General features: G+C 41.6%; 1 protein-coding gene across 2 annotated transcripts; it reads left to right on the forward strand.

The window, feature by feature from the left end:
- The first annotated feature begins 18,288 nt into the window (after positions 1-18,288).
- Positions 18,289-50,540, forward strand: CDC7 (cell division cycle 7). 2 transcript variants are annotated; one of them, XM_060232173.1, is made up of 12 exons: positions 18,289-18,456; positions 35,614-35,702; positions 37,637-37,720; positions 37,992-38,127; positions 39,129-39,222; positions 39,308-39,450; positions 41,033-41,279; positions 42,957-43,052; positions 44,534-44,703; positions 45,312-45,394; positions 47,375-47,524; positions 49,033-50,540. In XM_060232173.1, the coding sequence occupies exons 2-12, from the start codon at positions 35,621-35,623 to the stop codon at positions 49,425-49,427; spliced, it is 1,680 nt and encodes a 559-aa protein (XP_060088156.1). In that variant the 5' UTR covers positions 18,289-18,456; positions 35,614-35,620; the 3' UTR covers positions 49,428-50,540. The 2 variants fall into 2 exon arrangements, with proteins under 2 accessions (XP_060088156.1, XP_060088157.1); XM_060232174.1 differs by having other exon boundaries at positions 18,319-18,407.
- Positions 50,541-72,089: the final 21,549 nt, after the last annotated feature.

Genomic DNA, 72,089 nt, shown 5'->3' on the forward strand with positions numbered 1-72,089 from the left:
AACATGTATGCCAGCATTGAATCACAGAATCTACACAATAGTCTGGTTCTGTAGCTTGTGCAATTGCTGCTTTAACATATAGAAGGATGATAATAATGTTTACAATATATCAATCAGTTTGATAATTAGTCTGAAATGTATTTTTATTTAGATATGTAACCTTTCCTATCTCAAGGGCTTTAGTCAGGTAGAGTCTTAAAAATAGATAGAAGTTATACTAATGGATCAATCCACATTTTAATAGCCTTTAGGATGAATTACTGCAACAAATTCTGTGTGGGCCTGGCCTTGAAGAATGTCCAGAAGTTGGTGCAGAATGCCATGATGGGTAGCCAGAAGCAGGTAATCTCTTACAACTCATATGGTACTGGTTTCTTATTCATTTATCAGCAAGCTGCTAAGAATATAGTATTTCATTTATTTATTTACTTACTTATTTTGTAGCCTGCTTTTCTCGCTGAGTCTCAAAGTGGATTACAGCATATGAAAAGAATACAATGAGACAACATAAGACATCCAATAAACAATGCAACAGGACTACGACTACAAAATCAGAAAACAATACAAACAAAACAGTATAAAATATGACATACTATAAACAATGCTGAGAATGGATTCCCAAAGCAGGCAGTAAGAGCAAGATAATACATACAACAAACAATGGACTGTTAACGGTACGATAGATTGAAATCCTGTTCCATTTATGCAAGTGTTCTCTTCATCCATTCCCATTATACTACAGCCCTATTTCCTTTTACACAAATGTCCTCCTGAATGTTTCTGTTTTACACGTTCTGTGAAATCTGATTACAGTTCGGGCCTGTTGTATATTGGGAAGTGCCTTCATCATATGAACCTTCTCATCTTCTTAATTAATTGGTAAATGCCCTTCTCCAAATACTATCTGCTCATAAAGATCTATGTAACAAAACCAGGACTGTCTCACTTTTGCCATCCAAGTTCTAGAATATGCTCTCTAAGTATATCCAAAAGAGCCATGTTGTTAATTTCTAATAGGCTTTTGTTTTTATACCGGTATTTTTTAGACTTTATATTTTGATGACTTTGTAATGAAGAGTATAATTTATGCATCTAATTATTATTGGGTGTTTTTACATCAGTTTGATCCAGAGTTTTAGAGTCTTCAAATAGCCTGCCACTGTTCCACTTTATTTTCCTTTTACATTTAAGCGTTTCAATTTGGGGGGGGGGGGGTGTCTCTGATCAGAGGGCATTCGGAATACCAGTGCTTAGTTAAATGTATACAATTGCTTGGAAATCATGTCAACACTGCAAAAACAATACAAATTTAAATCACTAGATGAGGCAAGCAATGATATGTAAAAATTTCAAGTGCTGTCAGTTCTCATGCAAATTACTGCACCTTGTAGTGGCTTTTGGAAGAGTCTTTTAAAACACAGGAAAACTTTTACAATACAAGTTTGAAACGCCCGTAGAGAAAAGACCGGACCAAAACTAGTCTCGAGAAAAACGCTTTTGCGGCGGCGTCAAAACCCATCTCACTGAAACAAATGTAAATGCCTCGGGAAGCAACGATGCGAAACAGTTATGAGAACATTATGTAATGTAAAAGTGAGTTTACAATGCAGAGATAGAGAGTCGCAAACTGTCAGTGTAAAAACATCTATAGTGTTAATAGCAAGCTACTTTGAAGTACATTATTATAGAAGAAGCAAGACATAGACATTTAAAAGACTAACAGTGCTGTGAAATGGAAAGAGTCTTAGTCAAAGATCTAGTAGATCCACAACATCACCACCAATGCATGGGAAGTGACATCAATACATTGCCAGTGACATTGCTGGCAGCCTCCCCTCCCAATCTCCTGGCCTGGCAACCATAACTGAACCCACTGGGCCAGCTTAGTCAAGAATATGGGCTAAGAGCCAAGGCCCTTTTGGATCTTGTACTTAAGCTTTTTGCCAAAAGGCTTTCCTCTTTTACCAAAAGGCACACCCAGGCTTAAATAACAGCTAACAGAAAGGAACACAGAAGTTCATTCAAGATCGGGGTGGCCAAACTGCGGCTCGGGAGCCAAAATACGGCTCTTTCACACATATTGTGTGGCTCTCCAAGCACCCACCACCCTGTTGGCCAGCTTGGAGAAGACGTTTCTCTCTTTAAATCACTTCTCCAAGCCAAGCCAGCTGGCAGCTTGAAGAATGCATTTAAAGTTAAGTTGCTTTCTTTTCCCCCTCCCTCCTCCATCTATTCTCTTTCTTTCTTTCTTTCTTTCTTTCTTTCTTTCTTTCTTTCTTTCTTTCTTTCTTTCTTTCTTTCTTTCTTTCTTTCTTTCTTTCTTTCTTTCTTTCTTTCTTTCTTTCTTCCTTCCTTCCTTCCTTCCTTCCTTCCTTCCCCTGATGCTCGTGTCCTGTGGCTCTCAAACATCTGATGTTTATTCTATGTGACTGATTTCCCACTAAGCTTATGCTGCACTCACTCTCCTCTTCTCTGTGGGGCTGCTGCTGGATTTCGCACAAACTGCCCTGGACCAGCGAGTTGCTCCGCCTCTCTTCAAGTTCCCTCCACAGCAGGCAGGATCCTCTGAAAACCGGTTTCTGTCTGCCTTGGAGGGAACTTGAAAAGGGGTGGGGCAACTCGCCGGCTGGGGCAGCTTGTGCAAAATCTAGCAGCAGCCCTGCAGGGAAAAGGAGCAATGAGACTAAAACAAGCTAAGTGGGAAATCGGTCTGTGGCTCTTTTGTTAAGTAAGTTTGGCCATCCCTATTCTAGATACTGTGCAACTGGCAAAGATGCTCCCAAAACTTCCTGTCCCTTGTTATAATAAGATGATTTGGTGCTGTTTATAATTTTAAACTCCCTTCCCTGTACTTGGAAAAGAAATCTGGTACACAGAGAAAAACAGAACAAAGAGAAATATAAGACACAGTTTCTGTTCCAGCATTAAGGCTTTTATTAGAGAGGATGCAAGAAGCAAAACGCATAAACTAGTGAGATTCCAGGCCCAGCACCAATTCTAATCTAAATAAAGACTGACTATAAAACTCAGTGTTTGTTTGAAGGAAGAAAGCTTGGTTTACTTCCAGCTGAACAGGCTCTCTGGGTGAATATTTCTCAGGAGGGCAGAAAGACAAGATTTCACAAGCAGAAGTTCCTTTGAAATTTCAGTTACAGTCTGCATATTTTATTAAAATGTCATTTTAATAGATTTTCATGCAATATTATTTATTATGGGGGTAAATATAAGCATATGTTTTCGGTAAGAAAACAGTATGATTTATGTATATAGATGATATGTGCTGTATAATTATGGGGGAATATTTGTATAAGTGCCCTAAATTTACATTCTTAATTGAATCAAGAAATGCTATCCATATTTTGAAAGATGTATAAAGGCATACATCCAAAAGTTTTAACAAAACCGGATGTGTGAGCATACCATATCTTCTCCATAAGAAGCATTCATTGTAATCTTAGCAGAAGGATTAAATACAATATTTCATAATTAAGAAATGGGAATGAACGGAACAGAGATACTAAATTATACAACAGTAATTTAACACTGCCTTTTAATACTCCACCAATGCTCCTGGGAACAGCATACTTTAAGCACATAAAAACTTTTTTTAATGACCCTTCCAAAATAAGTATCAATTTAATACTTCAGAGGCCATTTTAGTCCCAGTGCTGTCCAACTTTAAAACAATTGCTGGGGTATAGAACTTCAAGGGAATAAAAAAGGGCATAAGAAAGGACCAGAAGCTTTCTCTGATTTTGCAACCATAGAATCATTAGCACCTTTGAAACAGGAGAAAACTAGGCATTATATAAAATAGCTCCAGGGAGCAGCTTCAGAACACTGAGAGACAGTCCACAGGCAATTTTCTAAAAGAAAAGAACCCTTTCCTTAGTGGTGTCCTCTTTTTTAATATTTTAAGCTAGATGCCTTGAGTGCTGTATGTATTACTTCTACATTCAGTATAAAATTCTTGCCTTTGATGAAGCCGTCTTTGTTTCAGCCCCCAGTGCTGCTCTCTGCTATGGGCACCACACAACTAGCTGCTCTGCCTGCTGGGACTTCAGCACCTTTCTTAGGTAATAGAAATTGGGAGGGGGGGCGGAAAGGCAGACATTGCTTTGTGTATATTTCTTTGTTTTTCATGTTGGGGTATGAAATAATTTTCTTGTTAATTGTTGTGCTTTGTTCTTTGTTGGTTGCTTTTTACTGCTAAAAGAACGACAGATAAACTGAGGAGTAGAACACAACTAGTGCTGTGCCGTTATTGCTCCCTGCCACATCTGTCTAATTAGCATGGGGGGGGGCTGATTCTTCTGCCAGTTACTTTGCTGTAAAATAAGGAGAAGCTCTGCTGCCATCAGTGGAGGCAAGAAAGCTACACATTCATGCACGAAGAGGTTCATGTTTGGTGGCTTTATGGAACAAAGGTTTGATAGTAGCACATAGCCATTGTTCCACACGACACACAAAAATTAGGGTTTTCATTCTCAAACTGTAATGGAATGAATTAGCATGATCAATTAACTAATTCATTAAAACTTCCTGTGAAATTAAAATAACCACTGCCTCTCTGAATGATGAAACACTCTGGCCTTGCCTCCTGGCCATCCATCTCTGCTGCAGCAGGATACTTCTGTTGCATCTCTACATCTGATGTGATCATTTAATCCAGGGGTGTCAAATTGATTTGTTATGAGAGCCAGATCTGACATAAATGAGACCTTTTTGGGCTGGGCCATGTGTGTCATAAAATGTAATGCCAGGTAGTAGAGATATAAATTTCATTAAAAACGCAAACACAATTAAATATTTTTTAAAAACTTAAAATAAATCATACAGAAAACATTACTACTCTTGCAATATTTTTGCTTATTTGTCTCTGATAACTGAAACCTCTTGCTCTGAATTATTGCATCAAAAACTGAAGACAATGTCTGTTCTGTAGCAACCTTAAGTATGTTGTTCAGGTGTTATTCAGGTATGCATCTGTAAGTTACAAACCTACTTTTGATTTATTGACATTCATTGCAGAAATGTCATGGCCATTGCTTTGAGCCTAAGACCCTGAGGAAAACATGAAATGGCTGGGCATTGCGAGCTTTCGTACATAAGTTGCTTTATGTGCTGGTCAAGAATATGTGAAGGCTCCATGACACAGACTGAGGGCTATGTGTTTGTCCACAAAATTATAGTTTTCCCCAGAGAAAGAACTACAACTCCTATGAGGCAGTACAAGAACAGAGAGACAGCCATGTATAGTGGTCAGTATCAGGCTATTTCTATGGGAAGCCTATATTAAAATCCCCAGTCTACAAAGGAAATATGTTGGGTGAACTTGATCTGGACACACACTCTCAGCCTAATCCACCTCACAGGCTTGTTGTTACTCCTCATCGAAATAGTTCGCATTGCTTTCCTATTGAGAATGACTGGATCATGAAGGTATAAATACAGAGAAAAGGGGGACACAAACCCAGTTGCAACCAGGAGAGCCCTCGTATAATGAGCAAACAAAACACACTTTCTCTTTCTCTCTGTGTGTGTAGCAAGGCAAGAAGCTCATACCTTGAATAAAAATATATGAAGGTGCTTTCTTTGTATCTCTCCTGTGGGATAGAGGGAACTGGGCAAAGGAAGCTCTGGCTCTTTCCCTCCTTCTCCAGAAGACAAGGAGGGGGAAGAGCCTTAGCCAATAGAAGGAAGAGAGGCTTGGCTCAGTAGCTCGGCTGTGCGAATGAGAGACTCGAAAAAAAATCAACAGAACCTCTCCGTTTACAAAATTCTATCTAGAATCATAGAGTTGAAAGGGACCTCCAGGGTCATCTAGTCCAACCCTCTGCATGATGCAGGAAAACCACAAATACCTACCCCAAATTCACAAGATCTTCATCGCTGTCAGATGGCCATCTAGCCTCTGTTTAAAAACCTCCAAGGAAGGAGAGCCCACCACCTCCCAAGGAAGCCTGTTTCACTGAGGAATCACTCTAACGGTCAGGAAGTTCTTCCTAATGTTGAGCTGGAAATTCTTTTGATTTAATTTCAACCCATTGGTTCTGGTCCTGCCTTCTGGGGCCATAGAAAACAATTCCACACCTTTTTAGCCACCGCATCACACTGTTGACTCATGTTCAGCGTATGATCCACTAAGAACCCTAGATCCTTTTCAAACATACTACTGCTAAGACAAGTCTCCCCCATCCTATAACTGTATAACTATAGGGAGCCAGTTTGGTGTAGTGGTTAAGTGTGCGGACTCTTATCTGGGAGAATCAGGTTTGATTCTCCACTCCTCCATTTGCACCTGCTAGAATGGCCTTGGGTTAGTCATAGCTATTGCAGGACTTGTCCTTGAAAGGGCAGCTGCTGTGAGAGCCCTCTCAGTCCCACCCACCTCACAGGGTGTCTGTTGTGGGGGGTGAAAACATAGGAGATTGTAAGCCACTCTGAGTCTCTGATTCAGGGTGAAGGGCGGGGTATAAATCTGCAATTCTTCTTCTTCTTCAATTCTTCTATGCATGGGATTTTTCCTACCGAAATTCAGAACTTTAAATTTATCCCTGTTAAAATCCATTTTATTGGTTTTAGCCCAGTTTTCCAGCCTGTCAAAGTCATCCAGTATCCTGTTCTGTCTTCTATTGTATTTGTAACCCCTCCCAATTTAGTATCATTGGCAAATTTAATAAGCATTCTCTCTATTCCTTCATCCAGTCATTTATAAAGATGCTGAACAAAACAGGTCCCAGGACAGATCCTTGAGGCACTGGTTTTTAACATTTATGTAGACAAATTAATATTACATACAATCCAGTTACAATACTATAATATAGTGAAAAAAACATCTATACTGTCCATAATAGTATATATACTTTGTTTAAAGTCCGACAATAGGAGAACCAATCCAATATCGTTTTTGATTTAAACAATCCTTCCTCCTGAGACCGTCTTTTGCAATCATACATTCAGTAGTCCGGTAGTGCCGCAATTCATTTCTATGATTCACTGTCGTCGGACTTTTATCAGAGTATATATACTGTTATATTGAGCCACTCAACTGTTTTATGCCTCTAGGCTGGATTAGAAGCAAATAAAATGGGAAAAAGTAAAGGTGATCCCCTGTGCAAGCACTGAGTCATTACTGACCATGGGTGATGTCATATAATGACATTTTCTTGGCAGATTTTTTGTTATGAGGTGGTTTGCCATTGTCTTCCCCAGTCATCCACATTTACCCCCAGCAAGCTGGTACACATATCAACCTCAGAAGGATGGAAGGCTGAGTCAACCTTGAGCCAGCTACCTGAACATAGCTTCTACTGGGATCGAACCCAGGTCATGAGCAGAGCTTGGACAGCAGCTTACCATTCTGAGCCATAGGACTCCTAACAAAATAAAAGGAACTATAGTCTAAACATTCTGTTTAAAGTGCTTGGATTTCAAAACTAGACTGAGAGAGAAAGAACTATATAAAGTCACTATAATATGTTTTTCTTAAATGGAACAGAAATTGCACTATTTTTGTCTCAAAGTTTAGGGAACTAATTCTTTCTACTTTAATTTCCAAAAGGTATCTCTGCTAAGCAGCTAAGAGAATGGCAAAAAGACAACACAAGAGAAACTGTTTCATCTACCTAATGCATAGTTTCCATTACAACTCTATAACCTACAATTATGTACTCCTTAAATCTTTGTATTTTGTTACAGTTCTCATAACAACAAAGGCTTGATATATAGATTTTCTCTGCTGGCCATTACCAATTGAGTGAAAAAATATGCATTTATGAAGCTTTATTAATAAAACGTGAATAATTCAAGCAGCTACTGCCGTGAAGAAACAGCAGAGTATCTTCTTATTTGCATATAAATGAAATGATGCTTTAGTGTCAGAGTTGAAAATTAATTAATAGAAAGTTTTACACTGCAGTCCTGACACTGTCATAAATATTAAGGTCATAAGGTGAGATTTTCTAACATCTCATCTTCAGTTGCAAAAGTGTGACTGAGAGGCCAAATCTTGCTTTGCTGTACCTTTGTAGTAGTCACAGAGTCCGATGCATGAATTAACATAGGGAATATGAGAAGATGTAGTGCTATATTTGATAGTAAAGAACAAAGTGCCAGATGCTAATCCATGAAGACAGGAAGATACTGAAGATATGCTGTGTGAAAAGTGAAAGGCTATATAAACTGTATAAGAAAATAACTTTAAAAACTTTCAGAATTCTGTTAGTTTTGTTAAGAAGCATTGTTTAAAAACCAAGGCAGATTTAAACTGGACCAAGGGAAAGGAAGTCCTGTTCTAAGCAGGAACATGTCCTGCTACATTCTGTTTAAACTTTTTTACAACTCCAGAATCACCAAAAAGAACAACAAAAAGCATTGTGATATCTTAAAGACTTACACATTGTGGAGTAGGCTTTCATGACCCAAAAGACTCTGGGTTTTGTTTTTTAGGCTGCAGAAGTCTTACAGTTACCCCTCAGAAATCAGTCACACAGAAAGTTTCTAATTCTAATTGGATCCAAGTTTCTAATTGTCTGGATCCAACATCCAAATAGCAAAGGAGCAAAAGCCTCAGGTTTCTGTTCCAATTTGTATTTGAAAAAGAATGCTCATAAAAGGTTACAGCATGGAAATTTTTGCCGGTCTTTAGAGTGCTACTAGACTGAAATTTTGTTCTACTATCTGCTGCAGACCAACATGGCTACTGAAACAAAAAGAATGATTTGTCCTATTGCTTTACCAAAATATCACCACCAGAGGCACTCTAGATTGGGCATTTTCAACACAAATCCAGAACACAGTTGTACGCTTCTAAATCAATTACTGAAGCCAATGGCCTTGCAAGGGTGTATTTACACTTAGGATCCTCCTGTATATCCTCCAGCACATGAAGGATGTACAGATAATTTCCCATCTTTCCATAAAAGCATCTATATGCGCCCCCTTGCCCAGATTGTCCGGAGGTTTGGGCTTGGGTGCCATCAATACGCCGATGACACCCAGCTCTATCTACTAATGGATGGCCGGCCTGGCTCCGTCCCAGAAAGCCTGGACCTAGCATTGCAAGCCATGGTAGGTTGGCTCAGACTAAGCGGGCTGAAGTTGAATTCAATGAAGACAGAGGTCCTGTGCCTGGGTCGTGGTGCCCTGGGAAGGGAAATCCCCTTGCCGGTCCTCGACGGTGTGCAGCTTAAAGCGGCACACAAGGTCAAGAGCCTGGGGGTTCTTCTGGAGCCTTCATCATCGATGGAGGCACAGATAGCGGGCCGCTGCCAAGTCCGCGTTCTTTCATCTTTGACGGGCGAAGCAGTTGGCCCCCTTCCTGGAGCACCGTGACCTAGCAATGGTGATCCATGCTACGGTCACCTCGAGACTGGACTACTGCAACGCCCTCTACATGGGGCTGCCCTTGTGCCGAATTCGGCGGCTGCAGCTGGTGCAGAACGCGGCGGCTAAGCTGTTGTTGGGGCTCCCAAGGTGGGAGCACATACAGCCGGGACTGCGCGAGCTGCACTGGCTGCCAGTGGGGTACCGAGTTCGCTACAAGGTGCTGGTTATCACCTTTAAAGCCCTATATGGCCGAGGACCTACCTACCTGAGGGACCGTCTTTCCCCATATGAGCCCCAGAGGGCACTGAGGTCATCCGGGAAAAACCAGTTGAATGTCCCTGGGCCAAGGGAGGCCAGACTGAAGGCCACCCGGGACCGGGCCTTCTCTATCACCGCTCCACTACTGTGGAATCAACTCCCTGAGGAGGTGAGGGCCCTACGATGTTTAGATGGATTCCGTAGGGCCTGCAAGACCCACCTTTTCAAGATGCCTTCAACTAGTGACAAAACTAGTGACAAAGCTAGAGGCTGCTGAAAATGCTTTTATTCTTTGAAACTCACTGATAACCTGTTTATAACGCTTTATTGTTAACGCCTTATTGTTATGCTAATTTTAATAATTTGTAATTGTTTTAACTATGTTTTTATAAGTATAATTGATGTAATGTGTATTTTATGTTGTGAACCGCCCTGAGCCTGCTCCGGCGGGGAGGGCGGGATAGAAATAAAAAATTATTATTATTATTATTATTACTTAAAACATGAGTCAGACCTGGCAAGTAGCAACTCTAGCCTTCTGGTACCTCCTTTTTCTGGAGGTAGCACCAACAGCTCAATTGTATGAAATTCAGCCTCCCACCACCCCAATAAACTTTGTCACTACTATCTTATTATGTAAAGATGCAGTACTGCAGTCAAAGGTCTCTGCTTAAGACCTGAGTTCGATCCCAGCGGAAGCTGGGTTCAGGTAGCCAGCTCGAGGTTGACTCAGCCTTCCATTCTTCTGAGTTCAGTAAAATGAGTACCCAGTTTGCTGTGGGGAAAGTGTAGATGACTGGAAAAGGCAATGGCAAACCACCCTGTAAAAAGTCTGCCATGAAAATGTTCTGAAAGCAACGTCACCCCAGAGTCAGAAACAACTGGTGCTTGCACAGGGGACTACCTTTACCATTAAAACATGCCTAGGTATGTAATCAGGAGCAGTCAGTTTAAATCTAGAGGCAATTAAGAATAAATAAATAAAATATATATTTCTAAATTTAGTATTTGTCTCATAGTTTTAATAGGCAATCTATTTTCAAAGCTGGATCCAACATCCAGGGAGCTAAGGGGTCAAAAGTTGCAGGAGCCAATGCTACAGGAAATATCCTATAGCAGAAAAATCTCCATATAACCAAATAATTCTTTAGGTAACTCCAGCCTCACTCTTCACCAGGGAAAAAAGCCTTCCGCACTGGAGAAAGAGTAACAATGAATACACTTTTGTGACACAGATCAACTGATGCCTTGAAACATATAATGATACTAAGAGATGAGGCTTATGACTAGCCAATCAGTGAAGACCAGTAGCAGCATTACCCCATCTTCCAGAATAATTCATATTAAGTACTAGGAATAAGGCCTGTTACAAAGAAAAATACAATGAGCTCTAGAAAGAGGTTCCGGACAAGTGCCCCCCACAACACTAATGTCTTCCCATGCACTCAAGTGAAGGCATTCATGTATCCAAGGCTTCGTGGCAGCACCATGCAAAGAAATCTGATTCCAATGCATGGATCCTCGTTCTGGATTGGGTCACTCTGTGCTCCCTATCAAATCACACATCATGTCCATGGGCAGAGCTTGCAACCCGAAAATCATGGATTCATGACTTCGTGGCAGCGCCAGGGAGCCAAAACATGGTTTTGAGCACAGATTCACATGGATCCTCATGGTATTTGCTTTGGGCCACCCCATGGAATTTAAAAGTTTTTGCATTGGGTAAAGGAAAATTAAACCACATGTAACATCCATGGCCACAGCTTGCTGAACAACTATCACACATCCACAATTTTCTGGTTCACCACATTCATTATCCATCCAGATATCACATCTATAGCCAGGGTTTGCAACATACAAATCACATTTTGAGCACCTTGTGCTCTGTCACAGTGTGCAGACATACTTAACAATGAATCTTTATGGATCCTTTTGACTTTTCAACGTTGAATCCTTAGGCTCATTGTGCATGGTTCCCCTGAAGTCTTCTTTAAATGTTCAGCTTTAATACTGTGTCTTTGTTTGTATCCTTTCTGGGTAAATGCTCAAAACTGTCACCAAGTAAGCACCATAAATTAGGTGGTCTCTGTTTATGGTAAAAAAAAAAAAGTTCCCAAATTAAATTATAGATGGGTGTGGAAGACCATCTAGTCCATAATCTCATTTTACACAGTGGCCATACAACTGTCCTATGTGGCCAATAAATGCAGTAGATAAACAAAGTTCTGTACCTGGTACTGCCTCTTAGGGTTTCACAGGTTTCTTGGCTCTGTATATGAATGTTCCCTTCATTTAAATTGACTAGTAGCCACTGACAGACCTCAGCTATGTCCCCTTTTGAAGCCTTCTTTGCCCATGGATATCAGTCAATCCTCAGGTGGTGAATTCCATGGTTATGTCAGTCATGGAGTAAACTGGTGTTTCCTGTAGCTGGGTGCCCCTGGGTGCAATATTATGGCAGGGGGAGGAATAGTTATCTCTATCCACTTTCTACACTTCATGCATAACTTTAAAGCCTCGATTATGTCTGTCCCCGCTTAGTTAAGTTTTTCATAGACTGAAAATTTTCAAGACTCCTCAGCCAGTCTGCTGTAGTGGTTGAGTATGCAGACTCTTATCTGGGAGAACCAGGTTTGATTCCCCACTCCTCCACTTGCAGCTGCCAGAATGGGCAGCTTCTGGGAGAGCTCTCTCAGCCCCACTTACCTCACAGGGTGTCTGTTGTGGGGGAAGAAGATAAAGGAGATTGTAAACTGCTCTGAGACTCTGATTCAGAGAGAAGGGTGGGGTACAAATCTACGGTCATCATCTTCTCCTTCTTCTCCTCCGCCTCCTTCTCAAAGGAAAAGTGCTCCAACCCATTAATCACTTTGTTTGCCAGCTACTAGATGTACTGTAAATCAGGTTTTGCCATCTGTCAACTAATCAAGTTTGATTTGACTAATATGGCTTATAAGGAATGTGTCTGTTTTCTCCATCATTGTACATCCCTCCCTAATCTGCACGTTCCATTGAAGGTAATGACACTCACTGACAGAAGGAAAATTGCCAGCTACATCATGTTATTTTAGAGATAACACACCCAAAACTGTACACACTGTTCCAAATAGGACCACGCTACACAACTTTACAGAGGCATAACAACAGTGACCATTTTGTTTTCATCTGCTGTCCCAATGATCTCCAGCATGAATTCAGCTTTGTTCACTGAAGCCTCACACTGAGCTGATAAACTCATCAAGGTACCACTGAAAACTGGCCTCAGCTTTCATCATCTTGGCATAATGTGCAAATGTGGCAACTATACTGCTCACCACTAATTCATGCTTTTTTGTGAATAAGTGAAATAATACTGGTTCTAAGCCTTGTATGGGCCTCACCATTCACTATCTTCCAATGAGATAAATACCAATTTGTTCTAGCCCCCTGCTTGCTATTGCTTGATCAATTTGTAAATCCTCCTGAGGGCCCAATCTCTCATCATATGAGAGTAGTCTGGTGAAGTTCCTAGCAAAAAAACCCTCTGGAAGTCCAGGCACATAATGTCTATCAGCTCACCTTCATGTACATGCCTGCTGACATTCTCAAGGAATTCCGAAGTACTGCTGGATTTCCTTTTGCAGTGAAGCCATGGAATCCACATGTGTCACAGTGAGCCCAATGACATCTTTGAGTGTGTATGCACATGAGAGCTTATATCAGGAATAAAACCTTGTTGGACTTGTTGAGTCCAGTGCCACTGGACTCAAACTTTGTTCTACTGCTTCAGACAAACATGGCTCCCCACTGGGATCTATGATATGGAGACCAATCCCTCTGAGGAAAGGCTGAGCACTTGGAGAAGAGGAGGTTGAGGAGGCTGAGGGGGGGACATGATTCCTCTCTTTAATTATTTAAAAGGCTGTCACTTAGAGGAGGGCATGGAGCTGTTCCTGTTGGCAGCAGAGGAGTGGACTCACAATCAGGGTTTAATGTAAGGTTGTCAAGGTACTGGCTGGACATTAGGAGAAACTTTTTATCGATAACAGTTGTCCAGTAGTGGAATCAGCTACTGAGGGAGGTGGTGAGCTCCCCCGTCACTGGCAGTCTATATGCAGCAGCCAGAAAAACACTTGTCAGGGATGCTCTAGGCCAGGAGTGTCGAACTCATTTGTTATGAGGTCCAGATAGACATAAATGAGACCTTGTTGGGCTGAGTCATGTTGGGCCAGACAGTGTGTGTACCTGTTTAAGACTAGGTAGCAGAGATATAAACTTTATAAAGGACACAGAAAAACACAAAGATTTTTTTAAAAAACTTAAAATAAAACATTCTTAAAAATTAGCACTTGTTGGTCAAAGGTGCTTTCTTTTTATCTCTCCAATGGGGTTCAGGGAATTGGATAAATGAAGCTCTGGCTATTTCCTTCCTTCACCAGAAGGCCAGGAGGGGGAGTAGCCTCAGACAGTAGAAGGAAGAGAGGCTTGGCTCAGTAGCTCTGCTGTGCAATTGAGAGAGCCTGGCAAAGCAAGCTCTCTCTCCCCTCTTCCTCCCTAAGGGAGGAGCCTCAGCCAACAGAGAAAATAGAGGCTTTGCTCTGTAGTTTCTTTGTGGTTCAGCAAGCCTTGCAAAGCAAGCTATTATGCAGAAGGAAGCAAGAGAAAGGGAGAAGGAAGCAGATGACAGCCAGTTGCTTGGGGGCCTGATACCAGTCCTCTGAGGTCCTGATTTGGCCCCCGGGCCACATGTTTGACACCCCTGCTCCAGGCTGATCCTGCATTGAGTGTGGCAGGGGAGGGATTGGACCAGATGGAGTCTATGGCCCCTTCCAATTCTGTGATTCTATGATTCTAAGTTAGTATGCTGCTGTGAAATCGAGCAGCAGTAATGTGGTGCTTCAGAAGATTAAGAAATTTATATTTTACTATAAACTTCAGCAGACACGTCTTCTGGGCCTCTCAATGGGACTCCGTGTGTGTGTGTGAAATGCCATCAAATTGTTGCCAACTGCTGACAACCCTACGGATTGATGTCCCTCGAATTGTAATATCTTTAACAGGCATACTAGGGTCTTGCAAACTGAAAGCCATGTCCTCCTCAACTGAGTCAGTCCAACTCATGTTGGGTCTTTCTCTTCTCCCACTGCCTCCACAATTTCCTAACAATGGCATCGACCAATTCTGGTTTAGCCCTGTCCCCAAACTGACATTCTACACTAGAATAATAGAATCAGATAAGCCAACTCTATGATTCTATTATTTTAGTGTAGAATGTCAGTTTTGGGACAGGGCTAATCCAGGATTAAAACTGGTCATATTTTCCAAGACTCTTGTCTTCTCGTCAGAGGATCCATGAGGATCCGTGCTTCAAAATCATATCTAGGCTCCATGGTGTTGCTACGATGCCATGGATCCATAATTTCTGGGGTGCAAACTCTGCCCATGGTCACAATATGTCATTTGATGCTGATGTTGGCATGACCCAATGCAGAAATCATGAGGATCCATGAGGATCTGTGCTTCAAAACCATGTTTTGCTTCCATGGTGCTGCCACGAAGCCGTGGATCCATGATTCCTGGGGTGCAAGCTCAGCCCAAGAACTTGATATGTGATTGGATGGTGAGCTTGGGGTGCACCAAAGGAAAAATCGTGAGGATCCATGAGGATCTGTGCTTCTGATCCATGTTTTGGCTCCATGGCTTCCATGAAGCTGTGGATTCATGATTTCTGGGGTGCAAGCTCTGCCCATGGACATGTTGTGTGATTTGATAGTGAGCATAGAGTCACCCCATCCAGAAATCATGGAGGACCATGAGGATCCGTGCTTCAAAACCATGTTTTGGCTCCATGATGTTTCCACTAAGACGTGGATCCATGATTTTTGTGGTGCAAGCTTTGCCCATGGACACAATATGTGTTTGGGTGGTGAGCTTGTGGTGCAAAGCAAAAATCATGAGGATTCATGAGGATCCATTCTTTGGGATCATAATTTTCTTGCATGGTGCTGCCACAAAGCCGTGGATCCACGATTTCTGGGGTGGAATCTCTGCCCATGGACATGATGTACGATTTTATGGTGTGATTGGGGTGACCCAATGCAGAAATCATGAAGATCCATGAGGATCCGTGCTTTGGAATTGTAGTTTGTTTGCATGGTGCTGCCACAAAGCCATGGATCCATGATTTCTGAGGTGCAAGCTCAGCCCATGGACATGATATGTGATTGGTGATCTTGGGGTGGCCCAAAGCAAAAATCATGAGGATCCATGAGGATCTGTGCTTCAAAACCATGTTTTGGCTCCATGGGGCCACCACAAAGCCGTGGATCTATTATTTCTGCGGCGCAAACTCTGCCCATGGGCATGATGTGTGATTGGATGGTGAGCTTGGGGTGACCCAACAGAGCAGGGGTGGCCAACGGTAGCTCTCCAGATGTTTTTTTGCCTACAAGTCCCATCAGCCCCAGCCATTGGCCATGCTGGTTGGGGCTGAAGGGAGTTGAAGGCAAAAAACATCTGGAGAGCTACCATTGGTCACCCCTGCAATAGAGAACTCATGAGGATCCATGAGGATCCGTGCATCAAAACCATGTTTTGGGTCCATGGTGCTGCCACAAAGATGTGGATTCGTGAATTTTGTGGTGCAAGCTTTGCCCATGGACACAATATGGGATAGGATAGTGAGTTTAGGGTAGGCCAAAGGAAAAATCATGAGGATCCTTGAAGCTCCGTGCTTCAGATCCATGTTTTGGATGCATGTTGCTGTCACAAAGCCGTGGACCCATGATTTCAAGGTTGCAAGCTCAGCCCATGGACACAATGTGTGATTTAATAGTGCGCGCAGAGTGACCCAATCCAGAAATTATGAGGATCCTTGCTCTGGAATGATAGTTTTCTTGCATGATGCTGCCATGAAGCCATGGATCCATGATTTCTGGGGTGCAAGCTCAGTCCATGGACACGGTATGTGAATGGATGGTGATCTTGAGGTGGCCTAAAGTAAAAAATCATGAGGATCCATGCTTCAAAACCATGTTCTGACTCCACGGTGTTGCCACAAAGATGTGGATCCACGATTTTTGTGGTGCAAGCTTTGCCCATGGACACAATAAGTGATTGGATGGTGAGCTTGGGGTGGCTCAAAGCAAAAATCACGATGATCCATAAAGATCCGTGCTTCAAAACCATGTTTTGGCTCCACAGTATTGCCACAAAGACGTGGATCCATGATTTCTGTGGTGCAAGCTCTACCCATGATATGAGATTGGATGGTGAGCTTTGGGTGGCCCAAAGCAAAAAACATGAGGATCCTTGAGGATCCCTGCTTCATAACCATGTTTTGGCTCCGTGGCACTGTCATGAAGCCGTGGATCTGTGATTTCTGTGGTACGAGCTCTGCCCATGGACACAATATGCAATGTGATGTTGGCATGACCCAATGCAGAAATCATGAGGATCCATGTGGATGTGCTTCTAAGCCATATTTTGGCTCCATGGTGCTGCCACAAAATTACAGATCCACAATTTCTGTGGTGCAAATTCATACAATATGTGATTTGAGAATGAGCTTCTGGTGACTGATACAAAAACCTTGAAGATCTGTGAGGATCCATGCTTCAAAACCATGTTTTTGCTCCATGGTGCTGCCACAAAGCTGTGGATGCACCATTTCTGTAGTGGAAACACTGCCTATGGACATCATATAAGAATTGATGGTGAGCTTGAGGGGATCCAAAGCAAAAATCATCAGGATTCATGAAGATCCATGCTTTGGGAACATGCTTTCCCACAACTGTGGTGCCACAAATTTGTGGAGGCATGATTTCTCTGTTGCTGCCTATAGTCTGAGACATGGTCTACAGCATGATGGTGCTTGGATTTCATTTCAGAGTAAAAATCATATGAATTCACGAGGATCTATGTTTCGGAACCCTGTTTTTGTACTGGTGTGGTGCCATAAATCCGTGGAGGGATTTTTGTAGTGCTGCTTATAGTCTAAGACATGAGCTACAGTATGATGGTTGTTTTATTTAATTTCAGTGTAAAAATCATATGAATTCATGAAGATCCATGTAGATCCAACTTTTACTTATTTCCTTTTATTTTCTTTTGAAATGTAATGTTTTAATTGTTCTGAATGTTTACAACGAATTTCGTCTACTTCAAACACGTAAATTTATACACAATAGCTTTAATTATTCAAATTGTGTTTTTTGTAAAAAAAATATCCAACAGTCTGAGACTGTGCTCTACAGTATTTTTGGAAATTCAGAATTTCCCCCCATATTTGCTTTCAGAGTTTCTGAGGGAAGGAAGAGAACAAAGTTCAACGTAAAAGCGAACTAGAATTCCTGATTTTTCCATTACAAGTAGCGGTAGCAAAGATTACAGCATTCTTCAGTGGAATGCGAAAGTGCGAAGCTATTATTAAAGAAAACATTTTATAAACTTTCTGAGAAATATTGTTTAAGTATCTCCTGCCCTTCGTCCCATGTATACCTAAAATATCTCCAACAACGCAGATAAAACTAACACCAGAACAAGACAAGCCGCTTCCGCTCCTAGCGTCGAGCATGCTCGCAAGAGGAAACCGTAACCCAAGATTTTGGCTCAACAGCTCACTCCCCGTCCTGCCCCCTGTATTACATATACCTTTGGGAGGAAGTGAGCGGCAATTCGGACCAGCCTATTGCAATCTCCGTTTCTTTAGGGGCCTGCTCGATTGGGTGAGTCTACTGCGACGAACGGCCTCTGGGATTGGCTATCGAGGGATTGTCCGCAGAAGGCGGCATCATCAAGTCAAAGACCGGAATCTGGTGGCGGAGAAGAGACTCGAACGTGTGTGAGGAAGATTCCTCTGAGACAGCGACGACTCCTTTTATTTCTCAGGTAATTCCAGATCAATCCTCTGCTGCTCTGCTTCTGTTTTATGCGGATGCCCAGGGGAGCGCGGGTGTCTATGACAGTTTCCCGCCAAACTGAAGTCGCAAGGCAAGTTTTCTATGAGTGCCTCCGGAAGGAGTCAGGGACGGAGAGTGGCAGAACTCCCAATGGTGTAAGTGTTAAGTGCGGTCAAGTCACTTCTGATTTATGGTGACCTTATGAATTAATGGCAACCAAAAAAAATCTAACGGACCCGCCCAAGTTGGGTTGGAGCTGCTGAGTGGTGCCTTCTCAGTCATTGTTTTCCCTTTCCCACGCAATATTCTTGCGGAACGTGTGCGCACCCCACAAAGTAGAGCAAGTAGCATGTGGGATCTTACGTTCTTTGTGTAGTTTTAAGTCCTCCAGTCTTCCTAAGTAAGTCCCGCTAACTTAAAAAGTGGCGGTTTTCAACTAGAGGCGTACATTGGATTGCAGCCGCTAGAGGGGACACGCTACTCTGTCATTGTATTGGTTATAACAGACGAATCATTCTGAAACCTCAGCATTAAGGCCTGGTGTTGTACCCGTGGCTGACGGGTAAAGGTAATATGCAGGTAAAGAATCATATTGTTCAAAGCCCCAAACGTTAACCATTTTGTGCATGTGGAAAGTTTGCACAACTAACCTTGTCTAGTGGTTGGTGTGTCAGAATGAGATCTGTTAGATAGAGGCTTAGAGCCAAATCCCCACTCTACCAAAACTTGTTGGGTGCCCTTGAGCCAGTTACACTAACCCGTCTCATGGTATAGTGAGGATAAAATGGGGAGTCTTCAGCTCCTTGGAGAAAGGGCAGGATACAAATCTACAAAATAAACAAATACACGGCATGTGAAAGCCTCTGTAACAAACTGTCTCCATTTGCTGAGAGTTTAGCTGAGGGAGCATTGAAAACATCTGTTGCCTGTAGACCTTTAATAGGGATAATCATGTTGAAGAGTCTGATGATTTTAACCACATTGTCAGTTATTCCCATTAATCAGTTGAGTGTTTTTGAACTTGTCCTCCATTCAAAACTTGTGCTACCTTCTGTGTGTATGTAATGAGTTCTGCTGTGGAACATGCTGAGATTTTCATGTGTAGTTGTATGCTTTCTGCTGCTGCTCTAGGTGAAGATCTGTGGCACTAATGTAGTAAATGGAGTAGAACAGAATGTCAGATTCCGTTCTCAAGCTACACATGAGCTATCACTAGTAATAAATGGCATTTGTCCTTGGGCTCCTTTTCTTTATAAATCAGGTTACAATGACTGGCTAGAGGGGATCTATGGGGTTCTTCTACCAGGTGGCCTTCGACAAACTCATTTCTTGAAAAGTGGGAAGAACTGAGTTCTGCCTATCTCAGAATCCTCACAGTATGTATGTGAGGAAAAATATGTTACATCCACTTTGACTGAAGTAATTCTTCATAGGATTGTACTGCCAGTGTTTCTGAGAATGTTTAAAAGAAAAACCCACTTTGTTTAATGGAGCTTACTCGGAGGTAACATTGCACAGGACTGTAGCATTCGTTGTTCCACTGATTGCTTGCAGTTTGTGTTGGTGGAAATAATAACTCAGATGATATTGCATTATTTGTCTTGAAGTAAAAGGGATAACCTAATTTTTTTTTAACATGGATACTGGTCAAGTCTACAACAAGATATATTCCTTTTGGCAAAAGGACATCTGGCAATTACTTAGAAGGTAGCCTCACTAGTTTTTGATTGGCTGGAGGCTTGCAAGCTTTGTTTTGAATCTTGTTTTGAATTGTAAATATCTTCTAATTTGTAAATCTGTATCATAAAGACCAGAGGTTGCCAAACTGCAGCTCGGGAATCACATGTGGCTCTTTCACAAATATTGTCTGATAACAGACAGGCGGATCAAAAAAGCATATACACACATGTACATCTGCATGCCGTCCCTGCTCCACACACAGCCCATCCTGGGCTGCATTGAAGCCATCTCAGAAAGGTACCACTTTCAAAGTGGTACCTAAATTCTGAGGCAGCTCTGAGGAGCTTCCCCAGACTTCTCGCCAACCAGGAAGCACCCAGGGAATGACTGACAGGTGCATGAGCGCTCTGGAAGCTCCTCCAGGGCACATGCAACCTGTTCTGGGGGTGGGCCTCATGCCATCTGGAGGTTCCTGGCTGCTCCTTTTCTGGCCAGCTCACTTCTGGACAGCTTGATGCCACCCTGAGCTGGCTGGCTGTTAGCCATTGTGTGGCTCTTGAAGTCTCCACTACCCTGTTGGCCAGCTTGGAGAAGTCATGTCACTTCTGCAAGCCAACCCAGCCCTGTGGTTTGGAAAATGCATCTAAAGTTAAAGTTGCTTTCTTTCCACATCTCCCTCCCTTCCCCCATCTATCTGCCTGCCTGCCCTCCTTGTGGCTCTCAAAAATATCTGATGTTCAAGTCTTGCGGCTCTCAAACATCTGACGTTTATTCTATGTGGCTCTTACTTTAAGCAAGTTTGGCCACCCCGATATAGACTTTTAAAGTAATAGCTAAAAATAAACAAACTGTCCTAATGATAAGGACAACAGTGTGAATTTTACAGGAGAAAAACTCTACAGAAAGTATAGTATTCAATACGTTTGGGCAGCATAGTGTTCAGTGATTTTAGAAATAGTTTCACATCATGTACAAACTAAATGACAAAGTTTAAGGTAGATTGTGCTTGGTTCTTTAATATTTATGCTTGCAACCTTCAGTTTAAATGCAGTGGAAAGCTTGTATTTGACCAGGAGTCTTGCTAAAAGGAGCTACCGTGTAAAGTTAACCTGCTCTGACAAGCCCCAGATGTTCTCTCCAGACCAGTGATTTGATGGGAGCTCAAACAATGATCATGGTTGTATGATTTCCAGATTTTGAGCTGAAATAGATGAGTATAGTTGTCCAGCAACAGAAACCAGAAAAATAGACAAATTTAACTACAGTTACTAAATAGTTTAAAAGATAGCAGAATTGGTCCTGAAGCTGTGTCAGTGTAATACACAAGCTAAACTAACCTTATTTCTAATGCTGTGCTGTGGTGGCTTTTATATCTTGGCTATTTCCATTTCTTCCCAAAAGTAACCCAGTGTCTTTTCTTACATGTTTCATACAATTTCTTGTTAGCTGTCAGGTTATTAACATTTTTAAAAAGATTTACAGTTTTATGATACATATTATGTTGGACTAATATGGAAAAAATAAATTGCCTCATAGACATTAATGTGTGCGAGCCTATAGTCGACTAAACTGAAGCTGGCTAATCAAAATTTCAGGAATAAAATATGTTCCAGTAGCTGGATTTTTATTTAACCTTTGCTGTACTAATATTTTTTGTTCCGTAATAGTATTATTCTTCTCTTTAGGTTTCTACCCACAATGTTCTACATCATTTTCAAATGTCTGTTCCTTTCTTCTTCTTTTTTTGCTGTCAAGTTGTAGCCGAATTGTGGTGATTCTGTAGAGTTTTCAAGACAAGAGCATTTGCCTGCCTCTGAGTTGCAACCCTGATATTCCTTGGTGGTCTCCCATCCAAACACTGACCAGGGCCAATCCTGCTTAGATTCCAAGATCTGACAAGATCAGGCTATCCTGGCCTATCAAGGTCAGGGCCATTTCAGTCTAGCACTTATTTGTTATTTAAAAATATAAGCCATCTTTCTGTAAAACATAGGAAGGTTTACAAATAACTTTTAAAATCTATAATTAAAACAATAAAATTAAACCAATATAATAAATACAATATGTCTTCAATTATATGGTTCAGTATAAAACATCAAACACAATGACAGACATCCAGCAGGGAGAGCTGGAACCAGATTCTAGCAGCTATATCCCCAAGTTAGCAATAAGCCCTGCAAATGAGCACTGCTCTACAGGCTTTCCTAAATGTGCCAGAGATGTCCTATCCCCAGCCAGGAGATCTCATTCCCATGCTTCTCCCTCAAGAATTCCTCACTATGCGATGTGATATGCGGGATGAGATGGGTTCCTTCCATAGAAAGCGGACCTGATCCCATAGGTCCCCCTCCGCATCCTCCTCGAGATCCCCTTCCCCTCACAGAGGGTCCAGGCCATGAAAACGCCCGTAGCCATCCAAGGCAGCCCAGAAGCACATGCCAGCCCAGGGAAGAGATAGAACCAAAGAAGGGTCCCCCCTTAGAGATGGACTTCAGACACCCAGTGACAGGGAAGAGGATGAATTTTCCTCGGAAGAGGAACCAGATATAGAGGTCCAAGAGCCTGTGCAGAGATTTTTCAAGGCGGAGGACCTACAATATCTGTTAGTTAGGACCCTCACTGCTTTGGATTTTCATGATGATCCTGACATTGAGGAGCAGGAGGAGACCAAGTCCAAGGTCAAGCACAAGGAGGGAGACACGGAGTTTTTTCCAAAGAGGGCTTCATATGCCAAGGCCTTTCCCTTCCCAGCTTATTTTGAAAGGCAAATGAGAGCAGAGTGGAAGAGATCACTAGCTAATAAACAATACCCAGGGTTTCAAAAGAAAATGTATCAGATTTATTCCTTTACTAATGAATGCACCGATAACAGCACTGCAGAGCTATGGCCTAGTGTCTGAGGATGGCCATGGGGCCCTGAAGGACATTGATAAAAAAGCGGAATTCACCTTTCACTGAACTCACGAAGCTGCGGCAATGGTGCTCAAAGCTTCGGTGGTGGGATCCTTGGTGGCAAAGCAGCTATAGTTTGGATCCGCAAGCTAATTGGGAGGCTACCCCAAGAGGATCATCATTCCATGGAAGGTGCAAATCGCATCTTAAGGGCCATTTCTTTTCTGGCTGACTCTACGCTAGACACTATGGGGTTTACTTCCAGAGATATTTCTTCGTCAGCAGTGGCTAGACGTTCTATTTGGCTAACAGCTTGGTCAGCAGACACCTCCTCTAAGAACATTGTGATGGCATATCCCTTCCAGGGGGAGACTTTTTGGTCCAGCTCTGGATAAAATCTTAGTGGAGACCAGGGATAAGAAGGCGATGCCCAAGTTTATATGGCGTCAAGACCGACAATCTTCATATCAGCCTTCTACATCTTTTCGTTCACAGCATAGCCTTCCGCGTTTTCGACAGGATTCCAAAAGACCACCGTGGAACAACTCCAGGCAGTCCTTTCGTCACCCAGTTTCTCCAAATTCAACAGAGCTGGAGCTAAACAGCCCGATAGACCGGAGAGAGACCAGAAGGGCACCAAACCACGCCCTCCTTCCCACTGGGGCATCTGCTTTACTTTCGACACCAATGGGAATCCTCAACAGCAGACGCCTGGTGCAAGAAAATTGTCACCGATGGATACAAGATAGACTTTCAGACTATACCATTGTCTCGTTTCGTTCCATCACCGGATCACAAGTCCACAGAAAAGCACATCAGAAGTTTACAAGCCATTCAGCATTTACTAGACATAGCAGCCATCGAGCCAGTTCCTTCATCAGAATACGGTCAAGGTGTTTATTCGATCTTCTTCACCATGCCAAAGCGATCAGGGGACTGGAGAGCAATTCTGGACTTAAAATTCCTCTACAAGTTTGTGAGTTACAAGGCTTTTTGGATGGAGACACTATGCTCCATAGCAGAGGCACTTCAACCCCAGGAGTTATTAGCATCAATAGACTTAATGGAGGCCTACATCCACATTCCAATCTTTCCAGGACATCAGAAGTTTCTTCGATTCAACTATGGCGACCACCACTACCAGTACAGAGCCCTTCCATCTGGCCTGGCTTCTGCTCCTTGCATCTTCACCAAGGTCCTAATCAGTGTTATTGTTCCCCTTCGGGAGCAGGGCATCCTGATCCATCCCTACCTGGACAATATTCTTATCAGGGCTCCTTCGAGAGAGAAGTCTGTTCAGGTCATGGAACAAACTATTCAACATATGCAAGAATTTGGGTTAGTGGTCAATGTCCAGAAGAGCTCCTTAGTACTCACCTACAAGCTGCAACATCTGGGGGTGGTTATAGATACCAGGTTGCAACGTCTGTTCCTCCCGACAGACAAGGCACAGGAGATCAAGGAAGCTGCGTCCTTGGTAATCAGGAGTCGTCAGTCGTCCTTGATGTCTCTTGCTTCTCTACAGGGGTTGATGATAGCCACGTTAGATGTGATATATTGGGCCAGGTTTCATGCTCGACCACTTCAAAACTTTCTACTTCCTTACCAGCTTCAGATTTCTAGGAAGTCGGATTTGCAAATACGGGTGCCTCTGAAAATAAAGACCAGCCTGCGTTGATGGACAAGGTTGAAAAATCTTACCAAAGGAAAACACTTCTGGATCAAAGATCGGATCCAAATCTTCAAAGTTGCCAGTCTTATGGGCTGGGGGGCCCCATGTCAGAACCAGTTCACCCAGGGTCTCTGGACCATGAAAGAGTCCAAGTTACCCATCAACTTGTTGGAGTTGAGAGCCGTAGGTCGGGCCTTGCGTCACTTTCAATGTCAGGTCAGGAATTGCCATGTTTTAGTCAGAACAGACATTTCAGCCAAGGCTTACATCAATCGCCAAGGAGGTTCCAGGTTCAACAACCTACACAGAGGAGCTTGTCAGCTTCTGCTTCTTTACTTGATTTTACCATCCTCAAGCAGAGGATACAGATGCCCTGACAACCCCGTGGCTGAGAGGATGTCTCTTCGCCTTTCCCCTGACTCCACTCCTACCTCACCTACTCAGGAAAATCCAAGACCTGGAAGCAGAGGTGATTGTAGTAGTGCCGCACTAGCCTCACCGCCCATGGTTTGCAGAACTGCAGGAGATGTCAACGCAACGGCCCATGATTCTACCTGTTTCGGCGGATCTCTTCCAACAGGGTTTGTTATTCCATCCGCATCCAGAGTGGCTCAACTTGACCTCGTGGCAATTGAAAGGATGAGATTGCTTAGGTCAGGATACTCTCCTCGTTCTTGCCTCAAGGAGACCTTCCACAGTGAGAATTTACAATACAACCTGGAAAGCCTTTGTCAGCTGGTGTAGGAGAAAGCAAGTGGATCCTCTTCGTCCAGAGATTAGGTCCATCTTACAGTTCCTCCAGGATGGTCTCGATTCAGGCCTTAAGGCAGCGACACTAAGGCGTCAGGTGGCAGCCCTTTCTTCGGTCCTTTCCCGAGATCGTCATTCCGGTTTGTCATCCTCACATTTCCCGTTTTATCAGAGGAGCAGCCCTATAGCTTCCCCCTCAGATTCATCATTTTCCAACATGGAGGTTGAATACTGTTCTCATGGCCCTGACCAAACATCCGTTTGAACCCATTCTGTCTATCTCCATGGCCTTTCTTCGCATGAAAACAGTTTTTTTAGTCGCAGTAACTTTGGTGAGACAAGTTTCGGAATTGGGGGCCTTGTCAGTACAGAAGCAATTTTGTATCTTTCACAAAGAGAAAGTTGTCTTGAGGACCGATCCAACCTTTTGCCCTAAGATCAACACAGCCTTCCACAGATCCCAGGAGATCAATCTGCCCTTGTTTTGTCTGAGGCCCGTTCATCCTAAGGAGAGAATCTGGCACACCCTGGATTTATGACGGGCCTTGAAATGCTATATTCACAGAGCAGTCGTAGAATAGACTCCTTGTTTTTCAGCCTTTTGCCCCCTCATATAAGTAAAAGAATGTCAAATGCAGCTATCAGCAAGGTTCTCAAACAATGCATCACAGAAGCTTACAAAGTTCAAAAGATTCCGGTTCCTCCTGGCCTGACAGTACATTCAGTGCGCAGTGCAGCCACCAATGCAGCTTTCATGCACAGAGCTTCGGTTGAAGAAGTCTGTAAAGCGGCCATGTGGTCATCAATTTCCACGTTCATTAGGCATTACAAAATCAACGTATATGATTCAGCGGATGCAGCTTTTGGTCATAAGGTGCTTCAACACATTTTGGAGGAAGATGATGATAGACATCCTCCTGCAATCTATGGACACTGCTCTTACATGTCCCACAAGATGCCTCTGTCTCAGAGGGAGAATGACCATTGGATGCTTTCCATGAGGGGTCCTTCTCCTCTGAGGTCAAGAGGCCATCTTGATCCTGCCCAGTCGTCATCGTTTTCTCCAAAATGCGCTGTACAAAAAAAAAAATCAAACAAGCACAGAAGGATTCTTACCTTTTCTCTGTGTATCTTATTCGTTGTCCAGTTGGAACTATTGTTATTCTTCTCTTCCTGTTTTTTTCATGTTGAAGGTTTTCATGTTCTTATAACTTGTTTTAGTTATGGTTCTACTGCTATTAGGAATACCAAACTTACTTGGGGTGAGTCCCAACAGGAAGAGGAAGTTTGAAGTTAGTCCTGCCTCCCTACAAGTGTGTTGGGAATCACCCACAAGATGGCCTCTTGACCTCAGAGGAGAAGGACCCCTCACGGTAAGTATCCAATGGTCATTCTATATTATCCCTAATAGGTTTCAGGAAATGCACTAACTCATGGCTAATAGCAACATTTACCTTCAGACTCAAATCAGTTTTATTGCATAGGGAGCATGTACTTTAATAGCGTAGGAAAAGGAAAGCATCATTCAACAAAGATGGGAAATAGTAACTGGGTTCAAAGGTAGACCAGGTGTGGTTGCCAGTTGAGTGGCAGGAATGCTACTTGGCTTTCTTCCTAGGGCTCTCCTATTACAGTCAGTTTTAATCAAAGTCTACCTTTAAACAGTAGAACATTCTTGCTCCAACTATCATAATCCCCACTGATGACCTTCCAGTTCTCACAAGCCTGCTCCTGGGCTGCAGTTCTCAGACTTGTTCTTCTCTGTATTTTCCCTTACTTTCTTTTGCCTCAACCACACAAGAAAACGTAGCTGAGGTCAGAGTCAGGGGCTGTTGGGAGAAACAGTCTCTAATCTCAGCATTACCATTATAATAATGTCCTTTGTGATGCAATCACTTGGCAATGAATGTTTCAGCTGAGTACACTAATCATTGCACAATATCTTCCAAATAGCAACTGGACAGAGATACTTCCCAAACACTAATGAAATGGGTTGGCTCTGGACCATATGATGAAAGGTGAAGGAATTTCTGTTTCATTATCTGCTTCCTGAGATATCCTCTCTCCACAAACAGTATTTTAAAAATATTTGTATAAGTCTGCTTATTCATTAACGTGAGAATTGAGTACATTGGTACAAGAAAGAAGTACTTCGGCAGTGTCCTGTTGCTGTTAATACACGTTCTCTAAAATATATGCAATTAGTACATTGTCAGAGAGGTTAATTGGCTAGGCAAATTGCTGTTTTCAGGTTCATCAGATTACTTTAAACAGTAAATGCCTTGTTCTCTGGGATGTCTCAATTACATTTTTCCCTTGCCTGCTTCTGCTCCAAAAGTTCCTTTTCTGTTAAATAATTTACCCTGGGTAAAGAATCAAAATAATATAAAATAGATTTCAGTTCTCTAGGTCTTAAATTGAATATCTCTTCATGTATCCTCACTGTGGGCATTGGACATACTCCCTCTCCACCCACCACAAATGTTATGTTAAAAGTATGTAACTGCTGGGGAGAGAATGTTATGTATATAAGAACCATATAGCTCTGTTTGGCTCATAAACTCCACAAGGACATTTCATGTGGCTTTCTGTGCCCCCTTGCTTTCCTTGTGATAGAATCTGGTTGTCTTAACACAGTTTGGCAAAGAGAGATTCCTCTGTTGGAAGAAGATGGGAGGCAATGAGATAGGAGGACCTGCCCATCACCTTAGATACAGTACATGAGCCCGAGGCCCCTTGCCTGTCTTCTGATTTAACTCTGGATCATTTCGACCCGCTCAGCCTGGAGGAAGTTGACGGAATCCTCTCCTCTGCGCGCCCTACAACTTGCGATCTGGACCCATGCCCCTCCTGGCTAATTAAATCTTGCCTGAGGGAGCTTGAATGTCCTTTACGGGACATCATAAATAGATCCCTCTCAGAGGGGCGTTTTCCATCATCCCTGAAAGAGGCTTTGGTCCGACCCCTCCTGAAAAAAACTACAGCAGATCCGGCCGAATTGGCAAACTACCGACCGGTCTCTAATTTACCGTTTTTAGGTAAAATAATTGAGAGGGCAGTGGCGTCGCAGTTGCAGAGCTTTCTGGATGACGCTTCCATCCTAGACCCTTGCCAGTCCGGCTTTCGCCCGGGCTATGGGACGGAGACAGTACTGGTCGCCCTGGTAGACGATCTCCAACGGCATCTGGATCGGGGCGGTGTGGCGGTGCTGATGTTGTTAGACCTGTCGGCCGCGTTCGACACGGTCGACCATCAGCTACTGACCCGCCGCCTCGCCGATATAGGGGTGAGGGGGTCTGCCTTACAATGGCTCTCCTCCTTCCTCGAGGATCGGGGACAAAGGGTGGCAATTGGTGGCGAGCGGTCCCGGAGGCGCACACTGGACTGTGGAGTGCCTCAGGGGGCAGTTCTCTCACCAATATTATTCAATATCTACATGCGCCCTCTTGCCCAGATTGCCAGGAGATACGGACTTGGGTGCCATCAATATGCAGATGACACCCAACTCTATCTGCTAATGGACGGCCGGCCTGACTGCGTCCCTGAGAATCTAGACCGGGCCCTGCAGGATATGGCAATGTGGTTGAGGAGGAGCGGGCTGAAATTGAACCCAGCGAAGACAGAAGTCCTTTGTCTGGGTCGGGGCGCCCGGGAAGGGGAAACACCTCTTCCGGTCTTCGACGGGGCGCCGCTGAAAGCGGCGCACCGGGTTAGGAGTCTGGGAGTTTTACTGGAGCCTTCATTATCAATGGAGGCCCAGATTGCAGCCACTGCCAAGTCAGCCTTCTTCCACCTGAGGCGGGCAAGGCAGTTGGCTCCCTTCCTAGAGCGCCAAGATCTGGCAACGGTACTTCACGCAACGGTCACCTCGAGACTGGATTACTGTAATGCCCTCTACATGGGGCTGCCTCTGTACCGAACCCGGAAGCTGCAGCTGGTGCAGAACGCAGCGGCCAGGCTACTGTTGGGGCTCCCTAAATGGGAGCACATACAGCCTGGGCTGCGCGAGCTGCACTGGCTGCCAGTTATATACCGGGTTCGTTACAAAGTGCTGGTCATTACCTTTAAAGCCCTATATGGTCGAGGACCTGTCTACCTTAGGGACCGTCTCTCCCTATATGAACCCCAGAGAGCACTGAGGTCAGCTGGAAAAAACTTGCTGACTATCCCCGGACCAAGAGAGGTGAAGTTGCAATGCACCCGCAATCGGGCCTTCTCCTCTGTGGCCCCGAGCTTATGGAACCAACTTCCAGAGGAAATGCGGGCCCTGCGGGATCTTGAACAATTCCGCAGGGCCTGCAAGACTTTCCTCTTCCGACTGGCTTTCGATGATGTAGAAAATTAAGTACTAATGATACCGCCATCATAATAAAGAACAAATAGCAATAGCATTAGCACTTTTATAACTGTAATTAATTTTAAATCTATTAGAATTTTAATGTTGAATGTAACCTTGTTTTTATACAATGGAATGTTACTGTTACTGTTAGCCGCCCTGAGCCTGCCCCGGCGGGGAGGGCGGGATATAAATAAAATTATCTAATCTAATCTAATCTAATCTAGATGATGGAAAGCTGGGCCACAATAATTATTTATACAGTTGCTTTATACCACAGAGTATCTTTCTTAGAGAAAGTAGAAAACATGCAGAACTGAATTGCATGATGTGAACACTGTGACAGGCCATTTCAATCAGGTCTCCAGACAGAAAAAAAAGAGAAACCTGACTGAGGCACATCAGTTTAGGGAGTAATTTTAATTTTCTTTTTCCAAGCAGAAACAGGCTTTTACTGATTAGCCACTAGGTTGGTTCCTAACATAGATACAGGATTCCACCCACACCAGCCTGCCCTTTCCCAAGAGTCGGACTAAGCAGCACAGGGCCTGCTTTTTGCCAAACCACTCCTGCCCACTTTCTCTATATTTAGGACTGCTTGCCATTCCATCCTACTGTCTGATGAATTGTGCTTAGAGCACCCAAAAGCTTACATTCTGAATAAAACTTTGTTGGTCTTTGTGGAGAAATGCCATTTTAGGCCTATATTTAACTGGAGGCAGGCTTTGGGGCCTAGTCTCTTCCTCTTCCTCCCTCCCCTCCTGTCTGGAAGCAGCAATTCTGAGGAGGCCTCCTAGAGAGGCAGGAAATCTTTCAGGCTGGTCTCCCAGAAGGCTGCAGGAGGGTAAACCAGTTCCTGGGCGGGAACTGAGTTTTATATTAGAGATTTTTGGCAGGAAACCTGCAGTTTGAGTTGGGTTTTGAGCTCAGTCAGTTCATTTGGGTTGGTGAGTCTGTCTGTTCTGGATGGTATGGTCACGCAAGTATTATAATAGGGAAAGAAGGAGCGTTTTTCCCCACTTTGATTCCGTTCCTGAGGACTGGAAGGTAGCAAATGTCACCCCCATCTTTAAAAGGGGTTCCAGAGGAGATCCAGGAAATTACAGGCCAGTCGGTCTGACTTCAGTACCAGGAAAGTTGGTAGAAACCATTATCAAGGACAGAATGAGTAGGCACATTGATGAACACGGGTTATTGAGGAAGACTCAGCATGGGTTCTGCAAGGGAAGATCTTGCCTCACTAACCTGTTACATTTCTTTGAGGCGTGAACAAACATGTGGACAAAGGAGACCCAATAGATGTTGTTTACTTTGACTTCCAGAAAGCTTTTGATAAAGTTCCTCATCAAAGGCTCCTTAGTATGCTCGAGAGTCATGGAGTAAAAGGACAGGTCCTCTTGTGGATCAAAAACTGGCTAATTAATAGGAAGCAGAGAGTGAGTATAAATGGGCAGTCTTCGCAGTGGAGGACGGTAAGCAGTGGGGTGCCACAGGGCTCATGCTCTTTAACTTGTTCATAAATGATTTAGAGTTGGGAGTGAGCAGTGAAATGGCCAAGTTTGCAGATGACACTAAATTGTTCAGGGTGGTGAGAACCAGGGAGGGTTGTGAGGCACTCCAAAGGGATCTGTTGAGGCTGGGTGAGTGGGCGTCAACGTGGCAGATGAGGTTCAGTGTGGCCAAGTGCAAAGTAATGCACATTGGGGCCAAGAATCCCAGCTACAAATACAAGTTGATGGGGTGTGAACTGGCAGAGACTGACCAAGAGAGAGATCTTGGGGTCGTGGTAGATAACTCACTGAAAATGTCAAGACAGTGTGCGATTGCAATAAAAAAGGCAATGCCGTGCTGGGAATTATTAGGAAGGGAACTGAAAACAAATCAGCAAGTATCATAATACCCCTGTATAAATCGATGGTGCAGTCTCGTTTGGAATACTGTGTGCAATTCTGGTCACCGCACCTCAAAAAGAATATTATAGCATTTGAAAAAGTCCAGAAAAGGGCAACTAGAATAGTTAAAGGGTTGGAATACTTTCCCTATGAAGAAAGGTTAAAACGTTTGGGGCTCTATAGCTTGGAGAAACGTCGTCTGCGGGGTGACGTGATAGGGGTTTACAAGATAATGCATGGGATGGAGAAAGTAGAGAAGGAAATCCTTTTCTCCCCTTCTCACAATACAAGAACTCGTGGGCATTTGATGAAATTGCTGAGCAGTCAGGTTAAAACGGATAAAAGGAAGTACTTCTTCACCCAAAGGGTGATTAACATGTGGAATTCACTGCCACAGGAGGTGGTGGCGGCTACAAGTATAGACAGCTTCAAGAGGGGGTTAGATAAAAATATGGTGCAAAGGTCCATCAGTGGCTATTAGCCACTGTGTATATATGTATGTGTGTGTGTATATATAATTTTTTGGGGCCACTGTGTGACACAGAGTGTTGGACTGGATGGGCCATTGGCCTGATCCAACATGGCTTCTCTTATGTTCTTATTTCTTCTGTTCACCTTTTTAAAAAAATGCCTATAAATAGTTGTATGTTTTAAATAAATGTTTTGTCTGTTTAAAAGGTAGTTCCTCTGTACCACATAGTTTCCCCAACCACCTTAGACCACGCTACTGCAAGAGGGGAGTCCAGGGAAGGGGGAAGGCATACAGTTGGCAAGGGTGCCAATCCTCCAGGGGTCTCCCAAAGAAGGACTTTGGTCTCTATGTTAATCAGGTGCTGGGTTGGCAGAGCACCTTGAGGCCAGATCTCAGAACTGGCAAGGGGGATTGGGAGCCCTGTACCTCTCAGATAGGAACCCCTAAATTGAACAGATGGTAGCAGAAAGAAGATTAGCTGCTTCCAGGAGTTGGCAACCCAAAAGGGAGTTGACTGGGACTGGGTCTGAAGGCCAAATCGGGCTGGTTCTGTCACAGTCTTTCCTGAGTCAGAACTGAACTCCCGCTGCTCTGTCCCTGAGGCAGAACTGAACTGAACGCCTGCTGTGCTTTCCTCCAACATTCCATCTTCCTTCAGAAAGGTGATTGGATGCTGGAGCAACACTCCCTGTAGGCTCAAGTGAGTGGTTGTTTCCCCCTTCAGGGATGAGACAGGCTTCTGTCTGTCACAAACACCTTGATGTGAGGGTACATAGTTGTAAGCAGTTTCTAATTATCACTGAGAAACCTTGGCCTAATCATGATGATCTTTATGAAAGTATTATTTTTACAACATTTTACCTTGTTTTTAAAAAAAAAAAAAACTTCAGAAGAAATAGATTACATTTTCAGGAGCAGGTGTTGACTCTCAGTATTATTGGGGATATTGAAAGCAGCGAGAATTTGCAATTTTTATATATATAATTTCGATTTGTATCCCGCCCTTCCCACCGGAGTGGCTCAGAAATATTGTTATAATAAGTAGGAGTTGTATCTACTAAGAATTGAAATACAGTTAATTATGCAAAATAAAATTGACTATTGGGAATAATTTTTGTGTGTTTGTATTTAGAGAGAGAGAGAGAGAGATCTGGAGTGAATTTTCCTCCAGGCCAGATTGGCTAGGGGTCCTGGAGGTTTTTTGCCTTCCTTTGGGCATAGAGCAAGGGTCACTGGAGGCATGGGGTGAATGGTAGTTGTGAATTTCTTGCATTATGCAGGGGGTTGGACTAGATGACTCCTGAGCTCCCTTCCAACTCTGTTTCGATGTTTTTTAGTGGTATCTAATGCAACTTAAAATGAAAAAAAACTTTGTTATTTCACCCTAGTGTAATCCTGTGCAAAGTTACTCCCATTGATTTCTGTGGGCTTAGATTGAAGTAACTGAACAGAATTGCACTGTTCAGGCCTGTTCAGACTCACAGTTTAATCAGTTGTCGCTGCTGTTTCCTACCAGATTAAAAGTGGCTGATCATACAGCAACATCTGCCTCCCGGTAGTCAATTGTTGTTGCCCCCACCACCACCACCAATCCTTCTCCAAACCAGACTATTCTGTTACTTGCTCCTTTGCGGTGTTTTTTGAGTTGTCCGGTTTCACCTCGTAGTTTCTCCATCTGGATAGTTCTGCTGCAATATTAACCAACTTTCAGATGTCTGAAGGCTGTCCCAGAGCAAAAGGAGCCTCAGACATCCAATTTACAGTTGCCATTTTTTTTTTTTTTTTTACTACTTAGCGATAGTGGGGGAAACAAAAAAAACCTGCATAGTACAGCTTCTTCAGTCTGGGATATAACCACATTGTTAAAACTGATAAACATAGAAAATACAACAGTAGTTAAACCATCATTTATTGGATATTGGAAGGAAAGGTGGAACAGAGTCCTATTCAATTCCATATTTGTTTGTTTTAAAATCATTTTCAGTAGATGACAGTAACACACTTTTTTGTATATTTTTTCCGTATAAAATGCAGTTTAAATATGAGATTTAAATTCTTCACTTCAACTTTCTTTCAAAGTATGGTACTTAAAAGTAACTAGGGGTGCCACCTGCTGACTGCCAAAGCAACTGTTTTTCCAACAGTTTTACAACAGGAACTGTTTTCCCACTACAAATAACCATTCTAGCTTTTACTGCCTCAACATCTAGAATTTTAGTAGGGCTTCATCTACCTAGATCACCTATATCATCAAAATAATTTAGAATTTTGTATTTCCAATAACGTGCCCCTTTGTGTGTATTCTAGCAGTTTGCTTTATGTTGTTACAATCAGTAAGTTCAGCTGACTTTAATGCTTTTCTGCAGTACAGCACATATTACTTCTCTAAGAAAAGATGCAGTCCTTTGAACACTTCCTTAGAGATACACTCACTGGACTATGTGGGACTTCCCAATGCATCCAAATTAAGCTATGTAACCTATATAATATGTTTGAAAGAGATTGGATCCACTTGTCCTGGATAGAGTGGCATTTGCTTTTTCAGAGCTGATTAAGAGGTTGGGCGGGGGTGGGTGCTCATGGACACAGCCTTCCCATTTGAAAAGTAGTTGGGGGCACTGGCCAATAGAGCCTTCTGTTGGCTGCTTCTGATTTGCCAGCTTTCTCTTTTCTTAGACTCAATCAGTCTGGTCACATTGATCCATGTGTTTGTAACCTCACAGCTGAGGTTGGAAAACTGTAACATGCTTTACTTTGTGAGCCCTTTGAAGATAACCTAGAAACTGCAGCTGGTCCAGAATGCAGCAGGGTCCAGTTATTGTCAGGAGCTAGCTGATGGGTACAGATGTTGCCCATTTTGAAAAAAAGCAACACTGATTGCCAGTTTGCTTTCAGGGTCAATTAGAAAATGCAAGTTATGTCTTTTAAAAGCTGTTTGTGGTCTGAGCTCACATACCTAAAGGACTGTCTCCTCCTGTATGTGCCAGCTACTATCTTCAGGCTACCACCTGCTGACCTGTTCTCTCCTTTAGAGTGGCTTGAGCCTTTTCCATTGTGCCCCCGCACCCCATTCTTTTGAATGGGCTCTGTGTAAAGAGGTTATGGGAGCCCACTTGTTAAAGAGGCATTGCAAGTCTTGTTTGTTTGCTAGGGCATTTGTTGAGGTATGAGCAGCAGGCATTTTTCAGGGAGGGGAGGATAGTATTAGGACATTTTTATTTTATTTGGTTTTAATTTTATAAGGTTTTGATTATTACTTGCAAGCTGCTTTGAACCAAGAGAAAAGGCAGGGCATACATATTTAAATACATTAATATACCATTTTCCAACATCTTTGTTATCTACCTCACTATCTTGTGGTTTTGCTCTTGAACCTGTCTGACCCTGGAAAGTATGGTCCACCAATCATGTAACTCATTGTTCTCACAATCTTCTTGTTGGCTTTTTGATAGTTTCACAATGGAAGCAGCTCATGAGGCTGAACTTCACCTGCACTGTGAAGATCCATGTAAGAAATATGAACCCAACAAAAAACTGACAGGTATGCATTTTAAAACCTGGCCTGATCAAGTAGGTTTTAATTCATGAAAATCTGTACAATGCTAAATGTATGCAAGGCTCTTTGTTTTGGTTATGGTACACCAGCACACCTATCTACTTGGAATTTAACAGATCATGTTACCCTTTTTGTTGTTCTTTTTTGTTAATGTTTCCTTTCTTGTTATTTTGAGTTTTTTAAGCACAACAATCTGGTGCACAATGATAATGGTTAAATTCTTTTAACACATTAATATAAATTTGATTGGAGCTGAGGGATGACCATATGCTATAATACAGACAAGCTTGTGAAGGAAGCTGGACTTTAAAGCGATTCACCATTTTAAATGTACATGTTAATTCTCTTAATTTTTTTTAAAAAATCCTACTTTCTTTTAATTAATTAAGCTAATTAAAATAGAGTTATATGAGAGTGATACAGAGGTCAAAGTGATGAGGTCCATGTATTTATAAAAGTTTGTGGCTCAAATCCAGATAACTGCTTGAACTTACAAAACTTGAAGCAGTAGATCATTAGAATCTTTGGCTTTCCTCCCCTTTGAACAGCTGATTCCATATAACAAAATGTTTTCAAAGCTAGCTTCAATTTCAAAAGCTCTTCTCCCCCCCCCCCCCCCATATAGCATGGGAGACTGTTGCTAGAAAAACATAATCTGAAAGCCCTCTTGGGTTCATGAGAATAACTTTCGAGTTCTTTGAATCCTGGCCTCTGATTTTAAATTGCAGTTTTCCAGATGTGAATCGTATGCATGGACATGACTTGGAATGGGCTAAGAAGGGGTGGAACACATACATACAGAGCTGCTTGAAGCTATATACTGCCTTGTGGCATCTGAGTAAGCTGCCCTAAAAGACATCCAGCTGGGGAAAGTATGTTCTGTGGCTGGGGGTGCAATATGTGTGGTTTTATTTGGTGTGAGGCAGGCTTGCCATAGCTTATAAAAATATTTGTTGTGGAAAAGAGCAATGTATTACAACTTTTTAGACTTCTGAATGAGAATAGCTGAGCTTAGATGTATGCCATCATGTTTCCTTGTATGCATGGGGGGGGGGTCTTTTGTTTTTTAGTACTTTTTAGTATCTTGGTTTAGTTAAATGAAGAAATATACACCTCTATGTTCTCATCTTTATACTGATGAGAACATAAAAGGTTTATGACCCAGAATGACTGTTGAGTGTTCTTTTATATCACCTGTATACTTGTTTTAAAACCTATTGAGGTGACAATGGCTGTCCTTTGTAAAATTAAAATATTGAAACACTTAATAGAATCTGATTACAGAGTTGTTTTTTGTAAGTTTCAGAACAAACAGGCTCATTTCAAAGCATTTTTAGACATGTAATGGAGATTAATTTTCTACCATAATGAAGACTTCTGTTTTTATGTTGCCTTGGTTTTGCAAAAAAACATGCAATGCAGCATCCCTGCCATGCCATCTAGTGACAGGAGCATGAAAAGCAGCAACTTTAAAATCTTAGAAACCAGGTCGTGAACTCAGAAACTCTGGTGTGCTGGTAGCCCCTTAGCAGCCACACTCAGCTTGTTATTATTTGAGAAGCAGTTCTAATGGAATACACATGTCTGTTTTAATGATTATTACCATTGACTTTTAGCGGTATGAGGATTACAAATGTTAGTTGGTGTAGATTGTTTAGAGGAATTTGCATCTACCATCCTCCTAAGTCTGCTCAAATTCATATTGATGTAACTAACACGAATTTGAGCAGACTTCGGAGGATGGTAGAAGACAGGAGGACCTGATGTGACTTTGTCCATGGGGTCACAAAGAGTAGGATTCGACTGTGCGACTGAACAACAACAATTTAAATTTTACTATTTATTTTACTTTGGTATTTTCAAAGTATCCTCTGATATCCTAAAATGCAGAAAATCTTTTTTTTTTAATGTCTTAACAGGAGCAAGTACAGATATTGAAAAACTTTATCAAGCAGTGCCACAGCTTGGAAATATGTTCAAAATTAAGGGGAAAATTGGAGAAGGTAAATGCAGTGATGGTTGCTTTGATATTACTAGCAAATATACTTTAAGCTATCTTTTAGGAAAAAAGGGCATCTGTTCATCTGACCGCCTTCATGACCATATAATAATGACTTTAAATAACTCTGCTTTCTTGATTATGTATGTGATTCTTAACTTTATGAACTGTAGGATGATACTATTGAAACAAAAGTGCTTTATAGAAACATATAAAGTTTTCTATATCTTTTAAATTAGAGAATATTAAATATGTATTAAACTTACTTTTTACAGGTACGTTTAGTTCTGTTTACTTGGCCATAGCCCAGTTAAGAGGAGGCCGTGAAGAAAAAGTGGCTTTGAAACACCTAGTCCCTACCAGTCATCCTTTACGAATTGCTGCTGAACTTCAGTGTCTTATAATAGCTGGGTAGGTCTAAAAGCATGCACACGCCTTAATTTTTTTAAAAAAAATTTAGAAATCATTTAAATTTTTTTATGTTATGCAAAAGTTAGCTTTCCTAAGAAACACAGCAGGTCTAGTTAAGAATTGTTCTGATGTGTTATGTTTAAAAGATCCCATTTACATTAAAGATATCTATTATACAGATATCTATTATACATTGTACAGTCCGATCAGCTTAGTGAGAGAGAAGTACAGCTATATTCTGATTTAACGTTTTAATGAAGTGCCAGTGGTACAGTAAGACACACACATAGTACATCAAAACATGATTCATGCCCTGACCTGGATAGCCCAGGCAAGCCTGATCCTGTCAGATCTTGGAAGTTAAGCAGGGCTGACCCTGGCAAGTACTTGAATGAGAGACCTCCAAGGAATACCAGGGCTGGAATGCAGAGGTAGACAATAAAAAGCCACCTCTCTCGATGCTCGAGCACCAGTAGGGGTCTCCAGAAGTCTGCTATGACTTCCAGGCATGTGTGCATATATAATTTTTTTTTAAGATATAATTCATGAGGTTGTGTTTTCCAGCAAGGTATGTTGCTAATGCATACTGGAAGGTCTGCATGTACTATGCACCAAAATCTCTCTCCCCTCCCCCCAACTCCATGCCAAGGTAATTATATTCTACATAATTTTTGCATAATACTTCCTGCTTGAGCTCTTTGTGTGAGTTAGATCTGCCAGTCCATTCCATTATGCAAGGAATGTCTTGCAACCTCTGCTAGAAGAAGAGCTTCTGGGGTCAGCAGAAGTCACCCTGCACCAGAAGAATGTCTGTTATACATTGTAAAGACAGGAAGGATCTAAGTCCATATCAGTATTGATCCACTCTTAGTATGTGAAGACTTTTCTTGGACATAACACTGGAGTATGGGAAAATCATTATGCTCTCAAATGTTGACAACATGAACTTTGTATGTGGGGCATAACATTTGTGTATTTCCTCACCACCACCACTCTTTTAGGGGACAGGATAACGTCATGGGAGTTAAATATTGCGTCAGAAAAAATGATCATGTGGTTATTGTTATGCCTTATCTGGAACATGAATCCTTTTTGGTGAGTTTCAAACTTATATTTAAAACAATTACAAGAATTAAAATTACAATTCATTGTCTAGTTATTTATTTTACTGTTCTTTCAGGATATCTTGAACTCTCTCTCTTTTGAAGAAGTCAGAGGTTATATGTTCAACCTCATTAAAGCACTGAGGCGCATTCATCATTTTGGTATTGTTCACCGGGACATCAAGCCCAGTAACTTCCTATATAACAGACAACAGAAAGAGTAAGTCTACCCATTTGACTGTGATATGCTTTCATATGGGGAATATGTATCTCATGTGGGAATCATAGTGAACTTAGCTATTTCTCTGCTCTAGCAGCACATGTAAAGCTAAGGCCACCCTGAGTGTTTAGTGGCAGATGCAGGACTATGAACTGCTGCCAAACAGCTGCAAATAAGCAAAGGATGACATGATTTCAACAGGCAGGGGAAAGAAGTGTTTAACCATTTCAATGCTTTCCACTCCCCACCCCCTATTTTTTTCAAAATCCATACATGCTACAGCCAGAAGGAAGAGGTTACAGGATGAAAAAAATGGGAGGTTAACACTATCTCCACCTTGTTTTCTTTTCTAGAAACTCCTTTCCCCCACCCTTTACATTTCTTTGGCAACAGGAGTTCTGAGTCATTGCTTGCAACCAAAAATATAAATCATCTCTATATTAGTACTTCTCTATTGTAAGACATCAGACCAAACTGACATACTCCCCTTTCAAGTTGGGAGGAAACAGTCAGCTCGATATATCATAGCCTGTGTTGAAGGATGACCACTTCCTGCTGTTCTTCAGTATTTTGTGTCCTTCAGCATTTGTCGAGGGACAAATCATATCATCCCATCCTAAGAATTTGAGCAGGCTTTGGAGGATGGTAGAAGACAGGAGGGCCTGGCGTGACTTTGTCCATGGGGCCACAGAGTTGAACTCGACTGTGTGACTGAACAACAAGTTTATTGCGTGTCATATTATACAAATTAGAATTTGATATAAGAAATATCCCCCCCCCCCCAAAAAAAAATGTGATTCAACAAGTGAGAGGAAATATTTTATTAGATTGTCTTCTTGTTTTCAAGGGTTACAATTTTTATAGTATTATTATTATTATTTTTTATTCAATTTACTGAATTGCCCCATCCTGGCTAGTGCCAGGCTCTGGGTGATTTACAATTAATAAAATACAATCATATAAAAACCAGTAAAAGCAATTAACTAAGATGAGACAGAAACCGGATGGCATCCTATTGGCATTCTCCTAAACCAAATTTTCAGATGTGGCATTGGAGGGGGATCCCATTGAGGTGGAAGAGGGAGGTGCCAGCTTGGCAGCCGTTGCTGTCCTAATCGGAAGCCTGGCGGAACATCTCTATCTTACAGGCCCTGCAGAACTATAAAAGATCTTGCAGGGCTCTGATATTCTCTGGCAGAGTATTCCACTAGATTGGGGCCAGGACTGAAAAGGTCCTGGCCCTTGTTGAGGACAGCCAGACGTCTCTAGGGCCAGGGATAACCAGTTGACTTCTGTTTTATTGCTGTGAATTTTATGTTGTAACCTGACAGGGTGCTTGTGGGAAGGGAAGGATTTTCACAAAGACGGACAAAAGGATGCTATTTAAATGAAATGTATGTATTTGGCATACAGGCAAAGTCAGACATACAACCTTCATTTCTTTCTTCAAGACAGTAGCTAAAGCACATGCGGGGCTATCAGGAACTGCTAGTGTTTGTGGCAGGGATTCTGATATATCCAGATGCACTTGAAGTATAACTGTTATTTTTTATTGTTATGTCTTTCCTAAATTGTGTTTTAGATATGCCCTGGTTGATTTCGGTCTGGCACAAGGAACTCCTGACACAAAAATAGATCTTCTCAAGATTGCCCAGTCTGAAGCCCAGCAGGGAAGCTTTGCATACAAGCCTCACCCAACTTTGGGAAATCAGGTTTCTGTCATTTCCACAGCACCTAGACAGCTAATTCATCAATCAGCCTCAAAAACTGCTACTAAAAGGCCCTCATCCTTTTCACAAACACAGGTTAAACAAGGACACAAAAGAAAGGTTCTGTACTACTTCTTCAATTTTTCTGAGTTAATATGCTTAATTATTACTTCATCCAACAGGGGGAGATGTAATACTAGGATAAAATTTCCATCTCTGATTCAGAATCGTGCTTCTATAATAAAACTTGTTTATAAAATCATGCGGCTAACAGAACTGAAACTAATCTCTGTAGTAATTTTTCCTGCACAGCATTTACCTGAAGGCCTTGGCAAGATATTGTAAATTATAAACTAAATTATCACAGGTTAACAAAAATCCTGCATCTGGATCCTTCTATTAGTCACTTCTCTGTACTAAGGTGTACTGCTTCAAATGTTAGTATCAGTGTACATTGTCATATTACAAGTTTATGTCTGTTTAACCACATGTACTTACCAACAACTTCTTGTCACGTATGGTTCCTTGTTATGCGAAACTGAGGGAAGAGATGGATGTTGATGCTTCAAATGTAACATTGTACACATCAAATACATGACCTTAGATAATTTATTCAGTAGGTATATACGGATGTATAAATCTTTAATAACCTATCATTCATGGAATTAATATTATTAGACCAGTAAAACAGTGCCTTCCATTTTTTTCCAAGGCATATTTTTCAGACAGTCTTATGTATGCTATTCCCCATGAATTAAATACCTGAAGTTAGAAATCACCATTTCTGCATTTTAAAGTGCTTATGGAAGAAAGGAAAAGATCCATGTCATTTTTTGACACACTGACTCCATAATAAGAAAATCAATATGCATATACAATAATTTTATTGCTTTCCCCCATCCCATGCTTGAAGTAGTGAGAGAGGAATTCAATTCAGTGGACAGAACAGGTAGAAAATGAAGAATGAGAAAGAAGTCCAGTATAAACACATATATAAAACCAAAAGTGCTTGGCCTGGATCCTGCGCAGCTGAAGCAGAACTCCACTGTATAAACAGTAACTTTAATGCCTTCCCCCCCACTGTAGTCATCTGTGACCCCTGAAATTATGCCCTTGTGGACCCCCAAGATCATGAGAGGGGTGAATTGGTAAAAACTTCCCTTCTCCTTTTCTGCAAGTGGGAGTGTTTACTGCTAGCTAAAAGGGAACTTAGAATCCAAGCCTGTATGGCCACAATTTACTAGTTCTAATTGTGTCTATAAGGGCAATCAAATCATATTAAGAGACCGTCTGCGATCCAATGTAAGCATAATTTATGTGCCAACTATTTCATTCTCAAAATCGTTTCTTTTCTACAGTAGGCGAGTAGTAGAAGTAATTTACAAAATTAAAATTTTAGATATATAGCCTAGCTCCATATTTCATTCTTTCCAAATAGTGTTTCTCTGTATATCGAGTCTCACTTAACTAAATTATCAAAGCATATTGGAACACTATCCTGGATAGCTGGAGATCTTACAGTGAATTTTAAGGAGCAGAACACTTGTTTATGTGAACTTTTATCATGAGACTGCTGAACAGCAGTACAAATGCCTGCCCCTTTCTGTTAAATGAAGTATGATTCACTATGCAAGCATGGTTATTATTTAGTCTAGACTATGCTGTCTTCATAAGAAGAGAGGCAACATACATGCAGCTGATTTTTGTATTATCTCGCTTAACACTTTTTAAAAGACAGATTGCATTTGACAGTGTGTTAATGACAGAATCCTTCTTGTCCTTTCCCTGACACTGTAGGAGGGGTCCGAGTGGCATTCTGTTCAGCGATCTGTCTTTGGGGAAAGAAATTTCAATGTCCGAAGTTCCACATTTCAAGACAGCTCCACTGCTAAAGTAAACTTTACTTTAAATAATATGATTGTCATCAATATTCATAACATATTTACAATTAATTGTATTTTAAGTCTAGTTTAAGTTAATTAGGTAGCTTTAGAATGTAAGCTGCATGTTAGTTACTCAGAATCTATTCCCATGATGCTAATTTTCAGACTGTTTGGATGAAAAAGGAGTTGACATGCTTCTGGTGTGTCTGTCTCCTGGTCAGAACTTTTACTGTTCAGTGATTCATCTTCATTTCTAGTAATGTATCATGTTAACTAAAGATAATATCAAAAACCTATGCATTTTTTTTTATTTTGTAGTTGCTGGTCAAGAGAAAAGTTTTATAAGAAACGTTTTGCTTCAATTTGCCAGACATGTTCTATCTGAATGTATATAATTTTGTCAACAATATTTTAACTGAACAATTTAAAATAGCTTTTCATAATAACTGTTTTAAAATACTACTTGACACAAAAAATACTACTTCCTGTCTACATGGACTGATGTCAATAATTTGTTTCATGTTGATAGCCAGACAGAAACAAAATAAGATTTCAGGCAACTTTTGTAATGATTGTCCATAACTGGAAGGTGAAGTGTGTAGTGATAGTAATATTGCAGTAATGATTTTCAAACTCAGGCTTCATTAATAGCTACTTGTCTGAGCTGAGATTAACTCCTTTTAGGCACCCAGGTGGGAAAGCTTTGGACAATTGGCAGATAATTTTTTTTCCCTTTCTGGCTAACAGAGCCCAGATCTGGACACACCAGCATGAGTCCTACCACTCTGTTCAGCATAGTTTAAGGGTTCTGACTTAAGTGGCTCTTCCATTGGAGAAAGAGCCATTTGCATTGTGAGAAGACTCCTTTATGCTGGAAGAAGCCTTCAGAGCACAGTGGTAGGACTTAAGCCATAAGCCAATTAGCCTGACTTAAACCCCATTGGAATCAGTAGAACTACTTTACTGCAGCAAAGGGAAGAGCTAGATTTGATTGCAAACCCAGGGCAGCTGCCACTAACTGAAATCCAGTGAAGTGATGAATTCTTCCTTCAATAATGTACAGGTGTAGAAGCATGTGGCATGCCAACAGGGCATACATTTCTCCAACTCAGTGGCAGTCACTAATATGGACTGGGGAATGCATGGCATGATAACATTCCCATAATGATGTGCTACTGGGAAAGGAGGAAGATTTTGAGGTGGAATTGCTCCCTCGCTCTCTTTTTCCCCTGCTGTTTACAACACTCTCTTCCTAATGTTAAAATACTCAGCAGCAGTTAGTAAAATGTCTAGTTTCATTTAGATCCCCTTAAAACGGGAATTATTGAAATACCTGGCTACATTTAATAGCCATTGGGATTTATGCTAACATTTTTTTTTAATCTGGCAGATTGCCTCCATAAATGCTATGTGATACATTTATTTCTTTAAGAGTAGCAAGAGTCAAAGCTGTGTTTAAATACATCTTGTATTAAAATTCTTAACTTGCAGCTTGTAAAGCATCCCAAGGTGACAGATATTGCATCTAGAAAACTGTCAGTAAAGAAGAAAACTTCTGCTGTGAATAACGGCTTACCCAAAAAATCTGCCAGCACTTGTCCAGTTAATTTGACCTGTGACTGTTATGCAAAAGATAGAGTCTGCAGTATTTGTCTCTCAAGGTAATTCATTTTGATGAAGTAAAACTAACCTCTGTGCTGTAAAGAATGTTAGAAACATAGATTAATTGGGCATGTTATTTAATAAATATAAGATAGCATAAGACATCTGCAAAGATGTACACCAAATTCCCAGTTTGTGTTGACTATTTTACACAGGTATTCACTTTCAGTACTAGGACTGCTAGAATGCACACATTCTGATTGTATAGCTGCTTAAATAATTTTATGCACAAGGTTTGTTATATTGTCAGTACTCCATTATACAGTTCACCAAATACCACATGGCCTGTCATTGAAGTGCTAGCTGTTGTATAGACATGCATGTGTATAAAATTTCTGGAGGTCACGCCAGCATTCGAGATATGTTTTGCTGGTATTAAGAGACAATATTGGTGTAGCCATTTAAGTTCAGGAAGCCGGTATATTTTATTTATTTGCAAAAATGTTATACTTTACCTTTCTCTCTCCATCAGGGCCACCAAGGTGGCTAACAGATTGAAAGCATGTTCAGTTCTAACAACTGTTAAAACCAATGCTAAAATACAAAAACATAAATGACAAAAAGCTCATATCTTCCTAACTCTGTGTTTCCTGTCTTTACTCCCAAGGCGTCAGCAAGTTGCACCAAGGGCAGGCACACCTGGATTCAGAGCACCAGAGGTATTAACCAAGTGCCCTACTCAAACTACAGGTACAGTTGATTAGGTAGAAACTAGATACTTCCCATCTAAAACAATTAAAATATTTTGGGGACATGTGTTTTATTTGAGACCCATACCGTATCCAGATTCAGCAGCATGTTTCCTCTTAATTGGAGGAGCTTTGCACCTATCCATTTGAGAATGCGTTCACTGTTTATACTTCTTTTTGAGAGATCATATCTAATCATTGTGGTTCTTGGTGCAAGCATAATATAATGTGCTTACAAATAGTTTTTTAAAAAATACTGTAAAAGCTAATGTGCAGTGTTTACATTAGTGGGTGTCAAATGAACAATGGTAGTATAACTAGCATATGGTTACTCTTCCCTAGATTAATATAGGGCAACTAGGGCATTCGTTGGGAAGTGACTTTCTAGCTTTCTAAATCAGTACTGTCTAATAGATGGGAAACAAAGTCTGTGAGGTCTGGATGCTTCTTTTGTTTTTTTCTTCTGCTTGCATTAGAATCATCCCCACCGCAGCTACAATCTGCTGGGTCCTGGGTCAGAGGCATTCAAGAAGTTGCATGGTGGCCAGGATAGGAAGTGTCACAATCCCTTTGGGTCAATCTCCTCCTTCTCCCACCCTGTCACTCTTCTGTGATAGTTAGCTGACAAAAAACAGAGAAGTGCCTGGAGGAAATTAGTGTTTTTCCTCTTAGGATCCTACCCCTGTCTTAGTGGAGTACCTTCATTCTCGTCTAGAACTCCAGCTAAGCCCCTTGAGCTTTCCAAGAGGCTTTGCCACACCTACCTGCATACATAATCCTTATCATGTTGTTCTGGTGTTGCACAACAGTCTCATTCTCAAATTAAGTAAAGCTTTATTCACTAAGTTTCATTCTATCACATATCATCACAAAAATACAGAGAGCTACAAGAAAACAAACATGGCATCTAAGAAAATAAAGCAGACAAAATAATCAAACCTACACTGGATACATCTATGCATGGCATCAACTCTTCCGAGGGTTAGGCAGGGACCTGGCAGGAGTTCTTGTACAGATGCCCTTGGCACATCTGTCCTTAATAGCTGCTGCACTCTTCCTCACATGCACTTGCTCCCCAGTTTTCTTTCCTTTCTTCCTGGCTTCTCCCTTGCTACAGACAGACAGGATGTTTTTAACCCTGTTCTTCCCAATTACGTGGAAAGTAGAATAGCGAATTCATATTTTGTAACCTGCCAAACTTCACTGACCAACCCTGAGAGGTTGTACATTGGTGAGTTCTAGGGCCCAAAAGCTCTGACTGCTTTCAGCCCATTACTTAGTATATCACATTGAAGTGAGGGGAGAAATCCACGAGCGCGGGATCTCGATGTTGGGTATGTGGAGTTCTGAACTGAGACAATTCTGCAAAGTTACGTGGCACAGAGTGGTAAAGCTGCAGTACTGCAGTCAGAACTCTCTGTTCATGACCTGAGTTCAATCCTGGCGGAAGCTGGTTTCAAGTAACTGGCTAAGGTTGGTAGAATGAGTGCCCAGCTTGCTGAGGGGGAAGTGTAGATGACTGAGGAAGCCAATGTTAAACCACCCCGCAAAAAGTCTGCCGTGAAAACATGAAAGCAACGTCACCCCAGAGTTGGAAATGACTGGTGCTTGCACAGGGAACACTACCTTTACCTTTCTTTTTTTTTTTACCATTTAAACATTTTGACAAGCATATTCTCTTCAGTATTGAGTTCTAAATACTAGCTAGTGCGGTGTAAAAGTGCATTGGACTAAGATCTAGCTATCATGCCATTGATTACATATGCAGTAAGGTTTGTTATTGGCTGTACCTTGTTAGTGGCACAATAATACATACATAGCTTTGCTTAGATCAGTAGTCCTTTCATATAAACTGAGCTTTTTCCTGAACTGGAACTATAAAATCAAATGTCTGAGCAAGTATATGTTAAAATCAACTTGTGATTTCCAGTGGAGAGAAAAATTACAGTTAAATGTTACTGAAGGTTTGTTTTAATTGCAGCAATTGACATATGGGCTGCAGGAATCATATTCCTTTCTCTGCTGAGTGGCCGGTATCCATTTTATAAAGCAAGTGATGATTTAACAGCTTTGGCACAGATCATGACTATTCGTGGATCCAAAGAAACTGTTCAGGCTGCTAAAACATTTGGTATGCAAATTTGTATTCTTTTTCATAATTAAATGTATGTTCATTCTGTTTGTAGTTATTAGTTTGTTTTCTACAGAGGATTCCACCCCCCAGATGCATATATAAGTTCATATAACATGGCACTAGAATTCTTTATTTTAAACACTAGAGACTATATCATTTTCACTGGTAAAAGAAGGAGGAGAGAGACCCTTCTTGAACACTGAAGATGCTGATGTCTGTGGGACTTGTTGGGCGTCATGGAAGCCTCACTAGTAGATCAGTTGCTATAGGGAAATGGGAAACGAATCAGAAATCTGGTAGGCTCAAAACATTTTGGATTTACACATTTTTTTTCTTCAAACAAATGTCAGCAGCTCAGTTAAATAATTATATTCCTATACAGGGCTTTTTTTTTGAGCAGGAATGCACAGGAACACAGTTCTGGCTGGCTTGGCATCAGGGGGTGTGGTTTAATATGTAAATGAGTTCCTGCTGGGCTTTTTCTACAAAAAAGCCCTGTTCCTATATGAAACATATATGAGAGCCATGGTGTAGCTGTAAGGAGTAGACTCTAATCTGGAAAACCAGGTTTGATTCCCACTCCTCCACATGAAGCCTGCTGGGTGACCTCTCAGAACTCTCTCAACCCCACCTACCTCACAAGGTGACCATTGTGAGGAGCGGAGGGGAAGGCGATTGTAAGCTGCTTTGAGATGCCTTAAGGTAGAGGGAAGTAGAATATAAGAACCAACTCTTCTTCTATATTATAAATTAAGTTCAGGATACATTTATGCACGATCAATCATGGCAAGTAACTGCACTGGTATTTCACACAAATAATACCTTCATGCATCAATATGTGTATTTATCAGCCGTTCTTAGTGTTTTAGAATCTGATTCCTAACAAAAGGACTCGAATAATCATGTGTGAACATTAGAGAGCAAGCAAATCGAAAATTGATTTACAAATGTATGAATGAAAATAAAAAGAAGCTAGGTGAATTCATCTGTTTAGTGTGTTTTAAAGTGGATGGTGTTCCCAGAACTTCATATTATCTTACAAAAGCACACAGTAAATTGCCTTTCTTTACCACTTCTTGTGTCCCAGTATAGGTAAGCATGCGTAGAAATAATGCCCTCGAGATGGAGAAGCTAGGACTCTAGCCATCTGTTCCAATATGAGGTGTTGCTGTGTTTAATATGGACTTGCCTCATGCCATTAGCTGTTTTGTGTTTTGTTGCAAAATAGTAATATGACAGATGCATATCCTAGCCATCGAGCTTCTATATAAAAGATGGCAGGGGAAACTCCCCAGCACAGGGCAGGGGAAACTCACAAAACAAAAATGCTACATTCCAGTGAAAGGTTGGAGGTGACAAATGAGCTGTATTAGTCAGCAGCTGTGTAACAGTACTTAACTTTAATGTGTGTGTGTGTAGTATGGGTCTCTGTATTAGTATTATTTATTTAGAAAACCACAGTTGCATGCTGAGTAAGAAACATTCTTTTCATGCTTTTCACACAGGAAAATCAATATTGTGCAGCAAAGAAATCCCAGCACAGGATTTAAGAAAGCTCTGTGAAAGGCTGAGAGGAAAAAGTATTAACTCTGATACTTCAACAGGTGATATACAGATCAACCCTTCTTGGAAACATACGTTACCCACTGAAATAAGCAATAGTTCAGAATTTGTGTCTCAGACGCCTCAACAGTACATCCAGTATCAGAAGAAAAACTGCCGTGAAGGCGATGGCATGAATGTTAGGACTTCAGAAAAAGCAGCTAATCTGAAAGGATGGGACAGTGTCCCTGATGAGGCCTATAATCTTCTTGATAGGCTGCTAGACCTAAATCCTGCTACAAGAATAACTGCAAAGGATGCCTTGCTCCATCCTTTTTTCAAAAATATGAAGCCATGAAAAGGCACTTAACTCATAATTTTCCTTCACTTACTGCATAGAAAAGTAGCACTAGAAGTATGTACCTTTAAATGAAATCATAGTCCCAACAGGGAACTTTGATTTCATTTATATGGCTTCATAACAGCATGTATCTTGCTGTAATTATAAAGCTCATCAATTATTAAACATACTTCTGGTGGAAGACTGACAACAGACTGTTTATTATCACATTTTTTCAGAATAATATACTTAATTGTTTCTGATACTGTTGTGCCACTGAGATATAGATACAAGCCTGTTTTCTGTGATCTGGCTGTTGAACATCTTAGATGGTACTATAACTCTTTGCACCCCAGAGCAAGGCAAATGAGGTCAGAATCAATCTGCCTGGAATTCTCTTGTCCCATGTGTTTATGACTCCTGGGAGTACAGCAGTTTCTGACATTCAAATATGCCTTAAATGGCTGGTCGGTATCTGATTGTGATAGAGGAAATTTTCATTCTTTAGAAACTTGAATGAATGTACTTTAATTGTTTGTACTTCCAAATTTGCAGATGTAACGTATTAATTAGCATAATAGAGAACTTGCACTGTTCACTGAAGGCAACTTGTGAATAAGGAATTTACATTGTTTCTCTCCATGTAAGAAACAGCTTTGAAGTTCTGGTGGCCCAAAGCAGTATGCTTGGCATACTCTCATTGTGGATGATGTGGAACAACTGAAAATCATAGCTGCTCTAGTGCATCATATTAACACCCAAATGTAAACTTATTTTTCCCACCAAAGTTCCCTTTTTCCTGTTAATTTAACTATTGAGGTAATTTTCATACCCAGGCACCCTGGTAGAATATGAATAGCAACTGAAATGGTCAAGATTTAAGGTATCCTGCAAAGGTTTCCACCTCTATAAACATTTGGTATCTGTACAGTTGGCTTGCATTATACTATATATATATAATTTCTTATGTAAAAAGAACCCTGTATATTTTGCCAGGGATTATCAACCACTTACTAATTGATTCTTTCCTATATGTATGACTGAATTATGTCAGAAATTTTGGTTTTACTAGAGTGGACAAAATAAGGTTTTGTTTTTCTAATAAAGATGAAATATTAAATCACATCAAAATATTGGGAGGGAAGGAATTTCTTCAGTAGAAATGTAATTTTTGTGTTGGTTTGTTACAGCTAAATAGACTTGTCGTAAATCAAAAGACAATTACTGTGTTAAGCCTACACAGACTTTGTAACAGAATATTATCATCCAGGTTCCAGTATTGAACTCTCTGGGTCTTATTTATAACTAAATGCATAAGATTGGACTACAAATTAGTTAAAAAGAGATCCTGCCTCAAACGTCCATTGCATTTTCTGTACCCATTGTACCTGGAAGGAAAATATTTTATTTAAGCTGCATTATGGCTTAATATTTAGCATCTCCGTTAAAAGGAAGGGGTGTTGTACAAACATGGTGTCAAGAGCAGGAACGCACAGTTCTGGCCAGCTTGGTGTCAGGGGGTGTGGCCTAATGTGCAAATGAACTCCCACAAATGAACTTCTACAAAAAAACCGTGTGCAAAAAAACCATGGTGATGTCAGGGTGTGTGGGCTAATATACAAATGAGTTCCTGCTGGGCTTTTTCTACAAAAAAAGCCCTGGTCAAGAGGATACTGTGGCCAACTTAAACATGATGCATCCTGGATCACAAATTATACATTCAGAGCACAAGGGACATATGTATGTTCAACTTTGGGTTAAGTGGCATTTTCCATTACAAAAATTAAAATGAGGACTAAAGATGCATCTTAATTTCCACATACAAAAACATTTCTGCTAAAGCTGTTATCATTCTTTGTACTGAGAAATAAGATATTTACACAATGACTTTCTCTGTAGTTGATCTTCAGTTATGAAGAGTTGTATATTAGTAGAGTTTGCTAAAATCCAACATGCACAACCCTTCTCTGAGATCAGTTTGGGAGAGAGAAAGCTCAAGGCTTTTCCTGACAGAGTATGCAGTTTTATTAAGAATGATCATTCCTGATGTAAGCTCATTTGACTGCTCAAGACTCATGAACAAGTTGACATACTGAACAAGATTCAAAGTTCTTTCTTTATAGGATAAAACAAACAAATGGTCAGGGACTGGTATTGCGGGGGGGGAGGTCAACCATTCTGTTCTTAAACATAATTCACTCTACCCTCTGTTTAGAGTATATTCCACATGGCTAAGAGAGACATAAAGAAAACAAACCTTATACATTAGACCAATGGGCCATTTAGTCCAGCATCCTGTGTCACACAGTGACTAACTAGTTCCTCTGGATGACCGGCAATAGGGCATAGAGACTGAGGCCTTCCCCTGATGTTGCCCCCTGGCTTTGCGATTCAGAGGATTAGTGTCTTTAAAGCTGGAGGTTCCCTTCTGTCCCCATAGCTAGCAGCCATTGATAGACTTATTCTCCATGAATCCACTTTTAAAGCTGTTTATTTCTGTGGCCATCACTACATCCTCTGTAGTGAATTCCACATTTTAATCACTCTCTGCAAGATAAGATGGCACCAGCCCTTGCTTACAGTTGCTTAGAGACCAGGAGGTCAAATAACAGATTTTGGGTAAGGGTGAAAATAAGGGAATGAACATTCTGAAATATAGCAGATCAGTCCACAGGATTACAGACCATTCAGGCTCACTAATCAAAGTTACCGTAGAGATCTTAAATTTTTGCTGCATTCTTAATGGTAAAATAAAATTCTCTAATATTTTAATTTTTGTCTATTAAAACAAGTATAACTAAACCACAAATACATCATTCACAAAGACCAGAAAACACACTAGACTAATATATCTTTCTTAATATTCTAGCAAACAGGCTACATCCTTGTTGATTTTTATTGTCTGTATCTTAAAAAAAAAAATTTCCAATTTCTCACGAGTCCTTATCCTTCTTTCTTAAAATAAAAAGCTGTTAAGTTTTCCTATCAGGTACATGTATCATGTCCACCTTAAATAGTCTTTAGTTGATTATTCCCATTTCCCACACACCAGCAACTTCAAAATTAACTTCTGGGCCACCAGTTCTGTGTGTTCCTACATTATATTTTTGTATAAAACAATATGAAAAACATGGAAGGTATTGTCCCATAATCTATATATATACTCCCTTCCAAAAAGGAACATTTTTTGACAAGACTATCACTACCTTCAGCAGAAATTTTATGTTGAAAATGCTTTGCAGCCACCGTAATTTAAATGCCCACATCTACACCAGCAGCAGAGTTTGTGCCATTCCTCCAGCATGTCACTGCAGTGCTCCTGCGCTGATGGAATGCTGTGCTGTTGTACCACTGGTGGTCAATCAGCTCCCTATAGCGATTTGATCTTCCTTCAGGATTGCTTTGTAAGTCATGGTGTATTTGAAAATTTCTGGTTGCACTTAACCAGTCTCTCAGACACAAAGATCACTTCAAAGATATTTCCTCTAAAACTGCTGATGGGACTTCCCTTGGACTACAAAAAAGGGGGGTCATGAAGTCTACATGAATAAGTCACATGATGCGGGGGTTGCATAGTGAGGAAGAATTATCTGGATCCTACCCTTAGAAAACTTAATTTCTTATAATAAATCCAGGGCTTTTTTTGTAGAAAAAGCCCAGCAGGAACTCATTTGCATGTTAGATCACACCCCTGATGCCAAGCTAGCTGGAACTGTGTTCCTGTGCATTCCTGCTCTAAAAGATCCCTGTATAAATTCATACATCCACACATCTTAATGTTTAAAATGAAACTTTTCCAAATAAGGTGTGAAGAATTGTGCAGAACTGCAGATGAAAAGCAATTTTTAAATACAGTAATAATTAATTCAATATATTTAGAAGAGTAAAGTGATGCTGGTTGGGGTTTTTTTTACTGCTTTTGGCATTAGCTGTTAAAGATAAATGTTTGCAGATGTCAGAATATTGATTGCAGAAAATTGTGAAACCCACAAAACCCTGGGGCCTAAGTCTTAGTAATATCTGCTGTTTATGTAATTTCAGCTCAGCACGTCACAGATAACTTATTCATCTAAAAGAACTATGGCCAAATTTGGCAGGAAGAGTTGTCTGCCAGTGTTTGTAGATATATATTGTTTCCTTCTTTTTTTGCAAGTAGGCTATGAACTTACTGGAATATTAGTTGACACCAAGCTAAAATGACAGTGATTCATGATGAGTTCTGAAAACTTAAGCAGTGAATGTGTGTGTTTGTGCTTTCACTTTTGTACAGTTTACAAAAGTGTTACCAAATCAGCTTTCTGAATGTCCCAAAAGTAAATGGTTTTATGGGTTTTTATTCAATTGCATCATGCCAGTCCATATACATAAACCTCCTGATGAGGGAGCACTTCTGCTTTGTTTTGGCATCTTCCAAGTTTCATAAGAATTTGTAATTCAGCAATTTCTCTCTCCATTCTGTTCTTGAACTTCCTTTGCAGTAAAACAGCTACCCTTTGAATGCTCTGGCTCATTCACTTGTTCATCTTCCAACATTATATATGTCATTAAATGCCAACAATGCCCTTCAGTTCTCTACATAGGGCAAACAGGACAAACCCTACGCCAAAGGATAAATGGCCACAAATCTGACATCAGGAATTACAGAACTGAGAAACCTGTCGAAGAACACTTTAACCTTCCTGAGCATTCAATGGGTGACCCCAAAGTAGCTGTTTTACTGCAAAGGAACTTCAAGAACAGAATGGAGAGAGAAATTGCTGAATTACAAGTTATCATGAAACTTGGAACAAACACCTCCCCAGGACTGAACAGGGATATTGGTTTTTTATCTACTGCTTTATTCTTCCATTGCTTATCATTTCGGGGCAATAGAAATATATAGGAGCCAGCAGGGGTCTCTTTGTAGAAAAATAGGTGGTGGAGCTCATCCAGGGATTGTTATGCAGCTGCACCTGCTATTCAATTGACAAGGTGGGAAGGAGGAGGGGAAACCCTCAGAAAGGTTCAGAAGCTGCACTCCTGTGAGCTCCCGCTGAATCCGAGGTCTGGGAGCCAGTTATTCTCCTGGTGCACCAACCCATCTTGGGCAGCTGCAATGAATACCTTATCTTGTTTTAATGGTAACTTGTTTCACCTGATTGACAATAGCTAACCAAGATAATGGCTAAGAATGGATTCTTGTGCAACAGATATGATTCCCATTCCACTCCACTGGAAATATAAGCAAGTAATTTAGTCCTTCAGACTCTGAGGACGACTGTCAAATCCACAGGCAAAAAATGGGTGACTGAATGAACAGACAACCAGAGTATATGGTAGATCCAAATAGGCAGCCGTGTTGGTCTGAAGTAGTACAACAAAATAGGAGTCAATTGCACCTTTAAGACCAACTTAGTTTTTTATTCAGAATGTAAGCTTTCGTGTGTATGCACACTTCTTCTGACGAGGAATGAGGTACAGTAAGCAGAACCACATATAGCTGGTGGGGTTTGGAATGCCAAGTAGTACAACGTTAAAAACCAATAGCAGAATAGTGAAATTAACAAATTCAGAAAACCGTTGATCTGCGTTGCATTAGCGTGGGAAACCATAAAACAGTAACATGTCAGAATGTGAAAATGCCTGTTAATTATTCTATTATTCTACTATTCTATTATAATTGTTCTAATAGAATAATTAACAGGCATTCTCACATTCTGACATGTTACTGTTTTATGGTTTCCCACACTAATGCAACCCAGAGCAAAGGTTTTCTGAATGTTAATTTTGCTATTCTGCTATTGGTTTTTAACTTTGTACCACTTAGCATTCCAAACCCCACCAGCTATATGTGGCTCTGCTTACTGTACCTCATTCCTCGTCTGAAGAAGAGTATATGGTAGTTACAAGTGCCAAATTATTTGAGAATAGTAATAAATTGAAAGAAACCAGGGGCAGAAAAAACATTCTAGCCAGGTGAAGGCTAATCTTTGCTTCCTAAATCTTCCTGTTATCATTTTAAAATTCTCCTATTCTATTCAGATAACTGCTGACTGAGATGGTTAACCACTTTTCCTTTAAAACCACTTTTCCTTTAAAACATCTGCCTAAGTTTGTTGTTTGAACAAGCTTTGGAATAACTCCAAACCTTAAAAGCAACAATAGTGCTGGGTGTTCTCATCTTAGGTAACTTCAGCAATTTAATCAGAGACCTATATTGGGGAAGGGTGTGGACAGTGGTTCTTTATGCTTGAAAAACCCCCACCTTGTACATAAGAAGACAGCACTGCAGTTATTTTGTTGGTTTGCTGGTTTTGTTGCAATGGTAGGTGAATGCTGATTCTATAATTATTTGTATCCCTCCTATTGGAATGTATCAAATCCACATAGTGGACAGACGTGAGAACGTGTTCATTCCCTCTTTCAGCTGGCCTTTTCCTAATGTGGATTCTATTTTACCGTCGTCATGAAAAACTGTAAGATGAGAAACACCAAGAATGTAGCACCGAGAATGCTGGAACTGAATTTGATGGTTTTAATGTAATAGTATATATAAGTGAATTGTAAAATATTGTGTAATAGTTTTTATTATTGTAATCCTTGTATTTTATGTTATGTTATGTGAGCCGCCCTGAGCCTGCTTCGGCGGGGAGGGCGGGATACAAATTAAATATTATTATTATTATTATTCTCATACATAACCCTCCTTTGGATTCTTGTCTTCAGCTGTCAGTGCCTTTTATGCTCTGAAAAGAATAGTAATAAATTGGAAAGAAACCAAGGGCAGAAAAATGATCCAGGATTTGGGAAGTGTGACATAAGAATTCAGAGCTTGGGAAACAAGCTGCAGAGTCCTGAGAAAAGACAGCTGGGGCAGCTATAAGTATATAAATACCCAAGTGGCTACAAAGGAGAGGAAAGGGTGCATTCTTTCCAGCAATAATTTAACAGTATAATATGCCCAAATGGTTCATTCCAGACCTCCTCCCCAACTATCCTCTCATTTCTAATTTATCTTTTTTTCTTAATTTGATGGTCAGGGGGGCAGTTAATAAACTTGCTTTCTCTAGAGCAAGACTTCAAAATGTAAATAAATGATCAGTGTACACAGTAGCACAAGACTAAAATAGTCTCAAGAAAACCATTTTATTTTATTTTTCTAACCAAACTATAGTTCAGGACAGGTGGTGTGTCAAACTCATTTGTTAGGAGGGCCGGATCTGACACAAATGGAACTTTGTGCAGTTGGGCCATGTGTGTCATAAAATGTAATCTGAGATATAACCTTATAAAGGACGCAAACAAACACAAAGATATTGTTTTAACTTAAAATACAAACATGCTTAAAACTCTTGCATATTTTGTTTAAAATGGAAAAGTGGGAGAATAGTGGGATTTGGCAATGCAATTTTTTAAAAACGACATCAAGAAAAAGCACAAGGATCACAGCAGAAACTCTTAGCCTGGGAAAATAATGAAATGGCATTGCAAGCTTTTCTCCTCCCCGCCACCCCCCAATCTATCCATATTGGTAACGACTCTACAGTGTAATATCCTCCTTTGGCTGTGGGTTCCCACGTTAGAGTACTCATGAGGTCAGGTCCACTGAGCAGAGACAAGCTGACTCAAAGCATCAAACCTTTATTTGCAAGCACACAACCCCAGAAGCATGAGCTTCAGCTCTCAATATAGGAATTCTGAAATACATTGCAGCACAGACAAAGTTGCAAGGAAAACGTGGAAAGGATTTTTCATTAAGGTCTCTGGGTCCTATCTATCTAGGCACAGAGACCTTAATGGAAAAATCAATTCCATGTTTTCCTTGCAGCTTTGGTTCCTGAGCTTCAAACGGTGAGGACAGGAGGGGGAGGAGGGAGGAGAAAAAGCCCCAGAGGCCTGGGCAGGCCAGTTCTGGCCTATGGGCCAGACTTTGACACTCCTGGGCTACACAGTTTCCCCTCTCAACTTGTATAGTCATGGTACATTGAATAAATACTTGATCTGCAGATGAGGATTATCAGCACTGCCTCCACAAATGCCAAGAAATTTTGAGGCCAGTGCCTGAGGAGGGTATAGTTTGGGGAGATGCGATCTCACAAGTAACAGTTTAGGAATTCTGTCTATGGTAAAGGGCATAGAGACATAGAAGCAATCCTTGTACATTTCAGTAGAGGCCGTTTTATGGCTTTTTTCTTTTTCTCCTCAGTTTCTTGAGTGCAGGGAGTTTGGGCCATGTATGGGCAGATGCCAAGCATAGTGACCACATACATGTAATTCACACTATTCAAGGATAAGTAATGTAGACAGGAACATCAGACTGAAAAATATGGCAGCATGTTAAATAATAGTGGTGGAGAAGATTTATACCCTGCCCTTCTCTTCCCAAAGGAGTCTCAGAGCAGCTTACAATTTCCTTTCGCTTCACCTCCCCACAACAGACACCCTGTGAGATAGGTGGAGCTGAGAGAGCTCTAACAGAACCTGCTCTTGAGATGAACAGCTCTGCAAGAACGTGTGATTGACTCAAGGTCACACCAGCAGCTGCATGTAACGGAGTGGGGAATCAAACCCAGTTCTCCCAGATAAGAGTCTGCACATTTAACCACTACACCAAATATGCATACTTCTATCAAGTATGTATAGAGTGCAGAATGTACATTAAGAAAACCTTTCCTCCATTTCCCCTAATACTGGAACACTGGGGCACCAAATGAAGTTAATAGGTGTAATACTCAAAGGTCTATTCCATATTTATTATATGTCCAGGGTATCAGAATTTGGAGATCAAGACCAGGTTTTAGGTATGGCACTGGATAAACTGGACCTAGGCAAGCTGCTGTAAAGTATTCTAGTAGGCCTTGTCCTTCTTTCTTTGTATCCTAATTAGTGTGAATAAGGTTATACTCTGTTTACTTAAGAACCCTCTTAACATACTGCTGAGTGACAGCATTGTAAAATCGGGGGGGGGGGGTTGTAGCAGGAACTCTTTTGCATATTAGGTCACACACCCCTAATGTAGCCAATCCTCCAAGAGCATCTATTACAGGGCCTAGTGTAAGTTCTTGGAGGATTGGCTACATCAGGGGGTGTGGTAATGGCTCTCCAGTGCAAAGGAGTTCCTGCTACAACAGAAGCCCTGTTAAATCATACCGATCACTGAATGGATTTTGAAAAACCAGCTACAACTACTAGTATGAGGCAAAACACCCTGTTTCCTCCCAAGAGTTTATGTGAATGACAATGGGCTTATTCCAGCTTGCAGATACCAGTGGTCTTCCTGCCTACATGGCTTTTATCATCTTTCAGACCAGAGTCGAGAATGTGGTAATTAGTTCTTCGTGCTATTTCCAACTTGGGAAATATCTGATGACTTTGGGGGTGAAGCCAGGAGACTTTTCCATTCCAAATAAATAAATTAAAAAATACAGCAGTGCAGTTCCCATGAATACAGTATTCATTTCCTGCTCCTCTTTTTTGCCGTTCAATGGTTCCCCAGCAGTTGCACTTCCACTAAATGAAAGTGAATACACACACACTCAAAGCAAAGTGAACACACACACACTCAAAATAAACAATTTGCAAGCCTGCACTTTTGTGATCTCACTGGGGCAATTTACTCACTGGAGTTGCTGGATGTAGCAATTTGCTGTATTTCAACCAATTTCTTCAGACTAACACAGGAAAATTAAAGTACTGAACGGAGCAGTCTAGGGGGTGTAGTTTTCCTCCATCCCATAATCAGGTTCAAGTTAACGCTTTTATCACTTTTACTATGCAAATGACTTCTGAAGGAATGCAAACCAAACAAAAGGACTGGGCTCTCTCGCTTCCTCTCTTACACACTCACCAGGAAGAGCCAGGTGGCTCTGTCTGCTCCCCCCCTCCGGAGCTTAAGTCATATTGAGATTTAAAGGCATGCACACACCTTCCAAAACAAGCAGTTTTGCAAGTTTCTAAACCTGCTGAGATGGAAAAGCACATACATCATGACAATTCGGAAGGGGTTTCCTCCCACCAGCCACTATAAATCAGCCTTTGATAAAATATCTGAAGTTTATTAAATACTTAAAGAATAAACTGGTTTCTATGTAGGCTTGCCAGCCCCCAGGTCCTGGTGGGGGATCCTCCAGTTTTGCCGACTCCTCCCTGCCACCAGCCAGGTGGAAATCTCATGAGGAGGAGGAAGAACTCTCAGAAAGGTTCAGTGCTCCTGTGAGCACCCACTGAATCCGAGGCCTGATTTAGATCCTAAGAATTGGTAATACAATAAGGAAGAGCTAGATTTGGAGGGGAAGTGTGTTTTCTTTTCCATTGGTGTTTCTCCTTATCCAAATAAAGTTGTAAACAATATAGGAAGCTATAGACACAAATACTTCATTGAAACCTATAAGTCTTCTTGGCCTTGTCACCTGCTGTGGGCATTTCATCCCCAATCTTGCAAGGATAATAAGTAATAATAAATTAGCATAGAGCTATTTAAGCATACATAAGAGACCAGAGATCTCCAGCAACTATATTTCTCTGGGATTCTCAGGCTACGAGAAAATATACTGCATTCACAACAACCAATTTTGAGTCATTCCACCTCAACTATAATATGACTGGAGGCAAAGAATTCTGTCCAGAGTTTTTCTTTATTAGTCTTTACATTTTGATCTGAATTTTCAAGCACCATTTGGCATACCCCCAGCATTTAGATTGCTTAAAACTTTAAAATAGTATCTGTGCCTAGTTCCAGCAACCACCATGTATTGATTTTACATTTCCAAGAATGCTGTCTCTATTCAAAACAAAAACCCAACAGCACTTTATTATACTGTGGGGAAGAGAGAAAACCAGCAAATGTGCCTGAATGTCCCCAGGGTGTCTTTATTCTCTTTGGCTGGAAAGACTTGAAACTCTTTATAGGACTTTTTTGTTTTCTCAAATTTTTTTTAACAATATATTGTATTCTTAAACAAATACTTTTGGCCTTCAGAAAAAAAAAGACATCTGTATTTTAAATTTAGCTTTAATTTGAATTTCTGCATTTCTGTTGTCTTTAGGTTTCACTTTGTTAACCTGTTTTTTCTCTCCACATTCTTTCAGTTCATGAAGGTAAAGAGGAACTATGGTACTTAACACCATTTTTCTTGGTGGGCAAAAGACATCTGGGAAACTGTTACCCCTCACACCTACCTTCAGAGGGAAGGCCAAAGTGTTTTACATCATTTTAAGCAAAAAAGAAGAAATCCTCTCCTTCAAAATAAGACTTCTTTTTGCATCTTTTTTTTACTGCATCTCATTATTTTCTTAGGAGTGAAGTTGACCTGTTTGTCTCAAGGTAGCTTATTCTTAAATGCAAATCTTGAATTCACTCTGAATATCTGGTCAATATCAGGAAAATCTCCTTGTATTTTCAAATAATCTTGGAGCAATTCTGGAAATCTTTCTTCCAAGTCTAGCCTCCCAAACTCAGGTTGTTAGTAGGGGTGTGCATTCGGTTCGGCCGAACCGTATATACAGCTGAATCAACACTGATTCGGCTGTATACGGAATTGGCTGTAGCCGATTCCCATTGCCGCCTATTATGCGGCAGCCGAATACGGCTCGCCGTATACTGCCAAATAGCTATTTGGAAGTATACGGCTGTCAATGGAAAAGGCGGGAAAGTAGCTTCTGCAGGCTCAGTGGAGCTGCTTGCCTACTTTCCCGCCTTTAGTGGCCTCTTCCCGCCTCTCCCATAGCCTCCCTGGGATCAGGGAGGGGGGGAGGGGGAAGAGGAGCCCCAGCGGCCAATCCAAAGCATGCATTTGCAAAATGCATTACAAATGCATGCTTTGCAGGGCTGTTGTGTAGCTGATGGCCCAGCCATCAGCTACATTGTTGTTATTTTGATCTTTTGCTTACTTGGTGGGTATCCAAGTAAGCACTGTTGTCTGGCCAATCAGAGAGCAGTGCTATTTTTTGAAATTGCTCTCTGTAGGGCCAGAGAACCTTTTTAAGGAGTCTTCCTGGCTGGACTCCTCCATTGCTGTGTTGGTGTATGTGGGTTGGGTGGTGTGAGAGAGATTGTGCTGCTGCTGGCTGGCCCTTGGCTTCAGCTTCTGCCTGCTGCTCTCTCACTCACCAGACTTCCCTGGAGTAGAGAAGACAAGGTAAGACAGTTTTGGGGTTCTTGTTTTAGTTTTTGTTGGTAAAAGGACTAGAGTCCCTTTACTTGCCCAGATTTGGGTGGGTGAGTACTGGGTGGGTAGCCTATTTGGGGTTGGGGTTAGGTTCTGCTGGGGGTGGGGGCCTGGGGTGGGGGGGGTTTTGCTAATTTGCCCATATCTTAATTTAGTGAGAGTACTTTTAAAAGTGCAGTGTCCTTTTACTTTGCCTGATTTGGGTGGCTTGGATTTCTTGGGGTTAGGGTGAAGGGGTTTTTTTTTGGGGGGGGGGAAGTTCCTGTATTTTTAAAAGTTGAGTTTTTTACTGTTTCAGTGTTTGATTTGTTGCTGCTGTGTTGTGTTGCTGCTGTGTTACTTTTCTCTTCAGGTTATTGGGGTGGGGGGTGGGGGATGCTGTTTAGCCTAATTTTCATTGTTTAAACGCCCACTTTTGTCCCCCTTTTCCTGGTTCTGGTTTTAGGGGTGGGGGTGTTGTTGTTGACTGATTTGGCCTGAGTTTTCTTATTGGTGAAAGGCCACTTTTTAAACACTTGAGTTGCTTGGCCTTTTTTCCTGTTGTCCCTTTTCCTGGTTTGGGGGTGGGGGACTGGGGGTGGGGGTGTTGTTGACTTATTTGGCCTGAGCTTTCTTGTTGGTGAAAAGGCCACTTTTTTAACACTTGGCCTTTTGTGATTCTGCTGGTTTTGTTTTGGTTTCTTTAAATTACCTCTGGTTGGTGTGGGGGTTGGCGAGAGTGTGTGTGGGCTGTGTGGGCTGGGTCACTTTCTTGTTTTTATAGAGTAGATTGTGTGTTCTGTGGCAGGGAAGCTGGCACCTGGGTGAGAGACCCAGAACCAGCAGGCTTGTTGTGGTTGGCCAGCTCTCCCCGTGTTGTTTGGGGCAGGGCTGGAGAGCTGGCATCTGTAGATTGTGTGTTCTGTGGCAGGGAAGCTGGCACCTGGGTGAGAGACCCAGAACCAGCAGGCTTGTTGTGGTTGGCCAGCTCTCCCCGTGTTGTTTGGGGCAGGGCTGGAGAGCTGGCATCTGTAGATTGTGTGTTCTGTGGCAGGGAAGCTGGCACCTGGGTGAGAGACCCAGAACCAGCAGGCTTGTTGTGGTTGGCCAGCTCTCCCTGTGTTGTTTGGGGCAGGGCTGGAGAGCTGGCATCTGGGTTTGCTGCAGCCAGGTCTGCCTCAAACCCCCTGCCCCCCTCCCCCCAGTAGCCTCTAATTATGCCCTATGTTGCCATTGATGTCAATGGCCCATAGGGTATAATGATGGAATAGGGGCACCCTCTTTGGGTGCCCCTGGAATGGGATCCCCTGGCCCAATCTTTTTGGGACTTGGGGGGGTTGGAGGGGAGAGTCCCCTGCAGGTCCCCTGCAAATTTGGGGGCTCTCCCTCAAACCCCCTCCCCTCCAGGCGGCTTCAAATATATCCTATTTGCCATTGATTTCAATAGCCCATAGGGTATAATAGGGCCGTATATTCGGAAATAGCCGCGCATCTACCGTATATGCGGCTATTCCGAATGCGGTATTCAGCAGTATACGGGGATTCCGAATTTTTTTCCCCCGTATACTTCCGAATCCGTGTAATGCCGAATTTTATTTTATTTTTTTTGCACATCCCTAGTTGTTAGATTTGCACTTGGTTTCCAAGATTTCACTTCTTTGTTATGCTTTCTGTTTCTGGGAATATTGTCTTTCTAAACATATATTTTCTTTTTGCTTCTTTTTAATATTTAAAATTTCTTCTGTTTGATCTTGTAGTTTTGCATTAATCTCTGACAGTCGAGCTGATAGTTCTTGGCATGTTTCTTGAATATTCTTCTGTGTTTTTCTCTCATATTCTTGAATGTTCTTCTGAATACTCTGAATGTTCTTCTGAGTTCTTTCCTCAAATAGTTTCATCCAGGGCTTTTTTTGTAGCAGGAACTCCTTGGCATATTAGGCCACACACCCCTGATGTAGCCAATCGTCCAAGAGTTTACAGCACTCTTAGTACAAGAAACGAAAAAGGGACGGGTACAAATTTAAAAAGGAAAAAATATTTTAAGCATTATTAAAGTTATGTTAAAAAAGAATGAAAAAGAAAAAAACACAAAGTGTGTGTGCTTGATTTAATGGCTCTTAAAAGTCTATAATAACCTGTTATACTTCACCCAGAGAATGCCAAAAAGTAAAAAAAAAAAGTAAAAGAGGGGATTGTCCAGCAGTTATGTCCAGTGGACTGATTCCTCTATAATTCCCATTGTCTGAAGAAAAAATGGTCCATAATCTTGTTCTTTTCATATGCTAGAAAAAGTATCAGAGATGGCATCCCAGTACATAATATTTATAATAAGAGAATAATTTACATTCTCCTGTTGGGTAGTTTATTTGTTGAATCTGCCAAACTGCTATTTTTTGCAGCGTCATACCTGAGCTAAAGCTCCAGTACCTTTGAATAAACACCCCTCACCTAGCAAAGCTGGGGGAGGGGAGAAGGCAGCAGAGGAAATAATCCACAAATATGTGCACTTAAATAAAGTTTAGCTGAGAGGTAAGAATACAGATTATTCAATCTGCTTCTTATGTTTCCGCTCTCTTTTAAATTTGAGCTTTCTTGAAAGAATTATATTAGGTACAGTTCATAACTTTATCTTGGCAGTGTAATAAATTACTTGTTAATTAGTTCTCTACACTTTGTGGTCCATAAATTTTAAAATTTTCTTACCACTAAAGTCAGACACTGCTGGGAATCTACCATTCTTCCATAATAATTTGTAATTCCAGGGCAGATCTTTTAAAATGAGTCAAAAAGCTGCAGATATAATAATAAAGAAAAATGGGGGGGAGAGGAAATATAAATAAAAGTTGGGGGCTGCTTTTGCTGGTAAAAGTCCCCTATTTCTCTGCTGAATAAATCACACACACACGTGTTCACCTATCAGAATAACACCAACTGATTACTGTTACCTGTTTTGGAGAGGTTTCATAACATTCCCTTTTTGCTCAGCTTTAATTTATTTTATTTATTTGGTGACTTCTATCCCGCCCTTCCCACAAGTGGCTCAGGGCGGCTTACAACAACAATAAAACAATAAAACAGTAAAATCAGAGCAAGTTATTACCTCTAAAATCAGACAATTAAAACCTAAAAACCTTAAAAACCTTTAAGAGTTTTCTGCAGACTTGGGTATCTCTTCTGTGGCTTCATGGCCTTGATCTGCAGACTTAAGTATCTGTAGATGAGGACACGTTGAGTTTTGCATATATTGATATTAAAGGGCGGTTGCGGTGCAGTTACAGAGCTTTTTGAATGACACTTTCATACTGAACCCTTTTCAATCTGGGTTCTACCCGGGCCATGGAACGGAGACGGTTCTGGTCGCTCTCATGGATGACCCCCAGAGGCATCTGGATAGAGGTGGCTCAGCAGTACTGAAGCTTTTAGACCTATTGGCAGCGTTTGACACAGTCGATCATCAGTTGCTGACCTGCCACCTTGCCAACGTTGGGATACAGGGATTGGCCTTACAGTGGCTCTCCTCTTTCCTTCAGGGTCGGGGACAAAGGGTGACGATAGGGGAGGAACTGTCTCAACAGCACCCACTTGCAGTTCTATCCCCGATGTTGTTCAACATCTACATGCGTCCCCTTGCTCAGATTGCCCAGAGGTTTGGGCTGGGGTGTCATCAATATGCGGATGACACCCAGCTGTATCTGCTGATGGACGGCAAGTCCAACTCCTCCATAGAAGATCTGACCATGGCACTTGAAGCTGTGGCAGGGTGGCTCAGGCTGAAGTTGAATCCGACAAAGACAGAGTTCCTGTATCTAAGTCGTGGCGGTCTGGGAACCGAGGTCTTACTACCGACCTTGGACAGGGCACTACTTACACCAGCGCCCAAGGTCAAAAGTTTAGGGGTGCTCCTGGAACCCTCTTTAAATATGGAGGCCCAGGTGGCAGCCACTGCCAGATCAGCCTTCTATCATCCATGGCTGATAAGGCAGTTGGTCCCCTATCTCGAACGCAGCGACTTGGTGACAGTGATCCAGGCCACAGATATCTCAAGATTGGATTACTGCAATGCCCTCTACATGGGGCTGCCCTTGTCTCGAACCCAGAAGCTTCTATTAGTGCAGAACGCAGCAGCCAGGTTGCTAATGGGGCTTCCTATACAGGAACACATTCAACCTGTGCTGAAAGCACTGCACTGGTTGCCTATAGCATACAGAGTTTGTTTCAAGGTGTTGGTTCTCACCTTTAAGGCCCTATATGGCCAGGAGCCTGCATACCTGAGGGACTGTCTTTCCCCACGTTTCCCGGAGAGCACTTCGGTCTGGTTTGCAAAATCTACTTAAAACCCCCGCCCTAAGGAGGCCGGGCTCATGACAACTAGAGCCAGAACCTTCTCTGTGGTGGCTCCATGCTGGTGGAATGAGTTGCCGGAAGAGGTCAGGGCCCTGCAGGACCTCATACAGTTCCGCAGGGCCTGTAAGACGGCACTCTTCCACCAGGCATTTGTGAACTAGGTTGCTGGCCACTACAGTTTAATGCAAAATATGAACCACCACCAACAATCTGCTGTACAGCAGCTGCAGAGAGGACAACTTAAGATCTGCTGTACAGAGAATTACAAATTTGGAAATTGCAAGATCACAGCACCAAAATATGTATTTATGTTTATTTCATTCTGTGTTTTATGGTTTTAATGCTGCACTATTATGTTTATTCATGCATGTGCATGTCTGTGTGAGCTGCCCTGAGCCCGCCTTGGCAGCGAGGGCGGGATATAAGTGGAACAAAATAAATAAATAAATTTTGCAGTTCCTGAAAGGAAAGTGATCAGTCTCAAGAATATGACAGACATAACAGATTTAGAATGCCTCCATCCATCCATGGTTCCCATATAAAGAGACAATAATAACTTTTATGTGATGGATAAACCAAACAAGATTTTGGTGTATAGGCAGACCAAATGAAAATGTATATGCCTGTTTCCTCCAACCACCTCATGCTGCTGCTTCTGCTATAGTAAGCTAACTTAATCAGCTGTCTACACAACCTAAAATAGCTTAGGAGAACCACGTAGAAATTATGTTCACATACTTCCAAGTCATGCAGACACTGCTTTGCCATGAAAATTCTGTTCTTCCACACTTTTATAAACCATTTGCTTATATATTGTGGCTTTGGTCCACCAGAGGTTTTCTATGGGTGGGTGATTTCTGCTGCAGCCACCATCCCCCCCCCCATGCTGCTCTTCCCACTGTTAGCCCTGGACCCCCTCTCTAACTATTATGGACTATAGTTCTCTGGCTCAAAAGACAGACTCACTATGGACATTCATTTTCAATGGACAGTAATTATTTTGGCTCTTATGCTATGGACACTCAGCCTCACCGGATTGTAATCAGTTGGCTCCTGTGCCAGCCTCATTATGGGCATTTAGTTTATATAGCAGTGTTTCCAGCCAGGCCTCAGCAAGCTTCCTGCCCATGCCTGTTACTGTGTGACTGTTTATACCTGCCACGATAAGAGGACTGCAGACTGTGCTTCCCAGACAAGCTGCTCAGCCCTGCAGAACAGAAACTGCATCCCTGTCATCGAGAAGACAGCATCAGAAGCAGCCCTGATAGAAGCTATGTTCCTGAGAAGTCCAAAAAAAGACTTTTGCTTCTGCAAACCACCATAAAGAGGAGATGTCTCCATCGCATATCACATTCCAGAGACCAGCCACATTGGAAATGTAAATGCAAAGACCAACAGGCAACAATAAACTGCTGCAACTTCTTCTCACCTAACAAAAGAACCTTCTTGTCACCCATCAAGACAGCTTCTCACACAATAGAGCATCATTGAAGATGATCGTCAGTCAACAGCTCCATCCTGTCACGTAATCCTTTTCCATTGTTTTATCCACAGTGTTACAATAGGGAACAATTAGGCTCTATATTGACCACTCTAGAATATGGTTTGCACTCAGCAAAACCATCATCACCCCTTATCCTTTTGTCTCATTTCCTGGGAGCCATCTTATGTCATTTACCACATGACTCTGCCTTAGGATATGAATTTGGCTATAAGAAGGCTGGATTTTTGGCCAGTCAGGTGTCTTTGAGGGTACCCCCACCTTGCTGTTGGAGCCACCCCCCAATTCCAGATCAGTATTGGGCCCATTATTGCTAATGACGGTGGACATCTCTTGCTCCCCCTTCCCTTGCTTTTGCTGGAGGATCATAAGAACATAAGAGAAGCCATGTTGGATCAGGCCAACGGCCCATCAAGTCCAACACTCTGTGTCACACAGTGGCAAAAAATTTTATATACACACATACACTGTGGCTAATAGCCACTGATGGACCTGTGCTCCATATTTTTATCTAAACCCTTCTTGAAGGTGGCTATATCGTCCTTCATTCATTCGTTGAGAGGTACAGTATAGAAGAAGAAGATGAAGATATTGGATTTATATCCCGCCCTCCACTCCGAAGAGTCTCAGAGCGGCTCACAATCTCCTTTACCTTTCTCCCCCACAACAGACACCCTGTGAGGTGGGTGGGGCTGGAGAGGGCTCTCACAGCAGCTGCCCTTTCAAGGACAACCTCTGCCAGAGCTATGGCTGACCCAAGGCCATGCTAGCAGGTGCAAGTGGAGGAGTGGGGAATCAAACCTGGTTCTCCCAGATAAGAGTCCGCACACTTAACCACTACACCAAACTTGCTCTCCATGTATATATATAGCCATGTATATCTTTCCTCAAATGTCCCTATACATTTTCCTACCTATTTTCCTAGACCTGTGTAAATGACTGATAATTGAGTTTTCCTGTGTGCTTGAACAATTTTTCTGATAAAAACCTATTTTTAGTACACCAATCTCCTTGTTATTTAAAGAAGGTTCATAGGCGGACTAACTCCTGTATACACAGGTTATTGTCTCCACTTAGTTTGCCATTTTTGCCACCTAAATAATTTCCCCATACCTTGTTTGAGGGCAATTTGACTAACACCACACAAGCTATAGGGGGGGGGTTAACATAAGAACATAAGAGAAGCCAGGTTGGATCAGGCCAATGGCCCATCCAGTCCAACACTCGGTGTCACACATTGCATTTTGAGCTATAGCAGGAGGGAGGAGAGAACAAAAAGTAATGTTCCACAGGCAAATATCCTTCTGCCCATGGAAAAGTTATAGTGGATCAGAGCCCCAAAGTACTGCCACTTAACACAGTAATTAAATCACTTTGAAGAAACAAGCTGTATTTTTATTTTATTTATTTATTTATTTAATGGACTTATATCCCGCCCTTCTCACCGAGGTGTCTCAGGGCGGCTTACAACATAATAATTCATATAATTCAATTTAAAACGTTTACAAGTACAATTAAAACCATAGTTAATAAAACAAGATAAAATAAAACCAGCGGTCTATAAAAGCATTTTTGTTCCATCTAGAGATGTTCTCATTATCAGTTAGGTGTTATAGGCCTGCCGGAAGAGGGCTGTCTTACAGGCCCTGCGGAACTGCCCTAGGTCCCGCAGGGCCCACACCTCCTCCGGCAGCTGGTTCCACCAATAAGGTGCCGCTATTGAGAAGGCCCGATCCCTGGTGGATTTTAGACGGGCCTCCTTTGGCCCGGGGACTACCAGCAGGTTTTGTGAACCGGAACGTAGTACTCTCTGGGGAACGTGTGGGAAGAGACGGTCCCTAAGGTAGGCAGGTCCTAGGCCATATAGGGCTTTAAAGGTAATGACCAACACCTTGTACCGGACTCAGAATATTACTGGCAGCCAGTGCAGATCCCGGAGCCCCGGCCGAATGTGCTCCCATCTTGGGAGCCCTAATAGCAGTCGGGCAGCAGCGTTCTGCACTAACTGCAGTTTCCGGGTCCGGCACAAGGGTAGCCCCATGTAGAGGGCATTACAGTAGTCCAACCTCGAGGTGACCGTAGCATGAATCACTGTTGCTAGGTCGTCGCACTCCAGGAAGGGGGCCAACTGCCTCGCCCGCCTAAGGTGAAAAAAAGCGGACTTGGCAGTGGCTGCTATCTGAGCCTCCATCGTCAGAGAAGGCTCCAATAGCACCCCCAGGCTCTTGACCCTGCCCGACGCTGTCAGCGGCGCACCGTCAAAAACTGGCAGGGGGATTTCCCTTCCTGGGCCGCAGTGACCCAAGCAAAGGACCTCTGTCTTCACCGGATTCAGCTTCAGCCCGCTCAGCCTAAGCCACCTAGCCACTGCCTGTAACACCCGGTCCAGATTTTCTGGGGCGCAGGCGGGCCGGCCGTCCATAAGCAGATAGAGCTGGGTGTCATCAGCATATTGATGACAACCCAGCCCATACCTTCGGGCAATCTGGGCAAGGGGGCGCATATAGATGTTGAATAACATCGGGGAAAGTACCGCCCCTTGAGGCACCCCGCAATCAAGCGTGTGTCTCTGGGACAGTTCCTCCCCAATCGCCACCCTTTGTCCCCGACCGTCAAGGAAAGAGGAAGAATATATATATAAAGAAGAATTTATAGTACAGTAGAATGTACAATATTTCAAATATAAGTTTTCTAATTGAAAAAACAGTGGGGAGAGAGAGAGAGGAAACAGTTAAGAAACTATGCAAAATGCTTTGCTAAAATTTAATTCCCTATGAAATGCATATCATATGTACTAAAACTAGTAAATAAATTAAACTATGTCAAGAATTTTATAAGGCGAGCAGAGATGCCATGACCAGTAATCCTCTAGCATACATACAACAAATGTTTCCTTATTTTCCTTGAGTCTTCCAGCTACCACATACTGATTGTTAGAGACAAGAATCTATTGAGAACATCCACTCTCCTCACATTTAAGAAAATAAGAAAAGGCAGAGCTGTAGAATATATACCTTGTTTTATCACAGCACTGGAAGAAAAATGAGCATGTTTTTTCAGATAATCTGGATGGCCTGTCAAAAGGTGTTAAGAAATACTGTTTTAGCGTGAAAAATTTAGCCAGACTTGCCAAACTCACCGTATTGATCTAGCTCCCTGCTGTTTTTGAATTTCATTTGGCCATACTATACCTTACTTAGGGAAACTTCATATAAATATAAACTTCTATTGAATACTTATTGCTTCAGTTCTCTTGCATAATGTTTCTTGCAGCTAAGAAGCTTAGTAAGGAGTTGATCATGGACATAGCGTGACTGCTTAAGTTGGTGATGCACTAGAAACCTTTCCTCGCATTATATTTCAAAAGCAAAAGACCCAAATACTATGGGACATGCAGCTCCTCAGAGGATGCCAACATTCATGCCTACAGAGGGCCAAACTAGATGTTCATTTTAAAAAAGAATTTTGTTTGGGATACATGGACTCAATTGGAGTTCCCAGACATTTTCCAGACCAAGACAGAGCCATGCCCATGGAACAGTAAAAACAAATAACCTCCCAGCACCGTTTCAGTGTACAAAACAGCTTGGGGGTGGGGGGAGGCAAGAGTCCTTCTCCCTGTGGTGATATCTTGAGCCCCAAAAGGTTGTCTTTTATTTTTTAAATAACCATGCCACACACCCAGACCCAACTCCTTAAAAAGGTTAACATCTAATTTGCCTCTGACTTGGTTATAGGGTTTCCAAGTCTGTGTTGGAAAATAACTGGAAACTTTGGGGGTGGATCCAAGAGATGGTAGGGTTTAGGGAGGGGAGCAGCCTCAGCATTGTACAATGCCATAGAGTCCACCCTTCAAAGCAGCCATTTTCTCCAGGGGAGCTGATCTCTGCCAGCAGGAGATCAGTTGGAAAAGCAGAAGATCTCCAGGCCCCCCTGGAGGCTGGCAACCCTACTTGGCTATCACCAGTGAGACCTGGGCTGAGATTCAGGGCAGGATTTGGAGAGAGTATGGAAATGAACATAGTGATATAAATACTAACATACACACCTTGATTTCTAGATTTGGAAAATCCTTTGATCTTTGCCTGATAAGCTTTGAATTAGTTTAGCTACAACCTCAAATGTACAAGCTGCGCAAGGGAAATTCTGGTATTAACTGATACGATATTTTAAATTTTTATTAAGTTTGGGTATAAAAAGGACGAATAATGCGGGGATACAGAAGCAAAAAAAGAAAAAGAAAAGGGAGGGGGAACAAGGTAGAAAAACAATAGACAGAAAAAAGCAGCAAATATATCAGTTACATTCTACCTCAAAACATAATACCAAATTCTTTCTACCTGCAAGTCTTTGAAATTTAACCCAATATAGCCATTAAATTCTACAGTCTTATTATTTCATTATATACTTTTTACTATTCTATTGCTTATGATATAAATTCAAGCTATTCATCTTCAGTACATCAGATGAGAAAAGCAGAAAAAAAACAACCACAAGATAGAACTAACCGGTTAACTTTAGCAATATTAAAAATAAGAACTAATTTGTTAATTTGACAATGTTGAGAGTAAACATACGCAGAAAAGATAGATAAATATAATTTCTTTATCCTTAAAACTAACTTAATTATTTCTAGCAGAAGAGAAAGAAGAAAAAAAGGAAAATACTTTGTCTATTTCAATATAAACAGATTTTCAAATCAAAAATATC

Source organism: Heteronotia binoei, chromosome 2 (assembly GCF_032191835.1).
Source record: "Heteronotia binoei isolate CCM8104 ecotype False Entrance Well chromosome 2, APGP_CSIRO_Hbin_v1, whole genome shotgun sequence".
Classification (NCBI taxonomy): domain Eukaryota; kingdom Metazoa; phylum Chordata; class Lepidosauria; order Squamata; family Gekkonidae; genus Heteronotia; species Heteronotia binoei.

Bases quoted from the DNA above. Each gene is read 5' to 3' on its own strand.
- CDC7 (XM_060232173.1), top strand. From the start codon at position 35,621: ATGGAAGCAGCTCATGAGGCTGAACTTCACCTGCACTGTGAAGATCCA. The intron at 44,704-45,311 runs GTAATTCATTTT...TTTACTCCCAAG, and splicing joins TGCAGTATTTGTCTCTCAAG to GCGTCAGCAAGTTGCACCAA. The intron at 45,395-47,374 runs GTACAGTTGATT...TTTTAATTGCAG, and splicing joins GTGCCCTACTCAAACTACAG to CAATTGACATATGGGCTGCA.